The sequence below is a fragment of the Pipra filicauda genome, unplaced genomic scaffold (assembly GCF_003945595.2).
Source record: "Pipra filicauda isolate LSUMZ 115617 unplaced genomic scaffold, ASM394559v2 scaffold200_size1382263_pilon, whole genome shotgun sequence".
NCBI classification, from domain to species: Eukaryota; Metazoa; Chordata; class Aves; order Passeriformes; family Pipridae; genus Pipra; species Pipra filicauda.
This window is the reverse complement of record NW_024104311.1, coordinates 372,502-444,590: the sequence shown is the minus strand read 5'-3', so window position 1 is coordinate 444,590 and position 72,089 is coordinate 372,502. Positions and strand designations below refer to the sequence as shown.

Genomic DNA, 72,089 nt, shown 5'->3' with positions numbered 1-72,089 from the left:
GCCCTATGTTTTTAATCCAATTTTATGCATTTTATGTTAACGGCAGTTACTTTTCTGCATTTCCTCTTCCTCTCACATCTCCCCGCAGCGTGCAGTGCTGTAAGCAAATAATTAAATAGAATTGAAAACCCACACTGACTCACCAAACTTGCAGTGTATTTTAAGAGCCAGATTTACCCCAAGAGTATCCCACAAGACCAAAATATTTTGTTTCGTGCCAAATAATTGTGGAATTTTCTCTGTCACTGGTGTTAGTATGTTCTCTCACCGTGCGCTCATAATCTCAGAGAGACAAACATGATTAATGTCCACCCTTGTCAATGCTGCTAAAGCTTTAATGACCCAAGCTGAGAAAATAACAATCCCCAGGAATCTAGCCACTATATATACCAACTGTTTTGCCCCTATAGCACTGCTGTGGCTGCTGGGAGAAGACGCACAGAGAATAACAAGGTGTTTCTGATAAGCAAGTAGTAAAGGAGCCAGGTAGTTCCAAAATGGCCATGAAGAAAGTGGTCACTTAACCCAGAGGCACCTGGAGGTTAATTCAGTTAACACATGTGGGTAGTGCCCATGTGTCCTCCTCAGTCTGTCTTCTCTTTTTCAATATCTGCAGTAGAAGTGGCAATCAGTAGTGTCTTGTTTATAACTCTGTACTCAAACCATAACTTTCCTCCTGGAGAGGTGCAAGACACAACCCACCTTAGCCCTGGGCTTTTACTGGTGGCTGCAGAGTGACAGGGAGGGAGTAGGATGTAAAGGTCACCCTGGTACACCTCTGTCCCACTGCTCTGCTGCGACCCCAGGGAGCTCTGTGAGCCCAGCCCTCCTCTCTCTTTCCTTGCCTGCTTTTGGATGTTCCCCTCACAATTTGGATGCATCTGCACTTAAGAGTAGGAGCTCTTCAAAGGGGAAAGTGTGTTATCACTTCGAGCAGTTTCTGCTGCAATAGAGTGATTTTATAAAAGATAATGGTGATCACAGTAGGTGAATCAAGTATGAGCTGCATTATTTTGCCTTAGTAATTGGATGCTTGTTCCTTGCCTGTTCCTGCTAAGGTGCCTTCTTGTTGACTTACTATGCAGATTACGACATCTAATCCTTCAAAACAATGCGCGTTCTTCCAAATCACCATAGATCCATCATTGTCCACAGCAGCCTGTCACCAATTTTCTGCTTTGTCTCAAAACTATTGGAACTGGGATTCAGAGCTGTCATGTTACTCAGTATAAGGGAGCTGGTAAGAGTACAACCCTGTATTTCCATTAAGAGTGTTAGATGTTCTGGTTTGAGAAGCAGTTAAGGGCAGCATTTGCAATCCCTCTTCATGTGTCGTGCTCCCTATCCTTTTGTCTTTAATCACAGACAGTATAAACTGTTTGAGATAATCCTGTTGTGGAGAGAAAACATTGTCTTACTGCTTGGAGGGCACAGTAAATCATGCTGTCTTAATGCAAAAAAGTATTTTTGTAAATGCTCTGATTGTCTGAAAACACATGCATGAATCTGGATGGTTGTCATTCTGCATTGGAATTTTTCAAGTACTTAATTCATTCAATCTGCTTTGTTGCTGGACCTCATAGTGCCAACTCTTACTTGATAGTCAACACAGTTATTAAGTCATCACTGCAGTCATGTTTTTGAGACGGCTGTTTCCCTACAGAGCACTCAGATCCTGATATAACTCCTTTCCTCTTTCAGCCTTAAGTGGTCGCAGAAAATCTTTTCTGCATTTTGAGAAAACCATTATACCTGGACGTTTCTCCTGAGTTAAAACAATTGTATACAATTTTCATGGCTAGGCTTCGTGAACGAAGATTTAGGAAGGCTCTATCCACGTTTGTTACAAGCACGCTGGTGGCTTATGAGGCCAATACGAGATAGACATATCTGATTGCAAAAGGCACAGCAGAAAGACTCCTTAGGTTGTATATTCTGCAAGACACGATTCTTTCTGCATTGTCTTTTCTCCTCAAGAGTGATCCTGCGTGCGTTCTCAAAGGAAACAGCAGCGTTATAGATGGTGTGTCTCCAGACCTCCTGATTGGAGGCCAGAGTAGACCAGTTATGTTGATCAATATGACCAAGGCTGAGATGTTGTTTCAGGGAGTCCTTGTATCTTTTCTTCGGGGCTCCTCTCATGCGGCAGCCAGTGGCAAGTTCACCATAAAGCAAGATCTTAGGGAGGCGATGGTCCTTCATCCTTGAGACGTGCCCTGCCCATCACAGCTGTGTTCTCAGGAACATGGCCTCAATACTTGTGACTGCTGCTTGTTCTAGAACAGATGTATTAGTCACATAATCTGACCAGTGGATGTTTAGGATTGTTCGGAGGCAGCGTTGATGGAAGCGTTCTAGGAGACGCAGGTGGTGGTGGTAGATGACCCATGATTCAGATCCATATAAGAGAGTAGACAACACTATGGCTCTGTAAACACTGATCTTGCTACTTTTCTTCAAGTGTTTATTACGCCATACTCTTTTATGGAGTTTTCCGAAGGCACTATATACCTTTGCTAACCTGTTGTCTATCTCTCCGTCGATCTTACCATGCGAGGAGATGAGGCTACCTAGGTAAGTAAACTGCTGGACTGATTTAAGCTCTGACTGGCCAATGGTGATATGGGGATGATGGAAGACTTCCTGAGGTGCAGGTTGATAGAGAACTTCTGTCTTCTTTAAGCTGACTTCCAGCCCAAAGAGCTCAGCAGTGTCTGCAAAGCAGGATGTTAAACGCTGCAGAGCTGCTTCTGTGTGGGCAAAAAGGGCGGCGTCATCAGCATAAAGCAGCTCCCGGACAAGATGATTTAAGGTCTTAGTGTGGGCCTTCAGTTGCCTTAGGTTGAATAGGCTTCCATCAGTACAGTATTGAATGTAGATACCGTCCTGATCATCGAGGTCTGCTGTGGCCCTTTGGAGCATCATGCTGAAAAAGACTGTGAAAAGGGTTGGAGCAAGAACGCAGCCTTGTTTCACACCATTCTTTATTAGAAAGGGCTCAGAAAGTGCATTGCCATATCTGACTTGGCCGTGCTGATCCTCATGGAGTGAGATGATCATTTTGAGGAACTTGGGGGGACATCCTAAATGTTCCAAAATTTTATTAATCTGTTTTACTGTGGGATCACTGTCTGTTCAGACCAGCCTGCAGCCTGCCTTCCTGGCTGCACGATACTGAAGCCTCGTTACACAACACTCAGCCCTCCACTGCCCATCTTCCCAGGAGAACCTGCAAATCCAACATGCTGTCTCTGTTGCTTGCTCAGCCCATGTCCTAAGGTGAGAGTAACCTTTTTACCTGATATAAAGTGTTCAGATATCCTTTTCCACTTCTAAAGATTGTCCCAGCTCTCACCTGGAAAGGCAGAACCTACCTTTACCTTCTGGCCTCTGCAATCTTCTTTGGACCTCCACTCACATGACCTGGGAAAAAGGAAGGCTGGGAACATATTTTACAGGCAATTGGAAAAAAAAAAGCCAAGAAAAAGATTAAACATTCAAAATAACTGGTGTTTTAGGGTTTTTCACTTTCTCACTGATCATCTTCAGAGAGCCCTCTGCAGATGTGCAGCTGAAAAGTGAACCACCCAAAGCAGTGACTGCTGTTGATATTTCCAACCCTGCTGCTGTCCTCAGGAGAACTGTGAGGGCACCCTGTGTCAGTTCCTCAAATGTAAGCTGCCAGCAGCACACTGCCAGCTATTGGGAATAATCTTTGATAGCAACCAATCCAGGTCAGGTTTTGTGTAGGAGGTATTTTAACGTAAGCTTACTTCTTGTTAGTTGAAAAGTAGTTTGGTTTTCCCTAGGAAGGAGAGCTGGTTTGGCTTTTTTCTCCAAGGAACACATTTTTTTCTCAGCTGTGAACAATACGGGATGTAGGTAGACACTGAGATAAATAATGGTGGATATTCCTCTCTTCCTCCCTCATTCTTTGCTTGTTTTGACCACTTACACTGTAAACTCAGGGCAGGGACTCTTTCCCACTGTGTGCACGCAGAGTACACCTCAAATATTCAGGAGATAGGAGAAGGGTATGGAAATGTCTTAAAGATGAATCCATTCCCTCACCCTAAAGCCTAGTGAGATTTTCCTAGGCATATCTGAAGATATTAAACTATTCCTGTTGTGCAAAGTTAGCAGCCAAAAAGAACATCCCCAGCCACACAGATTCCCACATCCCAAGTGTATATGTTGAGACTGTGCCTGCCAACCAAAGTCATGTTAAAGTCCACAGGAGGTCGTGATGGGGTCCTGGGAAAGAAGATGAGTTCTTGCTTGGAGCAGAAGCTGCCGTCTCTGGGGGCCGGGTACTGCTGCTCTTCAAAGAAACAAGCCTGACTGACATTTTTGAAAATAAATTATATTAAAAACAATGCTCTGGTCAGTCTTCATTTCTTCATTCATTTCTTCTTGAATCCTGTGCCTTCCTCCAACCATGTTTAAGCAAAGTATCTACCAATGACTTCAGCATGAAAAAATATTTAATATGCTTGGGTTTGTTTCCAAAACTATTTTTTTTCATGCTGCTGAGGTGACATTTCTCCAAAGACTCTTCTTTTATGAATAAATGCATTTGAGTTTACAGTCCTGTCTTTTAGTTTTACTTTTTTTTTTTTTTTAATTAAGCCTTACACCTATTTTGATGACACCTAACATACGTCCTGTGCCTCTGGTAAATAATTTGGTCTATAATCTTAATTCCAAATTCCTGCTTTCATAATTTTTTCCATTTATAGTGTTTCCAAGCTGCAGTCTGCTAAAGCTTGTTTATTTCTCTGCCGTAATTTTTGTTTCTAGTCCTTTGACACAAATTTTCATTTCGGTACTTGAACAGCCCGAATAACAATAATTAGAGTTTTTTGCATTTATTGCTCTATTTGAAAAGGAGGATGGCATGATTACAGTATTGTCATAAACTAGGTACTGGCCTTTCACATCCATGTCCATCCTATTCAGCTGCAGGGTGCTGATGATATGATGTGGGTTGTGTTGACTGCTTCCCTGAGTAGAAGTCTAGTACATCCACATCTGTAAGCAACCACTTTCATGAAAGTATTGAAATTATGAGATCCAGTCCTTGGTTTTTGTCTGTCCTTATTTCTCTCACATAACTCCATTTTAAATGAGGCAAGTTCCTCTTTTTGGGCCTTGTTACAGTTTTGTCTCTTGAATTTAATTTTTTTTTTTTTTGGTGATTTCTGTGGTAAAAGATTCTGTTTCTGAACTTCATCTTATTTTCTGGTTGGCTGTATCACTGTCTAATAGCTGTTATGATTTGATGACTTTAAATACTAAGTTTGTATCTAGTTGAATTTAGAGGCATTTTTTATTCTTGTACTAGTCTCTTTGTCCTTTAAAAGGAAGATATTTGGTATGATTGGACTAGAGGCTGTTTTTATTTTATCGTTGGAGTAATTTTATGCACTGAATTTTTCTGAAGTTGAAAGTTGCTGTGCCTTGTTCACTGCTACCCCCACCTCTGTGTGGGAATGGTTGTTTTGGGATGTCCCTGGAGCCTTTCATCTCCAGGATGGCTTCTCTTGTGTCAGGACAAAACAACTGGAACTCAGAAATGCCAAATTACTGCTCTTCAATGAATTATCACATTACTTCATCAGAGAATCAAGTTGTTTGTGCTCTTACTTCCTGTTGGAAATGAGAAATGAAGTATATCAGCCTAAACCTTTGCAGATCAAAGATATGCTCTGCTTTTGCTGCGGACTGAGAGCTTTTAGCTCCCACTCCTGCAAAGGATGTTGGTCAGCTGCAGGCATCTGAGCCCTTACATATATTTTAACAAGAACTAAGTTAGTTCAGTGTATACCGAGGACAGTTACTGCTGCTACCAGCTCCCCTTGGCAGAGCTCTTCTAGGCATATATATGAGAGTGCCTCTGTCCTCATAATTATAGTATCGCTACCAACATGCTATAATTAGAGAAGTTAAAAATTGTCTGAGCTCCTACTTATTGCTGCAACGCGCTAAATTCCAGATGCTCTTATCACTGAGAAAAACCACTTAGAAGCTGCAGCTCCAGTATAGGTGATATCCTCACACCCTCCTCACCTTTCTCTTGAACAGAGCTTTTTTTATGTGAACTTAACACATATGGATGGTCTTTGTAAACAGCTCTTCTTCTCTTTTAATTACGTACCAGGAGAAGCATTAGAGGCTCAATGGAGTGTATTTCTTTTTTACATAATTCCTTTATGCCACTTGCCAGCCTTACGTATCAGGGGTTTTTTTTATTTTATTTCATATTTTATCTTTTATTCTAATTGAATATGTGTATTTTCTGTGTTGGAGGCTGCATAGAGTATCCTCTGAAACTCGGGAAGAATAGCCAGTTCACTCCTTTATTCTGTGCGAAATATCCCTGCTCCTTGTTCCTTACCTCTTGCAGATACCGAGTGCAAGTTCTGCACAGCATGGACAAGAGGTTCTAGCTTTGAACTGCTGCCAAATTCTATGAGCTGCCAGCTTTGATGGATCTTGGATTCTTCAACCTACTTTTATGAGGAAAAAAGGCATTGAGGCCTATTTGTTTTTTGCTATAAACGCTCCTCCTCGTATCATTTTGACAAGGTAGTTGTTATATCCCTTGTATGGATCATTGATCACGTCACTTTTTATAACTGTCGCATCTTTGCTCCAGCCCTGCAGTGAGAGCACTAATGACTGAGAAAGGCAGCTCAGAACTCAGACATCTGCCCTGTTCTCACGAATGCAGTAGCAGGAGACTCGTCATCAGAGGCTGTCATCAGAAATCCCCATTCTTTACATAGTTTTGAAGCTCTTGGCAGACTTTCTGCTTCCACCCACACGGTAAAGGCTTGTCTAATAACAGTAACAGCGTGAAGCCCATTAAGATCAGAAAACTAACTGAGCCCAACTCCCGCTTTTGATAGTGGAGAGTTGTTTTCTTTAAAGGAAAGCAGGAAAGTAGGTTTCAGTTAATAAAGCTGGCTGGTTTCTGACACTGAAGCTGCAATGCTGGACCCTAAGGTGGGCTGAGGCAGCGCATCTCTTCCTCAGCAGAGTTTGCACTATGCCTGCTGCAACGATGTCCTGTCCAACCCACAAGGAGTTCCCATGGGGGCAAGACTACTAACCTCTCCTCCTGCTTCCAACAGGTTGCTTTGTAATGCTTGGACCCTGAGTTTTATTTCAAGATATTATGCTTGCCTTTCCTCTGTCCTTTCCTCAACCTTAGCCTCTGCCAGACTGACTTAAAAGCTGCAGTCATCTGATTTCTTCTGGAACATCGCTCTGATGAGGAGGCTTAGCATTCCCAGTGCTGGGGCTTAAGAGGATGACTGTCCCCAGGGGTGGCAGGATGGAAGGCTTTGAACTCTACTCTGTGTGTATTAGCACCACAGACTGGTATCTGTGTTTAATACATTAATCAGTGTTTCTTACTGCATTGTTGTACTATACGATATGTAGAATTGATTTGACATGAATCAGCAGGGGAAGCTTATGCTTCCAAAATGAATGATGTGCATAACATTAGCTTTTTAAAATACTCATCCCTAGTTCCTGAGCACAGCACAGCATCATGCACCTAACAGCCCACATGTGGAACTGTGTCAGCAACCTGCCTGGGTAGAGTGCAGTAAAGACCCTGTTGTCCAGATGCTTATCTTAAACAGGGGGTAAAGGCTTCTAAGAAAATGAAGCTTGGCTATTTAAACTCAGTTTTTGCCTGGTGGACTGTATGTGTATAATTTTCATTCCTGGTAAACCCCAGAATGCATCAAGCAGGCCACAGGTCAGTAAGATGGGTTGCTTACCTTGAAAACTAGCAACTTCCATGGGTGTCCTGGTAACTGAAAGATGCCAGGGGCTGAAAGGGGCTGGAATAAGTGGCTGTGTAGGCCTAGCTGTGGAGTAAGTATAACTCTGGAACAGGTTGCCCCGAGAGCTGGGAGATATTCCATCCCTGGAAACACTCAAGGTCAGGTTGGAGGGGGCTCTGAGCAATCTGATCTAGTTGAAGACATTGCTGCTCACTACAGGGATGTTGGACTAGATGACTTTTAAAGGTCAAGTGTGGGTTCAAGGGAGAGGATGGGAATGAGGCCTGGGAGCAGGGGGAAGACTGGACCATCCCTTCCATTTTGAGTAAGGGCTTGTGCTGGATTAAGAGATCACGGAACTGCTGTGTCAGTTGTCACGGCAGATGCAGGTATGGGTGCTACATGCTTACCACAATTTGCTCCTTCTGATGGTCTCCTTTTCTAGAAGGTACCTTGGATTAGACCTCTCATTTCCACCTCTTGTTTCAAGCAGACCTTTGAAAATATTGACTTCTTTTTCTGCTTTAATTTCCTAGAACGTCTCGAAAACAGACAATACATTTTCTGATTTTATTTTTTTTGTGTTCTTTTCTCCCCTCCCCCTCCTTGCCAGTTTATTTCTCTACATTAGTTTTCCTTCTTTGACTGAATGCTCATGGAGGAAGAAAACCATGCTGTCAGATCTTGTACAATTAGAACTGAAATAAAGTAGCTTTACAACAGCTTGTATTGACTAGACCTCTCTCAGCTCAGTCATTTTTTCTATTTGTCAATGAAGCCTTAGAGCAAATTAGTGCCATGACTGGCCCCTGCAAGTTGTAGTGTGTCCACAGGTGGTGGGATATGGTGGATCTGCTTCCTAGAGTATCAGGAATGTTCCTGAGGCTTGTTATGATGCAAAGAGTAAGAGACCCCAGAGTCATACAGCTACGAAAAACCACCACCTACAAGAAAGCTGTCCTGTCCTATGTACTTTGGGAAATTCATATAAAGTTGTTAAAACGTCACAGAAGCACCTCGATGGGTAATGTCATATGAAAAGAGTGAAGTATTTTTTGAAACCTATTTAGAAATGTATATTTAGAAGAGAGGGAAACTGTCATGGTGTAGATTTGGTGGGTTTCTTTTCTTAAAAAGAGCAGGGCCAAGAGGGAAAGGTCTGGTTTATATTTTTACAGAAGCTCAGCTTCTTCTTAAACTGAAATTGCCATTGATTTTAACAACAGAAAGAAATGAGCCTCAGATTGATTTACATGATGACTAGAAATTGGATTTCATGTGGCAAACTGTTCTTGGATCATGACTAATTACATCACTTTGGGTAAAAGCTATTAAAAACCCTGTAGCTATCATGTTCCCCTTTTAAATGCTATTTTATCTGAAAAACATCCCTTGTTAAGGGAAAAAAACAAATTCTGCACTCAGTTCTGTTTTATCCACTGGAGAACACCTCTTCATTCTGTAAAAACTGTAAGCAGATGAGTGAAATTGCAGATACCAGGAATGATGGCTGGAGAGCAGGGTCACCCTGGCTTTGTAGGTCAGTGCTTGCCAGCGGACTTACGATGCAGGGAGCAGCGCTCCCATCATGGTATCTGCTTGGAGGGCAGCTGCGGTGACTCAGGTGCGGGCGTTTGGCCCAGCCCTTCAGGGAAGCTTGTGTTTTGTTTTCCACAGCTTAGTCACTGCTGCCTCACAGCCTCTTGCCTCAGGATGTGCCATTGCAGGCCACTCCCTGAGGTACTTCAAGGCATGTTTTTTGCTGGTGAGGCCAAAAGTTTTGGTTAAAGGCAGGGACAGGTTGGGCTTGGCTTGGTTCAATGCTCCCTCCTCTTCTGGGAGCGCCTGGGGAGGTGCCCAGGGTGCAGCTTGAACTGCTGATAACATCCCAGCAGATCTGTAGGGACTAATTATTCATGTCATGCCCTCTTCACACTGCTTTAGCCTTAGCTGAGATGTTCAAGGCAAGTGGTGCCAGGGCACAGCAAGAATCTCTCTGGGCTGCATGGTGGAGATGGGAAGGCAGCACAGGGCTCCTGAAATGAACAGGAGGGGCAAAGTTCTGAGCGTAGTCTTGAAACGGAAAATAAGGGCTGGAAAGGAAGTATCTTATGAGACTTCTGCAAACCTTCTGGACCTTAAGGGAGAAAATCAGTGGCATTATTCAGAGCCTCCTCCCTCTGCTGAGCACAGTATTTGTACAGTAGGTATCATTAGCAGAAGCTTTGGTTGGTAAGAGAGTGACAAGTCTCTGCTTGTATTTCAACGGTCCAGATTTTTGGTATAATTTAAATTTAATTATTTTAATTCTAGCAGCCCGTGCTAGACATGGCTGTCCTGATGCCATACCTGGCACAGCATCTCAGCCAGCACCACAGGTAAGACTTGCTCTTACCTGTTGGGAAGGGTAGTTGGCTGGGGCTCAATGGACATGAGTCAAATAGAAGTTTGGGACTGTGGTGGGACCCAAATTGCCTCCATCCTTTTCTAGTACCTAATCTGTTGGTCTCACCTGTGTGCGGGTCAGTTTCGTGTTAGTAACATGAGTCTCCACTTGGGATTTTCTACCACTACTGACTGTCCCACTGACTGATGTCTCTTCCAGTCTAATTATCTATGCTCTTCTAATCATGACTATTAAGTGCACCCTTACAGCCCAGCACAGGGGTGTTTGAGCCTTGTTCACCAGAGGAACACAGAAGTCTCTTTCTTCGCACTGTATTTGCACCTTAAATTAAGAACAGACTGATCTCTGTGGTCAAGACCAAAGTTCCTCTGTCAGAACAGTTTAATCCCTCAGATGAAACCAGATCATAAAATCATTCACCCATTGCACATGCAATTTTTTTCAACACCAATACCAGCATTGCTGGCCTCTCTCTGCAGATACTTTCGGAACATCCTCTTTTTCTTCTAAATATATGTACTTCCTTCCTGTGCCTCCCTCCTTTTTACATTACATGGTATCACTAAAGTCACAAATATTTATGGTGTTGGCTGATCAGTTTAGTTAGCTGAGAAAAAGAATCAAAAAGGAAGGTCAGAAAGTAAAACTGAAAGCTGATGGAACACTGGAAAGAAAACAAAAGGAAGTTATCTTAAGAGGAAAGCTGAGGAGCAGAAAGAAATCGGGTAAGGTTTGAAGATATGGTAACGAGGGAATGCTGCCTGGAAAAGAAGGTGACATTTTGAACAGTCTAAATAAACTGTAGAACTGTAAAGAATGCAGCCATTCACATAAAATCTATTGTAACATTCTGTTTTTGAAATGCTCTGGTGGCAAACCCCAGAACCATATCTTATTTTAAAACAACAACAGAAGTTGTAAGCTTAACTTTCTTGGAAACCTTTGCTAGCACCAGCAGTCCAGCCAGCTGAAGGCCAACCATCTCCCTGGCTTCACCAAGCACCTGAATCCTCCTACTGCCAAAGAAAGGCAAAAGACCATAAGCGAAAGATGCCAGGGGCTGTCACCACCAGCTGGTCATGGTGCAAAGGGCAAATGGTGGGAGAGCTGCTGAGCATGGTAGGAAACACAGCACCCTGTGCTCCAAGCCCAGCAGCAGCTCATTAAAAAGCCCTCATCATTACTGATCCCTGGTGCTTTTTTTTGTAGAGTGCTAATCATCATCTGGGCGGTTTTCCAGCCCACATGATTGCAAACTGCTGGCTGAAATTACCTTCAGCAGTTTGAACTGAATTTGATATCTTTCTACATGTCCTAGGAGTGCTGGGGAGATGTCTTCACATCATGTCGTGACTGCAGCTCCCGACTGAAGGCATGTAGGTGATGCCCTCCTCCCTCTACCTCCGTCATTTTTTTCATATCTTAGAGCAAGGTGGTTAATAATGTTGCAGTGGTTTCAGATCACACAACTGGAAATTGCTTTCAAGGTTCAAAATGTAGCGTTATTAAGAGCTATATGCTTCCAGACAGAAGAAATCCCATATAAGTGCTACCTAGTATTTAAGGAAGTGTAAGTGCAGGAAATTTGACAAAGTGCCTTGGCAGCTTCCCAGGTGACTGCTTCCGTCGCCTGTTTGCTGTCAGCCTGCGGGCTGATGATGTAAAACTTGTTGGCTGGAGGGATGTAAATAACTAGTCCTCTGTCACAACTGCCACAGGCAAAGGCAGGGCAGGACTCATCCATGCTACAAGCAAGGCTCAGCAGCAGCCCACGGCAGCAAGCCAGGGGAGCCATGGGCCACCTGCCTCCGCTGCACTGACTCCCAAAATCCTAGCACTTGCCTGCTTGGGTCCTGCTCTGCTCTTCCACCTCTCCCCAGGACCACAAGCAAAGTGTCTTGAATTTTGCTTATGCTGATGAGAAATCTGGAGCCGCTGTAGCGTGTCCAGATTGCAAATGGTAACTCATTAATCACAGTGCTTTACCCTGAGCATACTACTACAAGAAAAGGGACCAAATTCTTCTACTGGCTCTGTTTGGGCAGTTGCACAACTTCCAGGAGATTAGATGAGAATCTGGCCCCTAATCTACCAGGAGAGTCACAGTTGCTATTCAGAGCTCCTCCTCCCAAATCCTTTGAGCTCTCGGGCAGTTTTCCTGTTGCAAATTGCCTTGAAAGTATAAAAAAAGAGTAATCTGTTGAGGCAAGCTTGGCTGAATGTTTCATTGTTCCTTTGTTTCTAAACACGTGGAAGCTGGTTTACTTCTGCTACTATCCCATTAGAGAGGAACAACTGCTTTAAAAAAAAAAGTGGGAAACACAAGGGAAAACAATTCTGGTTTGAACATGAATGACCATAAGCCTAAATAGAGCCATGTCTGATAAAGAAGAAAAACTAAATAGATTTATTCCAGCTATCGATAAAGCAAACTGTATGTTTTTAAATCCATAAGAACAGATTGTTTTCAATGCATGTTCAAAACCAGTGGCATTGGTAGCAGGGAGAAAAAGTTTTAATACTTTGCTGGGGGAAAATGGCAATGGCACTTTCCGTCTTCTTCAGCAAACCATTCTCCAGCTGTGGCAAACAGCCAGGCATGGCCAGGGCACACTTGTATTTCTCCCAAAAGCCATGTTTCCACTTTCCCCTCCCAGCTGTAGAGTTCAATGCTTGCTCTGAGGTCACTGAGTAAGCCTGTTAGACAAACACAAAGTATTATTAACGCTGAAATATTCCTGAGCTGTTCTTGTGATTTTTTACAATATTACCAAGGATATGCTAGTGCAATATTTCTTCTGCAGGAATTGCAGAAGCCAAACACACGATGATAACTACAGATATATTTTGTCATCCACATAGGGCTTTACTGAAAGTACAAGAACAAGCTCTAATGCCTGCACACTCCTGTGCTTGATTTCTTACTCTTTCTTCCAGAATCCACAAGGAATTTAGCTTGCAGCAAGAGGTAATTTTGGGTTTGCTATGAAAACAGCATAAAAGAGTAGTTTTCACCTTAAAATCTTACATTGTTTGCTAATCTTAACTACCAGAAGATGAGACTAATTTAAGGAGACCACTTAAAGCACTTTATGACCTAATTACACTTTTGTGTCCTCTGGCTTTAAAGAGGCTTTAAAATGTGGATACACTGCAGGCTATTTTACCTTGCCAGAAAGATGTGTATGTAAGGACATATGTAAGTAGTGCAATAACCACTGTCTTCTGTTGCAGTAATTTGATATTTTGTGCCATTCTCTTACACCTTCTGCGAAAGGGACTATTGAGGACATGGCCTAGATGCAGTCACCTACTGTACTTTCTAGATTTTATAAAGGGTGAAGCTTTTATCAAATTTAAGTTTTTTGTGACTTTTTTATTGCTTTCCCTGTTCTTTTAAAATGCACAATTCAAATGCAACATTCAGGAGGGCTGAATGCTCTTCGGAAACAGCTTTCTCTCTCCACATATTTGATACTAATATCTGCTGTAGTGAAAAGGACTGGGCAGCAGGCAAGCATGATGTACTCTTGGTCTGCCTTCTTCTTTTAAAAATGTTAACCAAACTGTTTCCCAAGATATATTCCATGTATTTGCAAAGGACTTTAAGGATATTGCCTTCATACATTAAAACAAACCCTGAGTGCGGGTGTAGGTTATATAACATCACCAGCAAATGCATAAGCAGACAAGAACAACAAAAGATAATCTGTTTACCCATTCCAATTGCAAAACCCTCCTGCTGGATGACTCTCTGCTGTCACTTATTGTCTGTGTAATGCTGAGGTAACGTCAGTGCTGTAACTCTGCATTTATAGCAAAGGTGAGAGAACCCAAATTTAGCAGCCTGTCTCATGTTGATCTAAAATGCTCTGGACATCCATTACTGTCAGGCAATGGTTTGCATGGCTCTGCACAGTCTTCATAGGTAACCCATCTCTGCTTTGAGGTGTGATATTTTTTAAACAAATGCCATATAAGGGCAAAATTGGGGAACGAAGCATTAGGTCAATAGCACTGGAAACATGTCTTGCTCTGGAAATTCCTGTGAAGGAAGAGGGGAAGGGCATTTGTGTTTAGAAGATCAGGAGGGTTTCTCCAAGTACTGCACATGATCTAGGAAAAGGGTACCAAACTGGAAGCTGAAAACAAGCATCAGCAGAAATGAGGATGTGAGGATATTGCTTATCACAAATTTGGAATATAAGGAGATGTGAATGTTCTGTTCTGAATTAGCTAAAGTCAAATTGTTCATGTGACTACCTGTCTGTCATCTGACACAGGTAAAGACCCCACAAAACATTTACAGATACAATCAGATTTGAATGTACAAATTTGAGGAAGCATGATAACTCCCATTAAAACTCCTTTGTCTTCTGTCCTTTATCCTCCCCTCTGTGCTCCTCCCTCTCTCTATGTTTCTCCTTTCCACCACTCATTCCACCTCAGGCCTTCAGAGGAAGGAAGATCTGCTTTTCTGCTGTCAGCTACACTCTTACCCCTGGCTGCAGGTTGCTACCAGAAGTAAGAGGTGTGAACTTCTGTCAACCCTGCAGCTTTCCAGAGGTGCTGGCATTTTTTGTGGGTCCTGAGTACACCCAGAAACAGAGGAGCAGGGAGTCAGGGAGTAGGGACATCTTCCCTGGAGATATCCACCTTCTAAACATTAGGACATGCTCCTTACATCCTCTCCAAACTTTCTGATGCAATATTTAAGGCCCAACAAACTATTGCTTGGAGATCTCTTTCTGCTTTTAGTCTGAGATCCCTTTTAGTCTGTGATATTCAGAGCAGACCTGTGATGCTCCATCACACACAGCAGTATTCTGGCTGCCTAATCTCAAAACACAACATACTCAAGCACAGGAAATTCTATCTGAAATAAGAAAACACTTTTTTACTGTGAGGGTAGTCAAACACTGGCACAGGTGGCCTGGAGAGAGTGTGGAGCCTCCATCTCTGAAGATACTCAAAAGCCACTGGGACATAGTCCTGGGTGGCCTGTTCTAGCCGACCCTGTGTTGAGAAGTGGGGCATGGAGTAGACCAAATGATGTCCAGAGGTCTCTTTCAACCCCAACTGTTATGTGCTTCTGTTCTGTAATTTTCAAATTGCTATGCTTTTGAACTGGACTTTCTTTTATCAGGAAAGCAAATCAGTTCCCTCGCTCTACAGGGAACAGGCAGTGATATTAGACCCTCTCCATGCATGAGAACATCTGTTTCCTATTTCAGCCACAAGGTCAAGATGCAGCTTTCAGATGTTTTACGAGAAGTTGGACTTGAAGACAGTGTGTGTAAAAAGAACGTTTGTTATATGAGACTCAAATGATGCTTCATTTTCACAAGGTTGAATCATAAATTTCTGAGGCTTCATTGTTGCCTGGAGCTGTAGTGCTTGATCGGCCTCCTCATCTGTGAAGGGCTCCTTTGGTCCTGTATAGTACGTGACGCACCATCAAGTACTGCTGGATGTAACCACAAAGGCGTAACATACCTCTAGTTCTGTAGAGAGTCTGGTAGCAAAACCAAGAAAATGTTTGGGTACATGAAATTTAAGATGTGATTCTGTGTAATTGGTAGATATAACCTATTTTTGCCAGTGGAAGCTGCTGGGAGGCACATATGCTACATCTGCACTAGAAAATAAAACAGTCCAAGGGGGCCAACACGCCTTAAGGCCAGTTCAGCCTGTATCCATGTGCTGGTTTTAGCTAGGGTAATTTTCTTCACAGTGGCTGATATGGGGCTGTGTTTTGCATTTGTGCTGAACACAGGGTTGATTAATATAGAGATGTTTTTGTTATTGCTGAGCAGGGCTTACACAGAGCCAAGGCCTTTTTTGCTTTTCGTACTGCCACGCTGGCAAAGAGGCTGGGGTTGCATGAGAGGTTGGGAGGAGACACAGCTGGGACAGGTGACCCAAACTGATCAAAGGGATATTCCATACCATATGACATCATGCTCAGTGTATAAACTGGGGAGAAGAAGTAGGAAGAGGGGGACATTTGGAGTGATGACATTTGTCTTCCCAAGTAATGGTTGCGTGATGGGGCCCTGCTCTCCTGGAAATGGCTGAGCACCTGCCTGCACATGGGAAGCAGTGAATTAATTTCATGTTTTGCTTGAGTGAGTGGCTTTTCTGTTCTCTATTAAACTGTCTTTATCTTAACCCATGAGTTTTCTAGCTTTTGCCCTTCCAATTCTCTCCTCCATTCCACTGGTGAGGGAGTGAACAAGCAGATGTGTGGGGCTTAGTTGCTGTCTGGGGTTAAACCACATCACCATACAGCTAAATTCTCCCCCTCTCTGAGCAGCGTGGCTGCATCCTGCCTGCCTGTGAGACTCTCAGGCCAAGCCTGCAGTGTGCAGGGCAGCTCGGGCTAGGACCATGCAGGGAATAAGATAACTGTATGTTTTGTGTGCATACATGGCCAGCCAGGACGGTTTACTTTCCTTGGACTGTATGTGAGCCTCAAATGTTTTCCACCTAATGGTACAGCTAGGTATCTGTTCCATGGTTCCAAGCAACCAGTAATTCTGTCAAAGTGGCTAGTTAATATTAACGAACTGTTAAAGCAGTGTTGCCCAAAATGTGACCTGTACCCATTAATCAGGTTATAAGGCATGATTGGGAAGGTAGTTGGGGCATGAGAAAGAGCAAGTAGAGATGGATTAATACATTACTTGAGTAGTTAGGGAAAAGGATATGAATGACTCAGTTCATCTAGAGCAGGAGCATGGAGCAAAACAGTTGAAAATGCACTGCGGTTTTCCTTATATCCTGCTTAGTCAAGGCTGTTAGAGAGGTAGTTGGTAGTCCTGTGAGAGCCCTGAGTCAACCCAAGAGACAAAGCACCTACCTATTCTGTGTGGCTGCTGTGAGGGCTGGGCAGGCTGTCAAGGAACAGAGTAACATAGCTGCGTCTGGTTTAGCTGTCTCCTGTGCAATGCTGCTGTTTAGAGGACTCACCCAGAAAGCTGAAGACTAATTCAATTGCATGCTCAGCCACCAACAGCCACCACAGGAGGAGCCACCAGGCATGGGCAAGGCTCCCACCAGAGAAGGGCATGTGCATGCTGGTGATCGGGAGTTTATCTGCTAGGGGACCTCTTCTGAGTAGCCTGTATTCTCTTCTTCTGTAGTCTACTAGTGACTGCTCGAATTCTGATCCAGCTCCCAAAGCCCAGGATTCCTAACCCAATGCCTACCTGCTAGGCTGAAGTCTGTCCTTTCTCCTATGCCTGCTTCCCAAGTAACACTGAATTTTGTAAGAACATAACTCAGTTAGACCAGAGAACCCATATTTTCTTCCTGGCAGATGTGGATGCTTAGAGAAAGAACACAAGAAACAGCCACTGCAAAATTATCCTTCCCTGACATATTTACCGTGTTTCAGCAGCCTGTGTGTGTGGATTTCCCTGGACAGAGATGGCACCCAGACAATGGTAACCAGAACACTGAATATTAAACCAGATAATAACAATAATAAAAATGACAATTATGATGCCACTATGCTAACTACTGTAGCCACATCTTTTCCATTAATTTGACTGATCGCCTGGCAAGCCCTTTCATATTTTGCAATGATCAATTCTGTAATTTACTTAAATGATTTAATTATATGTACCTCTATCATGCTCACCCCCCAGACTCCTATTTTACAGGAGAATAATTTCTAACTTACTTTATCTCCCTTATTATAAAAGACCTTCTATTTTTCTGAAAATTCCCGTTTGGCCTTGGCCATTGCTCACTCTGTTTCATGTGTTTTTAGATTAGGCAGGAAGAAGAGGAGATACAGTAGTGAAGATGTCAGCACAATGCATATTCATGCATAGATTTACAAATATCTTCTGTTTTGTTCTCTGTGGTATCAAAGTCCAATAAAGAGGGTGGAGAATTTCCATCATGTCCTCTCTCTCCACCAGAAACCCTTTAAAAACTACATTAAGGAATTGACTTAGATACTCTGCGTGGAGATTATGAGGACTTGAACCCTCAGAGGCAGCAGCGCATCTGACCTTCCACTTTCTAGAAGTGCCCTAAACACAGGGGTCTAATAAGAACTTTGAAGCTAAGCCCTTCTCAGAAAACAGAAAGTGACCACTATTGCAGTTTGTGGATTGCCTGTTGCTTACCTTTCAAACTGAATCCCTCTGGGACTTGGGCATTACTGGTTTGGGCAGTGACTGGACCTACACAGGTCTCTTGGTGCTCTCCTCTGTCTGGAGAGCTGTGTGCTGAGATGCCTGGCAAACTTGGAGGTCAAATGTGAGATGAGTCTGAAGCTCAGATCCTTGTAGAGGACAACAAATGAGCAAGGGTCTGATGCCTCAACTCATCTTGGAAAAAAAAGTCAACATAAACAGACTTTTATCCCTCCCGATCTAGGTAAAAAATTGCTGCAAGCCTGCAAAAGCCTAAGTCCATGTTAGGATCACTGCCACAAGCAATGTAAAGCTTCACCTGCTGTCCCATGGCTGCAGGACACAGCCATCAGCACAGTGCTGCATAACCCAGCTGCTTCCCAGCCTCACCATGAGAAGCTCCCTCTCAGCACTAAGTCCTGACATTTCAACTGAGGCCATTTTTGTTTTACCTCAGAAATGCTGCATTCTTTTTTTTTTGTTTCTATCTGCCACACAGAGAGAAGCAGAGGGAGGATGGAAATTCTAGCTTTTCTTGGGAAGAAGAAGTTGCTAGGCTTTTTTAGCCTAGAAAAGAGTTGCCAGTTGCATACCCAAAACCGGTTCCACGGTAGCCAGACACAGAGAAGTTCCTGCCTGCCTTACTGCATGCCAAAGAAACGAGCTAAGAATATGAAAGCATTCCTTGGCAATCACTTGCAAATGTCTAAATTGGAAGGAGTGGCTTAAAATTAGAGAAGCTTTTTTTTTTTTTGAATTTTCTTTAAAGATAAAATTTTGCAAACACAAAAAGGCCTTCCATCCCAAATTACATGCCAGCCTTATATCCCTTGAACCATCAGGCTTCACAGACACTGCCAAACTCTTCCTACTGTCTACATCTTCCCTGGCTTTCTTCTCTTTTGCTCACTCTTGGGTTGCCTCCTGATTATCTTCTAAGTTTATCAGATGAGTTAACCCTTTGCTGGGGTTAACCAGCATCCCTATATGTCCTGCAGGTCTCCATTTCAGCTGTCTATTCTCCTGTCTCTGAATAAAAGCAGAATTTCCTTTGCTTGTCTCCTGCAGACAATTTACAGCTCACTCACTCTTTAGGCCACACCAGCCTTCTTCTGCGCACACTGAAATCTGAGCTGACACATGAGACTGGAGCTCTTCAGCACCTCCCTCTTTTCCTTTTTCCTTTTTTTTTTTTTTTTCTTTTTTTTTGTTAACCATGGACAAAAAAGGCCAAACACAGTCTTGTAGCTTGTGCACTGAGTCCTCATGTCTAGGCTGCCTAAGCCTTGCAGAGTCTTCTTTCATAATGACAAGTAATGAGGCATTTTTAGAGGACTATTTTGTGGCTCATGCCCATGTCTGCCTTCACAAGTTTTTTGTGTCTCTTCCACCACTTGGGCAATGGAAGCAGGCACAGCTTTGCATCCTACAGGTGCAGGGCTGCTGACATGGAGCTGCAGAGGGGCAGGAAGGCAAACGGGGTAAAATCAGGTGGCAGAGTTTATGCAGGAGCAAAAGAAGCAGCTGAACAGGAGATTCAACCATTGAGATGTGCTGCCTGGGGAGAGGAGCGGGGAGGCAGGTTGTAGTCCTGAAGAAGAAGGTAAGGCTGACAAAGAGGGAAATAGTGGCAAAACCAGCCTTTTTCCCTGGAAACCATCTTTGCAGTTCCTCTCAACTAGGTTGAGCTTTGCTTTTTGGAGCAGGCAGAGCTCATGGGAGCACTAGGACAGAGGAGCTGGGATATGATGGGTACATGTTATTTTTTTTCAATTCCTATCCCCACAGAAATCATCAGGCAAGTCACAGAACTGGGAACTTGGTGTTATGTCAGTGTTTCCTGCCCCATTGAAAACATATTTGAAAGTAGCTGCTAAATCATCAACTCCTATTGTAGGGCCTGTCATAGCAGCTGATCTCCAACTGGAGGTATGCCATGAAGACACAGCACTAGTATTTATCGATTTCAGTACTGTCTGTAGTGTCCTCTGGGAGGTACATGCCACCTGTGGTGTCCCAGGACACAGCCCATAGATGTCTTTTCATGACAGGTACCAGAGAAACACAAATCTGGCTGATTTTGAACCAGTGGGCTTCACCAGTAAAAGTTGTTTACAAGGAAGTAGTTAGTACAGACCAAGTTTATACACCCTTTGTATTTGTTGATGATAAAAGATAGGAAATGGGTGTACATAGGCTGTCACTATGTCATTTCTCTCAAACTTTAGGCAAAGATGAGGAAAAGTTGTAAAGACAGAGCAGTTCTATGACAAAATCTATCATAATGTTTTTCACTTCAATTGCAATGAGAGCATCAGACTCACCACATCACATCATCCTGTGGGCACGTCTAGAACAGCATCGTGCCTCTGGTTGCTGTATGTCAGCTCTGTGGTGTCGTAGCATGCCATTGCAACAGCCAACTTGGTACCAAAGTTTTCACATTACAAAGCTCTGTTGGCTGCATCAGGACAAAAGGGAGATAAAACCTCCCTTTCAGGATGGAAGCAGAGCTGGAAAGAGAAAACTCTTCTGCTGACATCCTGGCTGCTGATGTGCCTGGCAGATGATCCCCTCTGGACAGCATGGTCCTGGAGGATGTGTTCTCCTCTGGAGAACAGCTTGCCCTGGTATATCTTGAAAACCAGTACGGAGCTTTGTACAAACATACAAACACAGAAGGCACACAGAAACATGGCAACCTGCAAAGCTTTTCCCTGGATGCTCTTGTTGCATGGTTGGAATCCTCTGAGTTTCCTTTCTGTTCTGTAGATTTTGCTTTTCCAAGGTAGGATAGGAAATGCTTTGTCCTAGCACTGGATTGGGACTCAGGGCAAGCATCACACTTTATCAGCTCAAGGCAAGGCCAAACATGCCACTGAAAGCCAGAGTCACAGCTGGAGGGACTGAAGTGGCTGCATGGCTGCCTCCTCCCCTCCTGGACATGCCACCTCTTTGAACCCCTGTGGCCTGAGTGGGAATGGTCAGGCACTGATGACACCACATGTGCTGGGATGACTGGGAAGTGGAAAGTCAGGGACATGTGGGCACTCCTTTCTGGAGCTTTGCTTTTCACATGTACCTCTGGAAGTGGCTGAATCCCCACCCCAGAGGAAGTTTTGGGATATGTGCCAGTCGGGCTGCTCTGCAAATAAAGGGAAAAAGACAAAAATCTGAAATATGCTGATTTGTGCCACTCTCTGAGGAGGCCTGGGCAGAGTTTTTTAAAACAGTGAAGTTTGTTGTCTAGAATTGATTATTTTAAGGGCAAGACCTAACTGTATTTAAAAGGGGAATTCTCCTTCTCACCTCACATGGTTGTTCAGGAGGTGTCATGTCTGGAAGCACTGGGATATTACATGTTTTAATTTGGACTGTGGTAGTTTTGCTCTCAGCAGTGCAATTGTATGGCTGAAACAAATGTTGGAAAGGGACAGGCTGGTCTATTTTCCAGCCTGTGCCACAGAATGCCTTTAAAAACACATACAGAGGGTCTACCCTGCTCGTAGGGCATCTACACGGCACGTCTGCCTGGAGGTCTCCCGCCTGGGGTGACCCCGGGCAGCCTCACCACTGGCTTCAGCTTCCCTTCACGCCTTCCCAATGGGAACGCAGCAAGCGAGGGTTGCGGAGTCACCGTGGCTGCTCCGCTTAGAGTGACCCCACCGGGACAGTGGGACGTGAGGAGTTTGCACCAGCTGCACGGGCTGGGGATAAGCCCACGAGTAGCAACTCGGGCATAACTGACACTGAGGATTTTGACCTGGAATACCGCTGTGGCTCTGGCTCCTTTCCCCCTTTATTCCCCCGAGAACAGCTATTTTCTCTTTCAGCTCACTGCACCGCCTCTTGCCTTACGAGGACACCTAGGGCTGGCCCTGGGCTTAGCAATGAGCTCCGTCCAATCTCATCCCCGCACTACGAGCACACCCCAGCAGAACCCTGCCTGGTTTTCTGCTCTCTGTGCCGAGGTTATTTCACTTTGCTGGCGATGTTCACGCCGCCGAAGGTCAGGGCTCAATCACATCGGAGTTCCTATTACATTGCTCTGTTTCATCCTGTCGGGATGAGAAACAGGCAGAAATGGTTTGTGATCAGTGGTCCAGTTTGTGTGCAGCCACATCTCCTGCTCCCCACAGTCTGGAGCGGGGTCTGGAGAGCTGGCTGCCGGCTTGACCTGTCTCCAGTAACATCCCATGCCATCCTCTGTCCTACTGCTCTGTAATATCAGATGCCCTGCAGCTGATACCAGAGGGATGAGTAATGCACAGGAATGCTGCAGGGTGGGATGAAGGGTAGGAAATGTGGGTGATGCCAAGCCTTGCTTCTCCTCAGCAGAGAGGTTTTGTTTTTTTCTGGAAGGCTTTCCTGTTTTTCATTAGGCAGCTGTGTGACGGTCTCTGGGCAAGGAGTCCTAGTCCCTTACACTGCCAAGAAAAACACGGCAAGTTCTTGGCCTCTGAATGCCCATGTTGTGAGTAAGCTGGCAAAGATTAGATGTCCAGCTCTGCCTGTGCATGCACGGATGGGAACAGACAGGAAGGCATATAGCCCAACATAGAAAATGGTTGAAGGGAAAGAGAAAACGTAACTGAAAAGTGTTGGAGAACTTGAGGTCATCTTGGCACAGATGCTTCTCTAGTGCAAATCAAAGAGTGGGAAGAAAATGGGACGTCTCAGAGATGGCTTCTTTCCTTCATTCTTTCCTCCTCGCTGCCCCCAGCCACCTCTTCTGACTGTGACCTGCCAGAGCAACACACAGCAAGCTACTCTTTGCTGCCACACAGACTGGCTGCAGTCAGATAACAAGGCACTCTTTCAGATCTTCCATCAAAATCTGTACCATCATCCTGTACTATCAGATAAAAATCTAATTGCATTTAATAGGAGCTTGGACTTTTTCCAGAGTAAGAACAGTTGTTGCTTAAATATTTTATAAACTAGCATTTTTCCAACCAGAACACAAACACTTAGAAGTCAATGATGAGGAACCATCATGCACCAGCACTATTTTTTAGCACAATGTGTCTCTGGGTGTTACCTTCACTTTCCTTCACTGGGAAGTGAAGGAAAATTCACTTTTTACCTTCTCACTGTCAGCATGATTTTAGATTTCCCTTTGGGCCGTGTCACAGGGGTAGTTTTTTGGAGTAACTTTCAGATACATAACTAAATTCAAGGGCTAAATTAACAGATTGTTTTCTAAGATTGAGAAAGTATAGCCATTTCTTGCTTAACATAAGTCATAGTATCTCACCCAGCAATTTGTAGCTAGCATCTATGGGCAGTTATGCTTTCTTCTGGAAAGACATTGGGTTGTTCAAAGGGAGACGAGATGCTGCCAGTCCCATCCCTAAGCCCTCGCAGCAGGGATGGCAGGGTGAGTGGTGCAGCAGCAGGACCCCCCAGCTGCAGGGCACTCTGTGGAGCTGCTTCCAGCACCTGGAACCTGCCAGTGGCTCCAGCCAAGTGTGGTGCAAGGGGATACCTCATTATTTCTGTTCAGCACAGTGGTATCTCAGCAAGAAGGACCCAGAAACACCCCAAGTGGAGTGTGGCTCAGCAGTCCTGCCTGCAGCTCTGCAGGATTCACCTTCAGGGCTACCCAGCTTACAGCCTTCACACTCTAGTTTACACAACCTAGTTGGGATGGAGTAAATAAAATAAATCAGGGGCATTTTTAGGAAACAATTTCTAATATAATTTTTCCAATATGGTTGGAATAAATATTTGATAAAGTCCTACCAGAAACCAAGTGGGCTTCTGTCTTATTCCAGTGAACAGTGTATTGGGTTCATGTGGCAAGGTTTTGGTATAAGGGGTGGCTTCTGTGAGAAGCTGCTAGAAGCTGCCCCCTGTGTGTGACAGAGCCAATACCAGGTGGCTCCATGATGGACCCGCTGCTGGCTGGAAATTAAGATACACAGGTATCTCCAGAAATGCCAAGGCAGTGGAAAGAATTCAAAAGTTTATTCAGGAGGCCAGAACATGAAAAAACTTACAAATACCTCACAGTGCTGTTAAACACTGGGCCCCAGGGAGAAAAAGGCAAGTTCCCGCCCTCTCCAGGGCCTTTAGTATCTTCTCTGTTTCTCTCCTGTCTTCCAAGGCCTCTCTGTACACGTCTGTTAGGGTTATCTCTCTCCAGCATAGCAGAGAGAGATAACACAGCTCTCTCTGCAACCCCCTCTGCACTGCAGAAGGGAAAAAACCATCTAACGCTCTTGAGAGGGCACTTTGCATGCTTCCTGAGCAAAAACAAGTTTCTAGCTTTCCCATTACGAATTCTTCTGAAATCACGACTGTTCCCTACACTGGCCATGGCTGAGCCCATCAGCAGTGGTGGTAGCACCTCTGGGATAAATATATTTAAGAAGAAGGGAAAAAACTGCACAACAGCACTGCAGCCAGAAGAGAGAAGTGAGAACATGTGAGAGGCACAGCTCTGCAGGCACCAAGGTCAGGAAGGAGGAGGTGCTCCAGGTGTGGAAGCAATCTTTCCCTGCAGCCTGTGGTGAGGACCATGGTGAGGCAGGCTGTCCCCCTGCAGCCCATGAAGCTCCATAGTGGAACAGATATCCACATGCAGCTTCTGGAGGACCCTACTGAAGCAGATGGATGCCCAAAGGAGGCTGTGATACCATAGGAAGCCCACGCTGGAGCAGGCTCCTGGCAGGACATGTGGCCCCACAGGGGATCCACAGTGGAGCTCTTACTTTTGAGATTTAGTTTTCATTTCTCATTATGCTACTCTGCTTTGATTGGTAATACATTAATTTTTGATGTGTTGCTACCTACAAGCCCATCGGTTGGGGGTGCCACTGGCTTCCTAGTACCTACCCAAGTTTGTTGGAGCTCTACTGGCATTCTTAATGCTGTTCTACAGCTCAGGACCCCAGAGACAAACCAAGAAATTGGCCCTGAGAGGAAGTGATGTAAGTTCACTGAGGCACAGCAGTGCATTTATATTGCATGCAACTATATGTAGCAGAAAAGGAGGGAGGTTTGGGACCAGATGCTTGGGACACTGCACCTTGCTTTTAATGCAAACATCATAATTCACATTAAAATTCAAGACCCTGGGGAAAAGCACAGTAGAGCAGAAGTCCGTGGGGTTTAGCCCCAGTGGCAGGGAGAGGCACGAGTTCTGCTGCTGCCATCTCCAGGGCTCTGCTCAATGGCTGCAGGAACCGCCACCAGGAGGCACCAAGGACAAGCACCCACACACCAAACCCCAGGTTGATCTCGATACCGGCCCACATCCATCAAGAAAAGCTATGCTGTGGCACTCACAAGGATTTGAGTTTCGCTGAGCTGTTTTACCCAATTGCTGCGGCCTTCAAAGGAAGGTACAGATAACACTTTAAATTTTTCCTAAATGAAGTGATGGAAAAAAGCCATGGAAATCCCTGTTGCTGTCATAGCTATGTACAGGGAGCACTGCATGAGTGGGGAGAAGAGACTGGACCAAAACCACAGAAATATTGAGTTTGGATGCTCTTATTGGGGATCATTGCCCTAAATTCGCCAGCTATTGCCCTGGAGCTCTAGCTCTGTCTAGGCTTTAAGCAACTGTGGCTCTCATTGCAGCCAATCCCATCCAGCACCAAATTCTTGCACCACCTTTGCCAGAGTAAGCCCATGGTTCCAGCATGTTTTCAGAAAAGCCAAAATTTTCAGGAAAGTTTGCAGAGGGATTTTCATTTTATTTGGTACTGCATAACCTAAACAGAGCTGTTTAATTTCTCTTTGCCTCATTGCCCCTTATTCTTCCCTGATTTCTTCTGTAGAATTCAGAAAGCACTTTGATGTCTCATGATGTTGTGTTTTGGTTATTTTATGCCAGTACAATATTTTGATTATATGATGTTTTACATAAGAAAAGGCTAAGGACCACTTTCCCCTCACCTGAGGAGTGGGGGATGCAGGAGGTGGCTGTCATGGGGGAATATCCAGGGCTACCAGTGTCTGTTCCCAACTGACCTGTATTTGTTAAAGACACCATAATTCAGTTCTTAATTTGCAGCTCATTGAATTCTGACAGAGAAAGTGTAAAGCATATAAAACATAGTCAGAGGGGGAAAACCCAATATCCCAACCTCTTGCTCACAGTGATGCTGTGCAGGCTGTAGGAGGGCAGTTGGGGGAACTGGGAAGTGACCTAGCTGTGGAGGACAGCTGCTCCCTGGGATGGCCTTTTCCCTTCCCTCCCCTCCCCTCCCCTCCCCTCCCCTCCCCTTCCCAGCAGCTTGTGTGATGCTCTGCTTCCCACTTGTGGCTAAAATAGTGTCGGTGACCCACCGAGGCTGGGGCTGCTGCTGAGCAGGGCTTGCACAGTGGCAAGGCCATTGCTGTTTCCCGCTCTGTCCCTGGCTCTTGGAAAAGGATTGCAGAAATCCTTTCCTGCTGGAACTCAGCTCACACCATCTAGATAAATGCTGCAATAACCTCAGCTGTCACAGCTCCTGTGACCAACTTCCCGTGCAGGAGGAAGACAACACCTAGCAGGAGGTGCCTCTCCAATTTGATGCAAAACCACATTAGTGCATCAAATATAATCCACTTAAAAATAAACAAAAGAACTGCAAACAAGAATCTTCAAGTGCAACTTCCACAAGTTGCATGATGCTAGTTTCAGAAGTTAGGTTGCTTTTACAGGACCAAAGTATTGTATGAAGCTCTTGCTGCATCACTTCCAGAAAGGCAAGCTGCTTGCAGAGCTCTGTGCACACACAGAAGGAGCCAGCCATGTTTTAAGGATTTAGGCCATAATAAAAGCATGGCTAAAATAATCCAGAAATAAATACACTTGTACATAAGTACTCTGACTCTCTAGAGAAAACTGGCATCAGAGTACTGTTTATAGCATCCAGAGCTCTGGAAATCATAGCAGGATTTAGCTGAAAACTGAGTGGAAGGCATGAAACTATATTACTGGGGCTGAACTGGGGCCAACACATTAGCAATCACAGGAAATGCCATGACTGATGCACTCCTAAAGTATTTGGATAAGGAATCAATCACAGTTCACCTCAGCTACTTGATGCTTCTTTGCCTCCCTTTTTACTCAGGTGACTGTTGGAAAGGTCATTAATCCCATGAAAGCACTTGATGACTGCAGGACCAAAAATCCCAAATTCATAGCTCAAGGGAGTTTCTCTCATGTTCTCTGCAAAAGGTCAGCCAGAGCTTGAGGCTTGTCCTAGGGTTTGCTTCTCCACCTCAGAGTGGGTGCAGATACCACAGAGCCACCTCTAAGGTATATTCAAAACCAGTAGCAAAGGTTGCCTCCCCTCTCTGCAGCAACTCTGGTTTGCCTTCAGCAGAGCCCTCACTATGCCACACCATAAAGAGCAGGCTGGAGCACACACTTAACTCTTCATCTAGTGAATATAAACTGCTTGGATACTGCAACCATGGATGTCTCAACAAACGGCAGCAGCTCCGTGTTTGATGCCTCTCATTCCTTCTGAAAATATGCATACAAGAAGTCATGAGGGAAACTTCCAGCCACAACTTTTAGGGCATCATGACAAAATGTTCTCTCACTTACAGGACACATAGTAGGCCAGAAGGGTAATTTGATATCAACTGAAAGGGAATAAAGACAGGTACTGATGCAGTACCAGCAGGAAAGCACTCTAACTATTTTTAGGGGTCTTCCAAGCATAGCAGCTCATGCTGTGCAGTCAGCCAGATGCTACCTTGACAAGGGCAAGGATTTCTCTGTTGCAGGGGTGGCAGATCATTTGCCATTAGTCCTGAGAAGCTCCACTGTGACGAAAGTGAGTCTGGATGACTTGTACTTGCAAGGTACACAACTCCTTTTTTGAATCTGAAAATGTGGGCTCAAGTCATGCAAGTGACTAACACATACTGCAAATTTTATTTTTATTTCCTTATTACAGAAACTAAATCAGTATATGCCTACATCTTAAGTAAAACAAATTCACCACTGCAGAAAAAGAGCATTCTTTTTATTCTCTAAAGAACACCTGTGAACACAGAATGAAGTCTATTTCAGTACATAAAAGCTTCTTCTTAGTGCACCTCTTCATTGCAGTTTCTCCATTAGTTCTTTTAAAAAAATCATTACACCTCAGGTATTTATATATGCTTGCATTGAGCTTTGCATCATCTACCCATAATGCAATTCACATCTAGAAGTCAGTTACGAAGCTAAATCAAAAAGGCCCCTTAAGTTGGCTTTATTTACAGTTGCAATGGCTAAATTTTAAATACTTTACAGTCACTCCCAGCACCTGCTCCAAATTCAAAGGATTAGTGCATTCCAAAATTTCTCTTTGTAACTATTTTCTAGAGGGGAGTAAGTTGTCCAAAACTACAGCTATGTAGGTACCCTCAGCTACCAACATAATGTACCTTTTTAGGAAATAAACATGCTGACAAAAATATTTATAATAATGAATGACAAAACGAGAAACTCAACCTTTAGGAAGAATGGACATGAGTTTGGTTTTGTGCTGCAGTCACTGTCAACTGTGGGAACATCAGCAATGTGGGAGAAACAGGAAACAAGGAATGCCAAAGTCCAGAGTGGGTGTCTCTGGTTCCTTTGTGAAGAGAGCTTTTCCTCCTCTATTTCACCACATCTCCTATTACTACTTTTTTGTTAAATCCTTGGGCAAATTTCTGAACTGTGATAACACACAGATTTATTTCAGAGGGGAAGAAAATAATGATGCATCTGCAGGCAGGCTGACTTGCATTATCTGAATAAATACAGATCTGTTCCTCTGAGTTTTACAGTTTACAAGTAGATGCAGGTCTTGTGGCAACTGAGAAACTGCTGTAAAGATTAACAATTAGGATGCACATGCGTTTATCTGTTCTTACATACTTTCAAAACCCAAATGGAAGGAAAAAGTTTCTGTGATTCAGTTAGATCCAGAAGAATTGTTTTTTTCTTACACAATAAGGTAAATTACTTAGCACATTCCAGGTTAAAAAAATTACAGTAAACATTCAGTAACTGGAATGCATATATAATATACAAGTAACATTACATTTACAAAGCTGTTCAGGGCGATTTTTCTTTCTAGAATAAGCATAAAAAAGTTACAAGCTAATTCACAGTAACTTTAGTTACAATGTTATTAAAATACATTGATGTTAATCATAAAAATATTTTACTATTTACATGTATATTGTATAAACCTCAGCAATAAGAATATGCCTATTTCAGGATGCCTTAACGAATATTTAGGCAGATCGGCCCATTATATAGTGCAGTAACCCTGTTTTGGTCTTCACACCATGAAACTGTACCAGATTCACAGCATCTTTGCTAGTGCTTTGCTAAAAGGCTTAAACTTTTTTTTATTTAAGAAGCATTCATTCATTACAAAGAGTCAGTTTTGTTTCCACTTTGTTTCTTATTAAATCCCGCCCCCAACAGTTCAGGACACTCTGCCTGGCCTTGTGCGATTTGGTTGCATTTCCAAATAAGGCTGTAATTCATTTCGTCAGTTATCACACTATCTTGCTTGTAGGCTGGATGCTGTGCGATAAATTCCCTCATCCATCGAGCAACTGTCATTAATTCTCCTGTGGGCAAGGGGAAGTCAAATGTCACAGTTTATATATCTAATTTAGCATCTACAGTTCTCTGCATTATATACACAGTTAAAGAGTAGTCCATGCTTTCACGAGAAACACTTCTTGTTTTTCAAATATGGCTAAACTGCAGGCATAGTTAGGCTGACATACCACTGGTGATCTAAAAGCCATTCATCTGGTGCAATCTTCAAACTTTCAGATGTTGCAATGACGTAGTGCACAGAGAAGTACCTACTGGAACAGGTGTTACCAAGAGACTGTACAGCAAGATGTCCTAAACATTTCATTTAACAGAATCTGACTGAGATGAGCCAACAGACACCTCTACACAACTATATATATACAAAATAATTTTGTAGTTCATCCAGCTCCGCTGCTAGTTTTGATCTGTCTACCTTTGCTTACTATTCTTTCTCCCTCTGGCAGCTACTTAGCAAAAAAAAGGCAGGTTCCCAATTGTACCAATTTCTGGTTTGTACACACTGCCTCTGCTTCACTACACAATACTTGGAGTGGTCAGCAAGTGCCTAAAGGTCCCCAACACTTCTATACAGGGTCATTGAAAAGCACACACCACTTGCAGGAGAACTGACATTCCTAGAAAGTAGCAGCTGGAGGCCAGGCTGCTAAATCTTGCTCCTGAAGGCCGCATATGCAGGCAAACCTTAACTACTACAAGTTTAAGGTAACTCTGACAGCAAGACATTAAGATAGGCTGATGGGATGCTCGAAGAGCCTAGCAAAACTTTTATGGCTAGCTACTGGAACATCAGTTTCCTCATGAGAGTGGAAAGAATGAAGGACTTCCACCACAGAAGTTTTCAGTTTAAGAATATTATAAAAAGAAAGAGGAATCTAGCTGGAGAAAGCATGGAGGAACACACAATAAAAAGTAAAAAGCATCCAAGACTGTTTAAAAATATGCTAGCAGTGGTTTTGAACAGAGGTACATGAACACAAATGAGAAAAATTGCAAAAAAATACAGGAAAGAAAAGCAGAATAAAAAAGGTTATTAGAAATAAAAATGTCCTTCAAAAACCAGAAGTCATGTTTTAAAGAATGAGGCCAGAATTTTTATAGAAGAAGAGGGCAGAAAAAACCCCAATACCCAAGAAACATTTTTTATTGAAGACAATAAAAACTCACAGGAAAACTTTCTCATACCAACAAGAAGCAGGAGGCCTGCAAGAAAAGCAGTGGAGCCAGGAGATGAGCAGAGTAAGGCATAAAAAAGAGACACATTCCTGGACTGAAAGCCTTACAGGCTGTCTATGCAGGAGGAGCTGGGAGCAGTCCAGTGCACACCAACATAGACACCTAGTGGCCAGGCACTCCCCATCCTTGTCACAGTGTAAATGTGCAGCACAGCCTGTGGCTCTCAAAGATCATACAGGGATAAGGCACCATAGACTGACAAAAGGTGTGAGACAACTTCCAAGCAAGGAGAGACAAGACAAAGGGAATTGCAAGCTCAGAAGCAACTGAAGTTGTTCAGAAGTACTGGAGAGGTCTGAACAATTATGAATGTTGATGAGAATTGAGTAGAAAAATGTGCTCCTACAACATAGGAACTAGAAGGCATATCATGGAATAACTGGGAAGAGCATTTAAACTAAACACTCAAAACTACAGGAACTACTTTTTTTCAGTGCACATAAGAGAACTGTGGCATTTCTTACTCTATGACCTTATGGGAACCAAAAGTGTAACTGCTTCAAGGGCAAGGCAAAGATCATGGAAATCACGTTTGTGACCGTTCATCAAGCACTGTTGACTGCTGCACCAGCGTTGGCCGAGAGAGCTTCCACAGTGCAGGCAGCCGGGAGCCAGGAGAGCACAGCAGGACAAGGATTACTTGATGCTGCTATCTCAGTACTGCTCTCATTAATATTTGGTGGTGGTCAGCACCTGCTGCCTGCCTACCAAATCTGTAGTCTCACTGAGTGGTGGCAGTCACACACCACCTAGACAGAGACCAGGAGGGCAATACCCAGCTGTGCTGCAAGAGAGGATGTAACTGAAGCTCAGACAGATGATATCAGGGCAAGGTTACAGCCACAGCAGCTAAGGTGTCAGTGTTTAACTCACGAGTGTTGTGTTCACCATTTGAGGAGAGACTCTGTGGACATGACATGCTAGACAGGCTGCAGATCAGAAACATTTGATTTAAGATTGAGAGTAAACTGGAATACTCTAAAGCTCACAACTGAGAAACATCATGGCACAGTAATACAATACCTAATGCTTTTTATTCTGTGAATTCTGGCTCTTAAGAAGCATCATTTAAAAGTAATTTCAGTTCATTAGAGCTAAACTATAAACCCTAGACTCTTATCTACCTCACTCTCACACATTTTAGGTCTGTGTAAATACACGAACTGACTTTTGCAACGACTGCAACTTTGCATACCAGGTAGCAAAGCTGTTCTTTGGAGGGAAACACCTGCCAGTAGGGGTTGGACGCAGGTCACTTATGCATTCCTTGTTTTTTCAACAGTATTTCTCTGAAGGGGAAAACCCAACAACAGACAAGCAAATATTTAAAAACTTATTACCTTCTGAAGTACTGCTAAAGTACTGAATTACCAGGTGAGAGAAAGTCCAGATTTCCAGCTCAGCTTTGAAAGGTCTTTACCTAGAATACCTATGCTGTAGAAGTTTCTACAGCAATTTTCAAGAACTAAAAAGGAATGCAATACTTTAATTTAAAATTGAGGGGGGGAAAGAAAAAAGTCTTGAATTAAGAGACTAAAATTATCTTGCTAAATTTACTGCAAGGCAGGTGTTCAAGGGATTTGCAAAGAAAAAGTTAAAAAGCTGCTGAAGTCTGTGCTAAGCACTCAGTTCTGAATTAAAGTTCAGCCTACATCTTTTACTCATTATACTGCTGCATTTTAAGAAGGAAAATAAAGAGTCTTTATACCACCTGTCTTGAAAAACATTGCAACATGGGAAAGACCAGAAAAGCCTGGTTTGCTCTGTGTTGAAGGAGTTTTGCTACTTACAGAAGGGCTTCCTTATCAGGGAGCTAAAGCCTATGTCCTATGCTCTAGCATACCTGAGTTTAGACTTATGAATCCTTTGGAGCAGCATGCTTTGGAGTCACACCAGTAACACCAAGCAGGCTACCAGACCCAGCCTCACTCTTACACCTCCCAACTGACAGGGAAAAGTGGGTTAGTATATGTACAAACTACTACAAAGTGGACAATACACTGGCAAAAGCAGCAGTAAGTGGTGCTGAACAGAGAAATCTTGGATTGGACATACGCTACCCTCTAAACTTTATTGGTTACTAATTTAAATTCTAAAATGGATCACTAAACATTAATAATCAAAATTAAACAGGATCAGATTAAAGCCAGAGAACATGCTCCAGTCCTTTGCTTTCATGATTCAACACTTAAACCAGACAGCCACCACTGCCATCAGTTTTACCCAACTGAAAGTAGGAAAATGCCAGGAAAATCCATGTCCAAAAATGTCAAACATACCAGAGGCTCTCTTTTTTATTAGCTTCAGGTAGTTTAGGATGGTGCACCTTGTGTCCACATCCACTTCCATATTTTCAAGATAGGAATTCAAAACTGGGATCAAACCAGGAAAGACTCCTTCCTGTGTACGAGAACAGAATCAGCATAAAACACACTCAGTCTGGTTTCTGGGAGGGCAGAATACAGTGTGTTCCAAGTAGAAGAGGCTATGACCTTTCCATTGATAATAGTATCAATGCTCATCAAGGTGTACTCTTCTGTGTCGGTGCTTGCCCCATTCTGTGCAGAGCCACATCCATCCACAACAGCATTTCCTCCTTCATGGGTGACAAAGGGAAAGGACAAAATGGTTAGAAGGCAGCAGATGCACTTACCATTGACAATAGTGTTAGTTAGACTGCTTGTGATACCTTTGCATATATCTTTCCTGAAGTAAAACATTCCCTGTCGGACAGCATCTCTTTTCTGGGCCACTTTCATGTTTTCATCCACCTGGCAAAAGAAGTATTTCAGAGATGTGTGACCCTTTGGAGCAGTAGGACTCTACCAAACTCTCACATTTTGGTTTCATAAGTTGAAACATCTACTATGTTTCTTATTATTTCATCGCACAGGTCAAGCTGTGGAGATAAGTTTGATTTCATTCTTCAGTGTCCAGTACAAACCCACAAAGAGACGACTTTTTATGAAACTGGGTCTCCAGCGGAAAAAGGTAATGGTCTCCTGTTAGAACATGCTATGCTAATTTAAGTTTGGATGAAAACACAGGAAAATTTGTGATTAACACGTTGCATCCCATGTGGCAGACTTCTTTGCATATTTAGATGCAATTCAAATGAGTACAGAAGAAGAAAATTGCTATTTCCCTAGCCACAGCTTGCTTCTTTTATTAACAAAATCATTGCTGCCTTTAGAAGAGTTATCACTGTATTAAACAAACTTTTGGAAACAGCATTCAAGTAACTTTGTATGGGAATTGTATCTTTTCCACTCCCAAACATCTGTTAGATATTTCAACTTAAGATTGCTAGTAAAGAAGTTCTAAATTGCAGACTTCTCAAAAATTCTGCAAATGACAAAGTACATGTGCTCTGCAAATGACATAAGCATTGCTCTGTCTTTCTGGATGGAAGATTTTGTCCAACTTATTTGGTCAGTATGTTCTCAGGGAATTAACATCATACAGCTTTAGGACATCGGCTTTACTGCATTGTCTTCAGAAGAAAGGATATGGATTTGCTGAATTCTTTGTCTGACCTTTAATTAAGGGCAATGCAAAATCTTTACTTCTTACCTTTCAAAGCTTTGTTTTCAAATGTCTATTTTTATTCATATTATGAAACTTATTTACACAACAGGCTGTTTTGAAAGTTTGAAAGAACTCCAGTCCCAGCTGATGAGCGTTCAACCGCATTCAATCAGACAGCAAAGATTAGTGTGAGATTAGCCCCATAACTCCCTATTATTTTACTTGAAAGAGGCAGGCTTACCAATGTTTGTGCAATTCTATGTTGCATTACCTGCCAAATTACTTGGTGAGCTCAAGCAATTTTAAGCCCACCAGTCCCCCAGTTCTGTTCAGGTTCTTTCAGCACCTAATCTCTTTTTCACTTTTAACTAGTAGTTAAAAATTGTGTCATTTTGAGACACTTCAAATAACAATGTAACTATGTAATATAAGTGCTAAATTGCTGCATTATTTATCGAGTCTGAACTCCCTGACATCTCATTTTAGAAGTCATACCAAATGTATGGTATCATTACTGTAAATTTACAATGTCAGTGTTTTTCTCCAGTTTAATTAGAAAATACTATGAAAAGCCACAGGATACACGGCTATGCTGTAGCCAACACAACCGGGATTTTCCAGTATAGAGTTTGTCAAAAGCCTTCTGCACTACAAGACCTTTTTTAAAGTTACCTATAACACTGCAGGAATATACATCTAAAAAGACATTTTTTGGTCAAGGGCCTCAGAAAGAGGATATGTAGGGACAGTTTCACACAAAACAGTTCAGCAATTTTGAGGACAAGATTAAGGCAAAAGCACATTTTGCATGGCTGGTCTGTCTAAATACAAGTCACAGCTGTGACCAGAATCAGCAGTATTTGTTTCCACTCAAATACTGTGTAACACTAAGCATGCTGACTCCTCCTTTCCCTCTCCACTAGATACAAACAAAACAGAGAATAATAGCATGAGACATAGGCAACAGTCATGCTAAAATAAGTATCTAAAGTTTTTATTTTGTCCTCCACGGGTTATTTCCCCAACCACGTAAAATGCTCCAAACATGCCCTTTTCCCAGCCTCCAAACAGCCTTGTGGCAATGGTATTTCTCGACATTTCTGCAGTAGTCAGGCACTGCTAGGCACCACAGAAATTCCTACAGCATTTTTCTATAAGTTTAATTCCATGAGACAGCAGTAAAATTGTTTAATACTGTAGAGTTGACATCAATTCAAAGTACTGCTATAGATGAAAACTGACTGAAAGACAAAATGACTATTCTGTAAGTGCACAAATATTATTCCCTAGCTTGGAGGGGATAAAAATCAGGCAAATACATTGCATTTATTTCTAATGGATCTGATCTTTCACACCTACCTTGGACAAAGGAATGAGAAAATCCAATTTATACGACAGAATCACTCTGGTTAGCAATACCACAAACACAACATACGCAGAGTTTTCAAAGTCTGTTAACTGGACCTAGACATGAAAGGATTAGAAAGTCAATTACTGTAGTGAGAACACGCTCGTGCAAGTAGTCAAATATTGAGGACAGTTTAAAACACTTTGACTCGAATGTTCATGTTGGTGCTTGTATTCTCACACACACACACACACACACACACACACACACACACACACACACCCCTCTCAGCAAGATGGTGATGCACACAACAAACTCAACCTTCAATCTGATACCAAAACACACTTGTGTTTCAAAAGACTATCTAATAAGCTGCACCTTCAGGCTCTCTGTCTAATTACAGATGTAGAGTAGCTTTTAAATTTCCACTCCTTAAAGGGATTAAATTCAGAGAGCTCAGAAACTGACAGCTACAGAATTAAAGCACTCATGAAAAACAAAACAATGACAGTAGAATTGTTCAGTACCAGGAAATGTACTGGAAAAATACAGTTTCTAGAAGCTAAATGGGGCTTTGTTTACTGTTGCTTTAATACAAGCCTAATTCCTTTCCCCATCACCCCAAATCCATTAGCATGCGTTGCTGTGCTGCAGTGGATTCACCTGTCAGTTACATTCCCACAGTTCACGTCTGATTAAACACTGCTGTCCACTTCACTTGCATCTAGCAACTCAGAGGGGAGAAACCACAGCACAAGTAATAAGAGTTTGATACTGGATGGCATAATGCCTGGTACTTTTCCACTTAAAAGGAAATGCGCTCTTGTGCATACTGACGTCTTTCTTACCTCCATAGGTCTGAATTCCACTCTCCATCCAATATCTGAATTGGGAGGTGGTGGCTTAAACCTCATTGTCTGCCAGTTTGTAGACTGAATATTCTGCAAAGCACATGAAATAATCTGTCACAGTCAAGATTCACATCATTCTATAATATAATCAAAGAAAAATAAGCAGATAAACTAGAGTCGTAATATTTTCCTTGGAACAGCCAATCAAGTTAGAGAAGTGCTTCCAAAGTGGCCTGACTTCCTAAACCCCCCAGTACAAGTACCCATCCTAGGTGCAAATACGTTACACTTTCTCATGCTATTGTGGTTGAGTATTATGTACAAGATACTAGGGCACCAGTATACAGCTGACTTTTTTTTTTTTATGAGGGGTTGACACATCCCAAACTAAAAATACCTAATATCACCATAGCTATTATCTCACAAAACTGTAAAAGAGAGATGTTTCTACATAACTAAAATGCAAAACAGTTTTTAGGAGGCCACAAAAACAGACAGTTCCCCTTAACACTGACATATATAGCTATAAATTGGGCTCTTCTTATTTTATTTGGTTTAAAGTATAAGCCATCACCTTCTAAATAAAAGATAAAAAAAAAATAATATGCTTATTACTGCGAAGTCATGCTAAAGAACTAGTTGAAGTGAAAGTGCAATGAAAAAATTCTTAGCTACTACAGCCATCCTCCAGTTAAGCAGTACTATAAAGAATAAACAACTATATATATGAAAATATTTACTAAATTCCTCCAAATCAGACATAACCTCAAAATGGTCGGATTCATTTGCATCATCTAGATGTATTCTCTCCTCAAACAAAGTCAATGGGTCTCGAATGAACAAGTGTGCAATATGCTGTGCCAAAAGGTGGTCAATACCTACAAAATGAAAATTCAAACAATTCACACATATCAAAACAGGCTCTAGGAAAAATTTTTTTACAAGACTGTAAACATCCAACTCTGCAATACTACCTTCAACCCACCACATCCTGTTAAAGTTTAAATGATGACTTCAGGAAGGAAGGAAATGATTAAAGAGAAAAAAAAAAGAACAGGTTCTTGTTTGGAAATGGCAGTTGAATATTGGTGTGGCTGCCTGTTTCTTCCTGTTTTCTGATGCACTCTGTGCCATATTTCCTAAAGCAGTTCTGCTCTCTCCATAAAGATAAAATATTAACTTCAGCTTGAGAAACTCAGTTTGTTGCATTAGGGACAGTTTCTGTTATAAATGAATCCTTTTTAAAAAACTCTCAAGATCACGCAACATAGATACTTCCTGAGTAGGAGTAACTCTGAGGGCTGCACAATGATTGTAACAAACAAGAACAAAACCAAAATATCCCCACACACTGCAAACATAATTCTTAACCTGCTCATAATGAAGCAAACACTTACCTTCCTTTATCAGGTGCTCGTAGATATCTTTGTCTATTGTCAAATCAATGTCATTGTATTTCTCACCACATTCAGATAGATAACTGTCTATGGAATCATATCTGGATTTACTGATTCTATAATGGTTGTTCTTCAGTGGCTATATAATTTAAGAATACAATATTTTAACAGCTTGTTAACAATGTTACCTAAGTTTCGCTCACTAATGACACTTATGTGAGAATTATTACCCTGTTTAAAAAAGCCCTACAGTCTCAATTAAAATTATTAAAAAAGCATGAGTCTTAAATAGGATCAATAGAAAGCAGTTCTGGAATTATGACTATTTTGTTTGCAGACATATGTATCTGAGCAAAAAACCAGTCATCACACATTGACTAGAAATCTCTAGAAGTGGAAACTTCTTCCTGATGTAATATACCATTACCCCAAGTACCTGGAAAGCATTATTACAACTATTGAAACACATACCAATACAGTTTCACTACATGTACATTGTTAGAGATGCTTTTAAATTTCAAGCAGATTTTTAAAACTATTTATTATTAAAACTATTTTCTAAGTGCCTTGAATGCAAATTCCTTCTTAGAGAAACTTTAGGTTCAAGTTCTGACATCTGGCTCTCTTCACATAGTTCTAGTTTATATTACTTGGCAGCACCTGCTATTTAATCCAGAGCAATTTTTGCCTTTTGGGCTCAAGCACAAACTGAGAAGTTTCATCACAGGGGGCCCTTTTCAGCAAGCTGTGGAGGACTGGGATTCCATACCTAATTAAAAATATATATTTTCTAAGACAAACTGTACGACCAAGGTGAGTGTTTACACCATCTTTCCAATATTTTCCAAAAAAAACGCTATATTCCCTCTTTAGGGATTCTGATGAGCACAAGCAGAATTTGATGCTAAAGGAGATTTAACTTTTTTACCTGAAAAAACCCAGACATCTACTACCTAACATTACTCACCTCTAGCCCTCTCTCTTCGCGTGTTCGATCATCTACAGATGCAGAGATTACTCCCCAGCGACAATCAATATCAGACACGTAGCCTCTGTAGAATGGAGATGCAGCACTCAATGCCATCTAAAATAAAACAGTCTCACATGAAAACAAAGGACAGGCCAAGGAACCAAAAGCAAAATACAGCCCTACTGGAAAGGGAAACATGCTGGTCCAGAAGTAATTCAAGTATATACTTCAGTGTAACGTACAGCCAAAGCCTGTATAACCGAAAATTTCTCAACTGCTACCTCCAGAAAATGCTTAGATGGAGGGCTGCATTACTGAAGTGGCATCTGACACTCTCCAAATGTTTTTACCTCTACAGATCAGCATTTAAGGAACACAAAAATGACATAGGCAGAAGCAATTTTGTGACAAATCAGCAAGTATTCTGCTTGCACACTTTGAAACTTTACAAGTTCACCTGGCAGGCATTTTATTTTGTTAATTTTTGTTTGGCCAAGCACCTTAGCAACACAGCTGGAACATACCTCACTCAAGGCAGGATCTGCTCACCATCCAGACCAGAGAGATACTTTATTTCTGTAACACCTGCTATAAACATCTGTTTATGACCACATGCTTACAAAAGGGACAGCTTTAAACAACTTAAGCTGAAATCCTCTGTAAAACCAGCGCAGAGTTGAAAAATTAAAAATTGTTTTCAGGAGTGAACTTGCCTTGATTCCAAGAAAAACCACCCCAAATGTATTTTTAGAACTACTCAACAGGAGTCTTGTGCATGTGGGAGCGAGGGCAGAGGAGAAGAAACAGATACGAGGACCGGGAAAGCACAGGTATCATCTGTTTTGTGGTGTCATTTGCACATTAAATAGATAACACAGCTCATGTGACAACCTAGAAATAGTCTGACACTTCTCCCAGAGCACCAAATTTGTGAGCTTGTAATTTAAATTTTATTTTTTTTTTACACGTAGTGGCTTTTGACACTAAGGAAGAGTTCATCTGACACATGTCCATTACTTACCACAATGGGACAAATTGTGGCTAGCTGATCATAGAGATACCTTGCTTCGGAAATGCTGCAAGCCTGGAATGTTACCTGTTGGAAGTAGTACAGTCGCTATCACCATTTCTATAATCATACTACAAGCATCGTCTTCCTAGATTTAAAAATCAACGATATAATAAAATGATTTAAATACCAAAAATTGTAGATTTTTTTTTGGTTGGTTGGTTGACTTTGGGTGGGGTTTTTTGTGTGGATCCTCCTCCTACGTCTTGGGCACATTTTTGCCCCACCTATCAGTAGCATTTATATTACAAGCTTTTTTTCCACGCTGTTTCCATGTTTATTAAAAGATTGCAGACCATAAGTCTTCCATGATGAGGCTAAATATACAAACACTTGCCAGAATCAAAGAAAACTGAGTTAACATCTACAATACACATGGGTTGGTAATGCACCTTCAGGAAATAAGCCAGGAACCTACTTACTTAGAACAACAGTCAGACTTTACTGTAGATCTAACATTTGTTTTATGTGACGCTAATCCTGTTTAAAAGAACATTTCAAGATGCCTTTGATCCTGTAAAACTGCAAAAAAATAAATATCTGTGTGTCTACTGTAACTTCCATTAAAAAAAAAGTCCAGTTTTGCCTGTTTCAGAGGTCAGAACACAGCAAAAGATGGAAAATAAATGTTACTTGCAGAAGCCATTAATACTGCGGAAATCCTACCACATATAGGCCACTGGAAAATATAACTGCTTTGTAATCTTTTTGTGAAATTTGCTGAGAGCAGCATCAAACACAAGATACATTTCTAGTAGCAGACCTTACTCTCTAGACTTCTCAAACCAACACTTTATGCATTTTAAAAATGCAGAGTGATCAATCACCTCAAAAGTCTCTTCATCTTAGCAGTTTACATGTTTACATATCAGAGGATAACTCAGTTGGGAGTGTACCCCTGTACCACTACCACTACATTATACAACACACTTCAGCTCTAGATCACTATCACTGCTTGTTGTCCTGAAGATTGCCAGCTGAACACAGACTTTCCTGTTCCACAGATAATAATGAGTTCCACAAAACATAAATGTTCTTCTCAGCTTGCCACTGAAAACCAATACAACCTCAAGTTAAGACTCAAAAAAACCCAAACCCAACCAACAAATCCCTCCAAAACCCCTGAGTTCACTGGTGCCTCAGTGGTGGGCTTTTCTAGGGGGGTGTTGGTGACGGTAGTGTAGGAAGAATATGGGATTTGTTTGTATTTGTTTTGTTTGTCTTTTTAAATCTGCAGCCAACATTCACTAAAACATTCTAAGTTAGAAAATGGTTGTGCTGTAGACAATATATTTCTTCTGTGTCTATCCTTCAAGTGGCTATCACAAAAAAAATCCAAGCAAACAAAAATCCACACTTTAAAAGGACAAGATTATTTAATTCTCTTGCAGAGAAGCAGCTAAGTATGATTTCTTATCACTAACTTGGGACATTCAGCACTAGGGAGCTAGCCTTGGAGTGGAGGTGGGTTGACAGCCACCTATACTCTCTCCCCAGACACTGATATTTTCTCCTCTTCTATGTTTATTCCAAACCACAATAAATATGAGATTCAACATGGTTTCTAGACAAACATCCCATTACAGAGAAAAAGGGCATGGCTGTCTTCTCCAGAGGAGGGCTATAGGCACCGCAGGGGCAGCACCTCTCACCCCACTGCCAGTGCAGGCTGTCCCAGCTGAGCTCATCAGGACATTATTTTTAACCCTGGAAACACATCAAACCAAGCTGTAGCTTGGTGCACAGTAAGAAAAAAAGGGACAAAACAAAAACCAAACCAACAGAACCACTCCCAAAACACAAAAGGAAGTATGCATACTGTAAACTACTTCATAAAAAATAGGCGGGGAAAACATGTTTTCTTCTAGTCAATTATCAGGAATTATCAGTTGATCCAGAAGCAGCTGCCAGCCTTGTTTTCATCCTCCCTTTGACGATAACAGGACTACCAAATTTGAATTTGGCCACTGATTACAAGAATGGGGACTAGTGAAATGGTATTCCTTAAACAGGAATTTACTATTTTTTTTTGAAGTTCATACAATGACTGAATGATAAGGTTGGATTTCTTTTTTGGTCTTAAATAAGAGAGATGGTACAAAATATGCCATACCAAACTTAACACTTTGTAAAACCACACAGTATTATGTACACTTCACTACTTCATCAGATTCTCCCTAACTTGCCCTTACTGACAAGAAACCATACTTAGCAGCTGTCAATAACTTCTATTTATTCGGCTTTTGTAGTTTTTCAGTCTCAAAGGGAAGTGCTTTTTATGGGGTTATTTCTGCCACTGCTATGAAACAAGAAGAGCCTGGAGAATTTCCCTTAATCCCATACAGACTTAACACTAGCCTCTTCCTAGCTCTGCTTCCAACATGGTGGTGGCAACAGGCACATTTTATTAATGTCAAATACACTACATAAAGGGAAGATACTGTAAGATAGGAGTAACTCAGGCAAATGAAAGAAAATAAGAAAACAGGACCAAGAATGTCTCCCAACACATAGTAAGAGAAGATAGCTATCCATGTGGATTTGATAGGTTCGTGGTACAAGCAGGGAGAAGACAAGTCCTTATCAGATAGATAAAATATTTAAGAATGAGAAACTTTATACAGGAGTTCATGATGTTTGTAAATAAAATAAAATTATACAAGAGCAGAAAGCTACTTATTTTAAAAAATATTCCCGTGACCTCTTGCCACTCCCTCCTTTGCTGTTCTAAGAATACGGAAGAGGAAAAATACCCAAAATGAATAACCAAAAACTCCCTCACATTCCTACAAGACAGCTCAGTTTCCATCTTCACAGTGTCCTTTGGTCATGCCTGAAAGATGACCAGAATGGAAGATGATCTTTGGAAAGTGCTGGAGTTCTAGGAGCAGGTACTCGATCAAATGCGGTTTGACTCTTCCAGCAAGTCATCCAACCACATTTGAATATCAGCAGAAAATAAACATAATGCAAACAAATAAACTTGATGTGTTGGATTGACCCTGGCTGGATGCCAGGTGCCCACCAAAGCCACCCTGCCTCCTCAGCTGGACAGGGAAGAGAAAATGTGACGAAAGGCTCATGGATAGAGATAAGGACAGGGAGAGATCACAGAATCAACTAGCTTGGAAAAGACTTCTCAGATCATTGAGTCCAGCCCATGACTGAGCACCACCAAGTCAACTAGACCATGGCACTAAGTGCCATGTCCAGTCTTTCCTTAAACACTTCCAGAGACAATGACTCTACCCCCTTGCTGGGCAGCCCATTTCAGTGTCTAATCATCTCACCTGTAAAGAATTTTTTCCTAAACTTCCCCTGGCGAAGTTTAAGACTCTTGCCTGTCACTAGTTGCCTGGGAGAAGAGGCCTACTCCCATCTGGCTACACCTTCCTTTCAGGCAGTTGTAGAGAGTGATAAGGCCTCCCCTGAGCCTCCTCTTCTCCAGGCTAAACACCCCCAGCTCCCTCAGTCACTCCTCATAGAACATGCGCTCCAGAACCTTCACCAGCTTCACTGCCCTTCTCTGGACACGCTCCAGCACCTCAGTGTCCTTCCTGAATTGAGCGGCCCAGAACTGAACAAAGTACTTGAGATGTGGCCTCACCAGTGCTGAGTACATGGGAAGAATCACTGTCCTGGTCCTGCTGGTGACACTATTCCTGATACAGGCCAGGATGTCATTGGCCTTCTTGGCCACCTGGGCACACTGCTGGCTCATGTTCAGCTGGCTGTCAACCAGCACACCAAAGCCCCTTTCTGCTGGGCAGCTTTCCAGCCACTCTGGCCCCAGCCTGTAGCACTGCCTGGGGTTTCTGCGGCCAAAGTGCAGGACCCAATGCTTGGCCTTGTTGAACCTCATGCCATTGGTCTCAGCCCATCTATCCATTCTGTCCGGGTCCCTCTGCAGGTCTTCCTACCCTCCAGTAGATCCACACTCTGACCCAACTCAGTGAGGTGAGATTCACCAGTTACTGTCACAGGCAAAACAGGCTTGACTTGGAGAAATTAAATGAATTACTAGTCAAATCAGAGTAGAATAATGAGAAATAAAAACTAAAACACCCACTCCTCCCTTCTTCCCAGGCTCAACTTCACTCCCAAATTCTCTACCTTCTACTGTCCCAGTAGTGCAGGGGGACAGGGAATGGGAGCTGGGGTCAGTTCATCACATTCTCTCTGCTGCTCCTTCCTCCTCAGGGGGAGGACTTCTCACACTTTTCCCCTGCTCCATCATGGGGTGCTTCCCATGGGACAGTCCTACAAAAACTGCTCCAACAGGAGTCCTTGTCCTGGCTTCAGTTGGGACAGTTAATTTTGTTCTTAATGGTTGGAACAGTGCTGTGTTTTGGATTGTACGAGAATAATGTTGATAACACACTGATGTTTTAGTTGTTGCTGAGCAGGGCTTACTCTAAATCAAGGACTTCTCAGTTTCCCATGCTCTGTCAGAGAGCAGGTGCACAGAAAGCCAGGAGGGAGCACAGCCAGGACCTCAACTGGCCACAGGGATACCCCATACCATATGACATCATGCTCAGTACATAAACTGGGGGGAGTTAGTTGCAAGGGGCCGATTGCTGCTCAGGGACTGGCTGGGCATTTGGCAGCAGGTTGTGAGCAACTGTACCACTGAGCATCACTTTTCTTTTGAGTTTTATTCCCCTCTCTCTCATTTTCATTACTAGTACAATTATATTCTAGTTTATTTCAATTATTAAGCTGTTCTTATCCCAACCCATGAGTTTCACCTTTTTCTGACTCTCCTCCTCACACCACCAGGGGTGGGGGTGTACATGTGTATGAGGGAGCATGGTATTTATTTACTGGGTGAGTTTAAACCACGACAGCCCTTCCCATGGGCTACACTTCATGAACTCCTCCATAGGGTGCAGTCCTTCAGGAACTGACTGCTCCAGCATGAATGCTCCATGGGGTGACAGGTCCTGCTAGGAACCTGCTCCATTGCAGGCTTCCCACAGGCCTCCTTCGTGCATCCACCTGTTTCGGTGTAAGGTCCTCCAACAGCTGCAGGTGGATTTCTGCTCCACTGTCATCCTTCTGCCTCATCATGGTCTTCACTGCAGGCTCCAGGGGAATCTCAGCTCTGTCACCCAGAGCACCTCCTCACCATCCTTCTTCACTGACCTTGGTGCCTGCAGAGCTCTTCCTCTCACGTTCTCACTCCTATCTTTGGCTGCAGTGCCATTGTGCAGTTTTTTCCCTCCTTCTTAATGTATTATCCCAGAGGTGCTACCACTGTTGCTGATGGGCTCGGCCTTGGCCAGTGCTGGGTCTGTCTTGGAACCAGCTGGCATTGGCTCTCTTGGACATGGAGGAAGCTTCCAGCCACTTCTCAGAACAGCCATCCCTTCAGCCCCTCTGTGATCAAAACCTGGCCAGCCAAACCCAATATACTCGGATTTTAAAACTAGATTACCAGACATAACATTATATTTGTTCTTCTATCTCCCCTTTTGCCCCAGTGATGGAAAACGCATCAGTTGAATTAAGAAAGCGAAAGTAGACATAAGGCAAGTCTTAAAACGGGAAGCATTTAGGGGAAAAAACATGCAGAAACATCTTGAAAGCATATGCACTTTACCTGGAGACAACAGTTTCCCATTCCAAAACCCATAGCATCCATGTATATATAGTCTGGCTTAGCCGCCTTTGCTGCTTCTCCATCATCATTAGGAAACGTTTCGATAAATGGTGATGGTGTGTTCTTATCTTTAAATACTGTGTGAAAAATACAGGTAACAGTAACTCAGAGTAGGAGATTGAACAATTATTTTAAAAAAGCAAAAAGAAAGACTGAATTTACTCACTTGGTACATTTATCACAACCTTTTCTCCTCTTCGGTGTCGAATGTTTCTGGTCAGTGTACTACAACAAAAAAAAGTTCGTGGAATTATCTGAAATTTTCTCTTTATGCAGATGTTTTTGCAGTTAATTGCTTAACAATTCTGAATGTCAACAAATTCAGAATGTCAACTTCCTATTTATTTTGAGCATTTTTCTTCAGGATGGTTCTTTTCCTGGTTTAAGGTAGACAACACCGATTTTTTATCCTGTGAAGTCAGTCTTATTTTGATGGACTTCACAGTACTACGCTGATAAAACAGTTAGAAGTAAAAGGTAAAGACCTGAAGAATAAAAGGGCAAGATAAAAGGTGTGCTTAGTTTTTAAATATAATAATTTTCATTTTTCAAAGTCTCACCTTACAGTGAAAACCCCTCTCAGACTATAGAAGTACAACATGATCCATTTCAGAGTAACTAGGGCAAGCTACCGCCTACACTGAGATGTTGCTGTGACATACCTGAGAGTTGGATTAGCTCGTGCCACACGATTTCAAACCGGAAACAATTTAGCAAAATCAAAACCTTTTGCCCCATAACAGCATGAACTATTATATAAGGTACTTGAACTTAACAGTTTACTTTCTTAAATCACTTTGAAAAGAAAAAACATGTCATCACAACCATTTCTGTCCAAGTCCTTACAATATCTGCAGCAACTAGACACAGTGCTCTCTATTCCAGTAATGTAAAGAATTTGCAGGTGTGTCTAAGATATTTAGGCAAAGAAAAAATATTCGGCTTCTCATCAGACTTCCCAAATATTCTTACCTAAATCTAGGATGTTTATTGATGGCTTCATCTGGAAAAAAGAGGGATTTTGAAGCTCCTCCTTCTACTGGTCTTGGCTTATATTCCGGCAGTGTAAACCCAGGACACCCTAACCTATGTAACACAACAATGAGATCCAAGCTGTAATGAAAACAGACTGTGATTTTAAAATGGTCAGATGATCAGAGATTAGGATCCTAGTAGACAACCAGCCAACAACTAGCTTCCATGGTGGTTAAGACAGCCTTTTATTTTTTCAAACCACTAGTCTACCATTATGGACATTTTCAGTGGCTGAAGCAGGAGACTTCACAGTATTATGCAGAGTATATACACATGTCAGAGTGTGTCAGCGCTCGTCACTAATACTGACATGCAACTGCATTCTGTGCCTTCAAGAGTTTCTCTAGAGGATACAGGTTAATGCTGACTGCTGAAGTCATTTATCCAGCTCTGCTCCCAACAATCTACCCCTGTTAAAATATATACCTAACCAACTCTGTAAGAATCAGAGGTAGTTTCAAGTGATACATCCTGAGTTTCATAGCAGCTTGTAATTCTAGAACTCTGAAAATTCCTATGAGAGGAATGTAATAACCAAAGAAAAAATGCAGCTATTAGTGTAAAATATTGAGAGAAACGCAAGCTAATCAGAATATAACTCTCCCCTTTGAGAAACTCCATTTAAGTTTCAGAGTCACCTGAAACAAAAATTAGCTTTCAGTACAGCTTAGACAAAGGAATCGTTGGCAAGGTGGAGGTAAAGAAGCAGAAGATTAATTTCTCCATGCTGCCCAGTAAAAAGGGCAAAGATTATGTTATCTTGAGAGGCTCTACTATTTAGATGGATAAAAAAAAGTTAGCTGATAAAGCTATAAACAAAGTACACAAAATACTAGGAAACACATTTCTGAAAATATAATTTATTCTCAGCATGTATTTTACTACTGTTTTCTTCTTCCTAGTTTATGTATACAAGTTGTCCTGCAACTTGTAAACCCAGCTTCATTACCTATGAAAGTGCTACACTGCAAACTGCATCCCTCCGGTCCTCAAGACAGAAAACAACTTTCTGGTCCAGCAGCAGGGGCTCACGAATTTAAGAACTAGAGACACTTACCTAGCATCTAAGCTAGAAATTTTTAATATTTAAGCATTTTCAGGTTGTTAATTTTTAACTGAGTTATTTTAATTTGAATAAACTTACTTCTTTACCTGTCTTCTGTCAGCACTCTGACAAGTTTTTTTTCCTTTTCAAATGCAGTTTTTTTTATTATACGCACGTGTACATGCACAGATGCACACAGGCATATGTACACGTCATTGTAGAGAGAATGTGGCATAAAACTCCAAACCCATGAAACCTCAGAAATGTATTAGCAAGACTCCAGTCAAACCAACAGGCCTTGAATCGTACGATAGTGAAAGGTGCAAGAAGTAAACTAAATTAGGCTAGCCTAGGGAGAGCAACCTCTGAGGTACGAAACTATGTTTGGGAGGATGCATAAGTAATAAACAAACTACGTTTTATTATTTACTAGCTTCTACTGAGCTTTTAGCAACACATTTACTGAGGTGTAATGTCTTGCTCCTACAGTGATGTAAGAAGTATCTATTTGTATCTATAAAGCGATGAAGAACTCTCCCTTTATTCCCTGCAAAACTGGGTCAAAAATGTTTGTATAGAAAATTTATTTAATGACATAATATATTTATAAGGTTGCAGGGAAAACCCCCCAAAATTCTGTAATACACTGAGAACTTCTTAACCACTGGACTTTAAATAAGTTCTTATTACACCTAGTACAGCTCCGATAAAGAGAAAACAGCATTCATGGGGCTTAATGCAGGCATTTTGGCACCTGAACTTCACTGCTAAGTCATATTTTGTACTGTTCCTGCTCTCAGCAAGAATTTAGGGCCACTGCATTCTGTATTACCCAAGAAACTAGCCAGTAAGGTCAGCTCTTTCTCTTCTACTGCAGAGCAACTTTTTAACCATTATAAGCATAACTATCTTCATTCACTTCACTGACCAGGCTAGTTAGAACGAACATAATAAATCCCTGCCTAGAATTATGTTTGAAAGGAATGCATAAAGTACAGTTTCTCCTAGGTAATGAAGTACATCTTGAATTTAATTTCTTCAAGTATGTCTTAATAACAATAAAAAGGAGGAAATCTACCCTTTTTTGTAAGGGTATTATCCACCCAGGAGAGATGCTCTCCTTTCTAGATTCAGTAAGTACAGTATTGTATTATAGAAGTCTTAAGTCTGTGTGTTCCAAACTACCAGAAGCCTACATGCACTTCAGTGAAAAAGTAGTGTTAAAAAATAGATCAGGTTAGCCATATTTTGCAAAACTGCTATTTATAAAGATTAAAGGTAAAGATTAATAGGTAAAGAGAAACCTTTTATATATGAATTGCTCTATCAACTCAAGATGGCAGACTATTCTATATACAACATATAGAATATATGTTATGAATATTCAGGTATTCTCTCCTAATACAAAATTGTCACAGGTTAGAAGCAAGCTAAAAAGATGCTTATTTGCTTGTCTTGCTGCAATGAAAATTTTAGGAAACATGACTGGAACATCAAGCCAAAGTACTTCAACTGAATCATGTTTTTCTCTATTTCATTGTACAGTTAGCTATATGCAGTAAGGAGAAAAACTGTATAAGGAGAATAGGAAACATGGCATTACACTTCAATAACCATCTCACCTTGGAAATGATGTCACAGTGCAAACAGCCTCATTTTCTTTGAGTACAGAAGCAGCCTCTTGACGTCTTTTCCTCATGTTGTCTTGCACAGTGTTGAACTCGGACATGGTTCCCCCATATGGCTGCCCAGGTGTCCCCTCAATCATGTAACTTCCATATTCTGGTCTCCAGAGTGTTGGGTGGCTATAATAAAATAATAGCCTCATGTAAATATTTCAGCAACTTTAAAAAAGATTAATTATTTGGGAGAATTACAGAAATTAATACCACTTGCAAGAAAAACCTCCTAAATTTGATTATTTGACAGTAACACAACATACCTTCCAACGTACCTCACTGCCAGGAGGCAGTACAAAGAAAATAAGGCACAGTTTGGCAGTAATAGTGTTGCTGTATAGTGCAGCAAGCAGAATTTGCTTACGTCATCAAATTGCAATCACCTTTAGTATCTGTCTCAAGCTTTGTTTCTTGGGGTTTTAACTAAAACTGGAAAGTACAGAACCCTCTAATGCTTTCACAGTGCAAGGTATGACAAAAGTTCTGTTCCATTTCTTATTTTTACTGCCTGTCCTGTTTTACAAATTTATTGGGTTAAGATTAAAATGCAGTTTAAGTGCACCTAGTCACCCCTAAAAAGAAGTACCTGCCCATGCCCTTGTGAAGCCATGCCTACTCTGTGGAGCACACCCTACCACAGGCAGAGCAACTTCTTACTATTCTCCTGACAGTAGCTGTCTTGATGCTAAAAGCAAAGGGGTTCCTTCTCGTAGGCTTTCACTAGTCCCCCTACCAAGAAAGACAGAAAAGGAAGCCTTACTGGAAGAGGAGGTCAAGGCAGACAGAGAGAAGCTGACAGGTCCAGGGGACAAAAGCCTTTCATCTCTACCCTCCTGTAAGCTGTGACCTTTTGGCTCTCTTCAGCCAAAACACTTTGCTGTCTCTGGTCTCATTTCTCTGCTGCCATCAGTTAGAAGGTAATTCACAGTTCTCTGAATAGTTGAAATAGGGACATATTCTAATTATTCCTCAAAACACCACAGGGGAGGATAGGGAAAAACTTTCCTGCCAACCTTACATCTACATTCCTAATTCTTCCACAAACGGGAGAGTGCTCCTACAGACAACAGGCTTCCCTATACAGCCCTCACTTGCTCCTGAAGTCAGACATACAGGAACAAGTGCACACACACATATGCTTTATGGAGCAGGGATTACTGTGCACACACAGACACAAAATCAGAGCAAGACAAAAAAATACCCAAACTACAACTTCTGTGGGCTCACCATTACATCCTCCTTTTTTCCAAAGCATAATATAAAAAGTACATGGACTGCCTGCAAGTGTGCTCAAAATCTTTCACTTCCTGAACCCCAGATTTATCTGAAAATATCAGTATCTGTGGTTTACAGTTTTACCAACAGCAGATTTGACTGTTAAGCCAGGTCTACAAAATTCTGTACAGTACCACAGCAGGAGGATTAAAAAAAAAAAAAAAAAAGAAACAGGAAACAGCTACTCACTTTGGGTTTACCTTCTCCCCCTTTTCTTGCAGTGTTTGAAGAACTTCTTCACCACAGAGTGCCAGGCGCACTTTCTTATTCTCATGGTCAAATTTTACTAACATATATTCCACCTTGTAAATAATAAAAACAAAACAATTAAACAGTAAGGTTTTGTTCTGACACAAACACAGTGGCACATAGTTTTAAGCATCAACTGGAAAAAAGATGTCACAATGAACTTTACATAAGCTTAAAAACCATCACTAACTGTGAATGCAGTAAGCAGTACTGATGAAGATGTATGCTGGCTTATTTCATCTTGAATAAAGAATGCAAATTCCTTGAAATCAGCCTTGAAATTTCTTTTCCTCCATTTCTAATTTGGGATATTTCACCAAAAAAAATCCTGAATTTGTATTTGCCTTCACACTATTTTTAGACAAGAAAAAATTAAAACCCATGCAAGCATGACATTTCATTGTCATTCCACGAGTTACAGTCTTTGGTGTTGACCAAAAAACCCACCAAATAAACAAAAAAAGGGGAGTCATTCTACAAGACATCCATTTACACCCATCACTTGTTGGAGCTAATAAAGGCACTAGCACAGTGCCTCACTAGGCACAGGACAGGGGTTTCCCCTGCTACTTGATTCAGCTTTGCTGCCATATTTTCTTCTTCTCCTGCCCAGCGGTGTACCTTTCCCTTAGACCTCTGCCTCCTTGCCCCTGTTCCTACCCCAGTGTGCAACCCACACTCGATCCAACAAGCCACTAATGACAGCAGTGCTGCATCCCAACACTAGAGAATATTGTTTCCCTAAAAGAGATTATCTGAAAGCAGCCAAGCTTGGAACACCCTCATCTCAAACTTTCTAATTTCCATGCATACTTGCTCTCAAAGCTCCCGTAAAGACTTCTAGAGTGCTACCCAGAACAGCAATCTAACAGCCTCCTGGATCTTGTAGCCCTTAAATACTTACTGATACACTCTATTTCCTAACACCTATTTGGCAGGGGTTGCTTTGCGATGTTCTGGGAAGTGTGAAAGACAAACCAGTGCCCAAGTGCAATGTATTGCCTATCATGTAAAAACAGAAGTCGCACACGGAAACGTGTTACCAGGGTACTGGTTTTCAAACCCCTGACTGGACCAGCGGTCATATCCAGTGCTTTTGTTGGAGGCTCTAAAACTGCTGTCTCCGAGACTTACATAAATCATCTAGTTGAAACATCAACTTACAGTTAAAAATTCAGGCTGCAGTTTCACAGTTAGAACTTGTCAGAGGTTTTGCACTGTGCTCCTCTGTTTCATTTTCCAACACTGTCTAGAGCAACATCCTTCTGTGCTTTACAGATATGACTGCTCCAGCTCCAGGAGATCAGATTCATGCAAGATGCTGATGGATACCAACTCATGGCAACTTCTGTTTTGTATAGAAGTCTGATGTGTACAGGAAAGCAACTTGCCAAAACACAGGGAACTTTTGCCATGTTTTCCAGCACTCTGGAAGTGGATTTGTAGGCTTCATCTTCGTTGGTTGCTTCAGTGTCCATGGAAGAGTTATTGCTTGCTACCGTGATAAAAAATACAATCCACTGCTGGGATTTGCAATTAAATCTCAAGCAGCATTATCCAAGAGTGTAATTCTACAGAATCTGATCAGACACAAACTCTGGAGGGACTCATTCAGCAATTTTTTAAGATCAAATTTTAATTCCCTAAAGAAAAATAATGATTTCTAGTTTCTGTGCAAGACAACACTTTTTTGTGAAGTGTACTTTGTGGTTTGCATGTACTATGCCACCATAATCTTCACCATTATCTTGAGATAACTACAGACTACAGTCAACCAGAACACATGCCAATACTGATTTAATTATTACCTAGTACCAGTCTCTCCAGTAACACTTGACCCTGATTACTGGCAAGAAAAATGGACTTTTATACCTTCCAGTCTCCTACACGTTCAACATCATCTCCTGCTTTGTAAAAGCATTCTCACTAGTAGCCAGCCTAAACTAGAGAGGGTATGTGAGTCCACAGGTGTGAGCCACACATATGGACACAGAATGGGCATCAAGCCCACTGCATGCATGGTGAATACATAAATATGCTACTACCATTAGCCTCCTCTCTTAGAAATCCCCCTCCAAAGGTAGCTGTAATGAGCTGCTGGTGAGAACACTGCACTTCTCTATAAATGGAATTACAAGTTTCACAAAAGAAAATAAGCCAAAAGGGTAAAGAAACATTAAGCCCAGAAGGCAAACCCAAAGAAATCAGTGTTTCATATTCCAAGTACAGTAGTGAATATACTGTATTTATGCATCTAGCTTTAGAAACAATTATTACTCTTGACTCCAGAAACATTGACTAAATCTTCAAAGCTGTCTTAACACAGGGAAGATCTGCCATTAATTTTAATGAGAAAAGAAAAAAAACTTCAGACGGCTGCCAACAGTTCCAAGTAACCCACAGAGTATCTTGACAACAGAGGGACTGACTGAATGAGCATCCTTAAAGAATGTAATTTAGGCTCATCAAAAGATTTATCCTACAGTTACAAAGAAAAAAAAAAACAAATGCAGAGTTCACACATTTTTACATTCAACTTCAGCTCATCATTCACAGCCTTCTCACATGTTTTCGATCCACAATAAAGTTTAGAGAAATGCAGCCAAGCTGAGAGAATCAGCCTGCCTGGCAGAGATTCGAGTCCAAGGGCCGCCAAATATGTGGGGTTTCACCCAACATTCATAATTCATTGTTTTGCCAAGCTCTTCAGAGTTCACTTTTCCCTCTAATTTTAACTATTTTAACTAAGGCTCCTTAGCAAGTAGCAAAATATATATCAGGTCAAACTACTGATGCAGATGGCTGACTTAGAGCCAGCTAGGACAGTGCACACTGCCGTGGTAAGGAAGGCGGCCACTTTGGACCCAAGTTCTCAGTCAGTGCTCTCACCCTGCAGCAAACCCTACATATCTCTATCCTCTGGCCAGCACCTGCTGCAAGGCTGCTGAGGACAAGATACTGGAAAGCAGTGCCACAGAAAGGGACCTGGGGGTCCTGGTTGATGGCAAGTTGAATCTGAGTCAGCAGTGCCCTGGCAGCCAGGAAGGCCAACCCTGTCCGGGGGGGCATAAGGCAAAGCATTTCCAGCCGGTCAAGGGAGGGAATTGTCCCACTCTGCTCTGCACCTTGAATATTCTGTGCACTTTTGGGTACCACAACATAAGAAAGATATTAAGCCATTAAGGAGTGTCCAAAGGAGGGCAATGAGGATGGTGAAGAGCCTGGAGGGGAAGCTGTATGAGGAGTGGCTGAGGTCACCTGGTCTGTTCAGCCTGGAGGAGACTGAATGGAGACCTCCTTGCAGTCTACAACTTCCTCATGAGTGGAAGAGGAGGGATGGGCGCTGATCTCTTCTCTGTGGTTATCAGTGACAGAACCCAAGGGAATGAAGTTGTGTCAGGGGAGGTTTAGGTTGGATATTAAGAACAGGTTCTTCACCCAGAGGGTGAAGGGTACTGGAACAGGCTCCCCAGGGAAATGTTCACAGCACCAAGCCTGACAGAGTTCAAGAAGCATTTGGACAATGCTCTCAGGCACATGCTCTCAGGTGTGACTCCTGGGGATGGTCCTGTGCAAGGCTAGGAGTTGGACTCGATGATTCTAGTGGGGCCCTTCCAATTCAGCATATTCTGTGTGTGATTCTGTGTAAAGATGTGGTCTCCCAGCTTCTCCCTGCAGCCAGCCATGCTCAGCACAGCCTCAGTGAACGAATCCCTCTGACAAGCCCAGGTCTGTCTGGCTCTCAGAAGTGCTGTAACACCTTACCAGGCAAAGGAACAACAGTTTGGCCAGCAAGGTTGCAAAAGCTTTAAATTCACACACACATAGAGCAAGCCTAAAAAAATGTATTGTTCACAGTTAAATGCATTAGAAAAGCAAATAAATTCTTTGTTCAAGCAAATACTCTAACAGAACTACCCATGAGCCAACATAAAGAAAAACTGTTCTTTACAGGTTTCCTTCCTCTCAACTACTGGTTTGCAATGTACTGCATCTACAAAGTACTTCCATGCCAGCTCAACTCCACTGCCGAATCTTCTCGGGAAGCAGAATGCACCATTAGCTTGCTAGCAGAACAGCCCCCAGAACGGCATTGCTTCACTTACTACGATTATTTCTCCGAGTTTGCTACAAAGAAAATTTCAGGCTTTTGAAAATTCTTTGATGTCGCCTCTGTAAATACAAGTGAGACCTTGAAGCCTCTCAGCTGTGGAGAACCGCAACCACTCTCCATTCATTAAGTCAAACAGTTCTGCTAGTTCTTGCCTGGTGGCAAAGTGGGTAAGCCTGTGGCAATGGGTAAGCATGTCTGAAATTGTGTTTGAATGCCTGAGTTATTTGACCATAACTACACATACATTATTTCTGCACAAAGTGCACTGCTTAAAAATGAAGGTGTTATCAGTCAAACAATTCTTTAGTACTAATTCCAAGGAACGAGGAGAACCGAAATTGTCACACATGCTACACTGTTGTCTTCAATGCAGGCTCACTGCCTGGTGTGTAGTGCCAATTCACACACCAAGACAAGGTATTTCTATTTAATCATAGAATTGTCAAGGTTGGAAGAGACCTTTAAGATCATCCAGTCCAATCGTCAGCCCAGCACTATCACTGTAATCACTCAACTGTATCACGCACTGCCAGATCCAGATGCCTCTTAAGCACCTCAAGGAATGGTGACTCCATTACCTCCCTGGGCAACCTATTCCAATGCCTGACCACCCTAACAGCGAAAAGCTTTTTTCTAATATCTAATCTGAATCTCCCCTGTCTCAGCTTAAGGCTTTATTCTTAATTTATGCAAAGTAGGGAGCTAGGTGGTAACCCACAAAAGGCTAGCTACCTGATCATCAAAACTTTATACCATTTATATGTTTTAGCAAACGAAGAAATCACTGTTCATTGACCACAAGTTACATAGTTCTCTTATTAATTAGTATTCTACCTTCTATTGGTTAAATGACTCTCTCGCTTTTCATGCTAATTAGTCCGCATGCTCGGTCTTTCTCTTCTTTTGGGTTGGTTCGTTTCTTGAGCTGGTGGGTTGTGAGTCAGTGCTGGGAAGCTCCCTCTGCCAAAATTACCTTTTATCCAGTTGGAGCCGATCTCAGCACAGTTGCTGAGTTGGCTTTGTTAGTTTTTTTCTTATCTTGGGAGTTGTGCCAAATGTCCTTGTGGCCTGTAAATTCTGTGTTCTTTGTGCCCACTATCAGTAGTACATCCTTCTGCCTAAGCTTTACTAACCTCTCCCCCTAGCTCTGAGATCACTGAGCATGTCAAGCCCTAAAGCTTAACAAGGCAATTCTACCGACAAGTAATTTGTCTTTCCAGCACCTGGACATCAACATTGTAGCAACTGTCCAAATACTTGCCTTGGCAGTGGTCTGCTTCCCAATATCAAATCCCTCCTCACTCAGTTTAACACCATCATGCTAAGTACACACGGAACAAAAACTATGTAACAGCTGAGAGTAAAATCTCTGCTCTAGAGTTAATGTTAATATTCTTTTAACAAGTATTTTCCACGAGTTACTTCTGCCTACCAGAACATAAGAAAGCAGAGAGTCTGGACTTCAGTAAGCTCAGAAGTAAGGTGTAGAGAAGATGACAGAAGAGATGAAAATAGTTTAGAAGAATTATCTGAAGAGAAGCTTTTTTGAGAGAAAAGCAATGCAAGCTTGCACAATCTGCAGCTGTGAAAAACAGTACCTTGCATTAGCCTTGTACCACACTCCTGACCGTCCATCTCAGATGTAGATGTCCCATGTCTGGAAGTGTTCAAGGCCAGTTTTCGAAGCAGCTTTTAGCAACCTGGTATAATGGAAGATGTCCTTCCATGATCTTCAAAGGTCCCTTCCAACTCAAACCATTCTGTGCTTCTAAAAAACCTCATCACAAGGGACTCATGGTCTACTGCTGTTTCTCAAAGGCAATCTTAATGACAGCTTCTTTCTCCTTCCACTTTGCAGCTATTGCCACACATACTTGGAGAAACTGTTAGCAATCTCTTCATACAAGCCTTCCCTCAGGCTTTACAAGAAATTGAAATTTTTCCCTAAACGTCCAATGAGGTCTCATGGCTTTGTTTACTACTACCAGAAGCCACTACCAACACTTAAGTATTATCATGTAGTATGCCTCTATATTTGTGCATACAGTAGAAAACAAAAACTAAGGTAAACTTTCCTCTCAAGAGTATCAACGAAACAAAACCCCTTTTCCCCAGCTATTAAGCTCACATGGAAAAAAAAAAGTAGTTCCTCTATATATTTGGTCAGTTAATGTATCATTAAAATACCACTACCATTAAATGACAGCCTAGAGAACAAACTTTTAATAACTTGATTATTCATTAAAGAACCTCTGCCACAGTGTTAGATGGAAAAAGCAAGTATTTTCTGTAAGTACAAATACTTCTGACGCATGTAGAGCATAATATTCAAGATGGTTTTTTTAATGTAGTTATTTTCTTACTACTGCTGTGATAAAACATGGAGCCGCAGAAATAATCAGCTGGTAATATACTGTTAATGAAGGGTTTACTGGCTTACAAGGGTGAGTCTAAGCCCCAAGGGAGATAAATTCAGAGAGAAACAAGTCTGGAAGTGCCACAGAGACTGCTTACCCTGCTTCTAGCCAGCAAGCCCCAAAACTGCACAGTGGCATGACGCAAGGAATTTCCACGCTCATGAGATTACTATGGATGTTCTCTGCAACAGAAATAATTGCAAAAATCTGCCACAAACAGTTGAACCAAGATTCAAATATAATTCCCAAAATGCTTAATTTTGATTAAGCAGATTTGAAGTGGCCAATCCAACAAACAAAGCACCATCACCAGCTCTGTAGAAAACCAACTCAGAGAAACCATGTCCCAGAAACAAAGCACAACTCATGTTTTCCATTATTTTGACAATAATAAAAAAACCCCAAGAACTTCTATGCCACAATAAAGATGACCATAGATAAAAAAACCAAAGAGGATGCAGGGGCTCTCAACTCAGTAAATAGAGCAATCCCCAGCTAAGTGCTCTTGCCTGTCTCTCCTCCTATGTGCCAACATCAGAGCTGCAGATTTTCTTTTGCACATGACACAACGTGAATAGAGGACATTCTGTGCTGCACACACCACAAACCAGGAAGCTGGGTTACTGAAAATTAAAATCGAGAAGGTATAAACATTTGCATGATTCTAAAGAAGTAAAGATGTAGTGCATTACAGGAAAAAAGTGTCTTCTTTGACTGCTGTACTATGTAACACCTGAGGTTAATACTGTTAAAAAGACTGGGATAATGTTAATTTTAGATTTCTGCAGCAAAGACAACTTTTTCATTTATTCAGCTGTGAAACAAGATGCAGCAAGCTTCTAAGTTGCCTTTTGCATCACAAAGCAAGAGTAGAAAAACCAAACATGCAACATCAACAACAAAATCTTTCTTGTACTCATCCTTCTAATTCATCCTTTCTCATACTGTTAACTAAAATAAGGCATCTGCACAGTAAGAATAGGTCCTGTGGGAAAAGAGGAATTACAATCCACCACTTGACATCCACAGAAGGAAGTCCACTGTGAACAGAATATTTCATTGCCAGAAATATAAAACCAGTAGGTAATTTAAGCTTCTCTTATTAAAATCTGACATTGAAAAGGAGGAAATCAATGTTGACCATGGGGGCTGGTCACTATTTATGACAAACTGCAGCTTGCTTTGGGAAAAAAAAAATAAAAAAAGACAAAAACTCCACAACAAAAAAAAACCCCAAACCGGTTTTCATTAATTACAAAATTAACTTTTCAAAGAGCATCTCAGTATAAACTACAGTAAGTCCTGTACTGTCCCGTGCACAGTGCATCCGGCACCAAAGCTCTCAGGTAGGTCACTAGCGCTGCACTACAACCCATACATATCTTGCCACCCAGACATGGAAGAACTGAGCAGGAGGGAGATGAAGCAAAATTATCAGCCACTGGGTGGGTTAACACACTGTGCATGTTTTGAGAGCTAGAGGGTTTAGTTTAGGTTTTCCCTGACATGAGGAATAAAGCCAGTCAGAAAAAGTAGTTTCGTGACCGTCAGCCCAAGTAACCAGGGAAGGAATAAACACAAAGACTCTTCAAGGCCACCCATCTTGTTCAAGTCAAGATTTAAAGAGTTATATTTACATGCATTCGTGCATTCATTTTATAGGTTGCATATATACACTCACAGCTGTCACGAAGTGTGAGCTGAGGCACTAACATCATACCTTCAGTCCCCGCCCCAGCAACACTGCTATTTTAAACAGCAAGTATCCATACCAAAAGGTATTAAGGAAGCACTAAATCTTACTGTAAACAAATAATTCCACTGTCCCTTTATTTAGCCAAATAAAGCTCAGAGAGAAAGGATGAACAAGCAGACACGTGACAACCAAATCGTTCAAGTGCTGCTTCCCCCCCAGCTGGCCAGCAGGCAAGCACATCGATTAAGACAGCTCCCATTGAGATGCATCCACACATGCCACATTTGGCAGGGGCCATCAAGAGGAATTTCTGCATGAAAGAAATTCAAAAACGCATTCTGTTTGGGGAATTTTGCTGGGGGAGGGCAAGACTAAAAGCATTTGTCTTAAAATGACAAGAACTCAAATTAAAAAAATAATTCATAAGCTTTAGGCCATGCTAGCTTTATTATAAGCACAAGACTCCCAGGAAAAGCTTTAAAACAAAGCAATTTCAGCACACTGGTATATTGCAGCAGTTTGTACGAAGTGAGAACGTGAGATCATCACAATAGTGATGATGAATCTGTATAACGATTTGGTTGAATTTTTTTTAAAGACCCCCTATTACTGACATTCAGGAAAATGCAACCACTGTTTTTTGTGATTCTGTTTTATTCATAAGATATACAACAAAGAGCTAGTTAGAAAGCTTCAGACAAACACTAAGGAAACCCCGCAAGTCACCTACAATTATCTAAGTGGTTTGGATAAATGGACAAACATCTTGCAGCACACGGAGTTTAAAAAAATTCTAATAAACTGTCTATTCTTGTTGTTCCTGTAACTGTCTATCTCAGCTTCAAAGCTATCATGTGGCATCCTGTTCTACAGGACACCTAGGCTTTGTAAAGTAAATAACTATATTAAAAGGACATCTTCTGCTTTTCTGTTCTATTAGGTTAGCCAAATTTCTCGTAAAGTGAGAAAAGAACACCACCTTTCCTGTACACTGTGATGCTCTCTGAACCTATTCCTTTGTTTATCATTTCTGGTCCTTTCTTATCTCTTTTTGAACATTTTTGTGCACAAGTGTCTCTCACTAAGCCTCATTGTTGTCTTTTAGCAAAGAGATAGCTAAAACTTCAACTGTGTATTTTAGAGATAGTAGCTGTTCTTATTTTATGCAGCTGGTGAGCTAGATTCACCATTGCTAAAAAATGCCCTAGATTTTTTTCCTGGTTTTAAATGGGTAACAGACAAACCAGAGTCTCAAATTGTGTGCATTTGAACACCAATCCATTTCCTTAAGATGCAGCAATAATTTTACCAGTCTGAAGTTCTGCAGACTGTAAAGTAACATCTCTGATCTTATCACTTATATATTGCTACTGCCCTGAAAAAAACCAAAACCAGAACAGGCTATAAACTCTAGCAAGACATTAATGCAACTGCTAGTTACCTAGGAAGAATCACTCAAAAAGAAATGCAGCTCTTTTCACAGCCCAGCCTTTCATTAGGAAAAGGGAGAAAGCTTTCAAGAGTCACGCATCTTCTGAACAGGAGCAATACCTTTGGGACATCCTGGTAAGAAACCTCTGGCCTCTTGCAGCACCTGAGAAGGGCTGCTTTGCTTCTTGCACGAGGAAGTGCTGATTAGCAACTGTTCTTTTTAGTTCTCATTTAACTTATTTACAAGGTATAATTAAAAAACTAAAAGATAAGGAGGGGAATAAATCAAATGTACAGGACAAAGACCAAAAGAAGCTTAAAAAGGGTTGAGAAAGAAGTAACAGGAAGAAAATAAAACAAACAACCAAACCCAAAAACAAACTAGAATTGACTCAGTAAGATTTCAACTTGCAAGCAGTGCAGTGGCATATTTTTCATGCTGCCTCATACACATCATTATCAAACCTATTTAAGGGTCTCCAAATTTCACTTCAAGTTTCCATTAAGAAAACAAGTTTTTAAACGCTGAAGATGCTTATTGTGTGCTGGGTTCCAACACTGACAGGAATAAGACTCATACACAACAAAAGGGTCATTGTGTCCAATTTAACTAAACAAGGCTGAGAAAGTTAGATTCCCATTTCATTCACATATACTTTCAAATAAAACTGTTGTGTTTTGCCCATGCTTGCTTTTTACATCCCCTCCTTCTGAGGGATCTCCCTCCAGCACACCTTTCTTGAAATTTTCATATGCTGAAGCAGCTCCTCCTTATTCTTTGCAGACTGTGGAAGACAAGTATTACATGCACATATGAACACATGTATCTGTGGTTAAGCATGAGCTGCCGTGACTCGTACACTTGTGTGCACACTCAGAACAAAGCAGCAGCAGCGAGCCCAGCCAAGGGCCAGCCATTCCACTTGTCTGATCTGAGTGTCTGCATAAAGCTGCAAAGAGAAATTTAAGCAATGTCCATCACTTAGAGGAATGCAATCAGCACGCAAGAGGCACTAAACAGCACATGAGACTAATAATGCACTGGCACAGAAGACAGCTTTTTGGGACAAAAGTAGGAAGCAGCAGAATAGGTTTTGGCTCAAACCCTTTAAACTCTTCTAGTTTTAAACTACTAAGATCTGCCAAGCTGCACAAACTAATTGTTTCGCATAGTATCTGCTAACTCTACTGGAGTCCTAACACACAATATTGAAAAGTTGCAAGTTTTTAATTCTGAAATAAAAACCAAAACAAAATAGAACTTAATGGTCGTGACTCTGCAAATCCAAAGTTTAGCATACATTATTGCACGGAAGAGGAAGATGAAAACACAAGGAGATTATACCTTATATTATACCTATTATACACAGGGTCTCATCAGCAGATCTAATTGTTGCCCAATTTTTGTGAGCATTAAGACACAGATAGTGAAGCAGGGTTTGATGAGGGATAATGAGATAGTTCACTGTTTTGTATTCCCCACAGTCAGGAGAAGTCAAGTATAAACAGAGAGGCCAACTGTCAGTTTTAAATGAGGTAGAAGGATGATTAAGAGGCAAAAGACCTTACCTGCAAATGCAGATTCAAGGAGACCTTTAGAAAGCTTTTTTTAAAGCAAGTCTTATTCTGTTACAGTCACATTTTGTAGGCTTTTTTTTTTTTACCATTGCAAAGACTTCACGGTTGCAGAAAACAGAGTAAAAAAGAACTTACCTCAAAAGAGATAACAGCTCTTGGTTCTACTAACCCTGCAAGCAGTAAGAGAGCTGACTTTTCAAGAGGCAGCACAAACAGTGTTTTGACCTTTCCAGCTCTTTACTCTGGAGAAGACAAGAGTATTAGGGAATGCTACCCTGCAATGCAAGTTGTGATGCTGTCTTGCTCCCTTCCAAACAGATGCCACCAGCCATTAGCACTTAGCCTCAACACTTCTGCCTGGCACCCAAGGAACAGAAAGCACACGATGATTTCCCAGTTTCATTCCCTTGGGATCTCAGGAAATGGAAGCCCTAGGAGGTTACAAGCATCCTTGAGAATAGCTCAGTTGGTTAGAACCTGGTGCTAATAACACCAGGGTTGTGGGTTTGATCCCTGTATGGGTCACTCACTTAAGAGTTGGTCTTGATGATCCCTGTGGGTCCCTTCCAACTCAGAAGATTCTGTGATCTCAAAGGACCACCACAGTTTTATAATGAGTTTTACAACACACACTGAAAAGTGGAGTCCTGTTGAAAACAAAACCAAAGCAAAGGCTAGTTCTATACCACTGAGTAAACACAGTATTTCCTTTTCACAATGGCATCACCTAGATGGTGACAACCTTTAAAGTATTCACACATATGCCCTGAAAGACAAACTCAGCATGTACTAACAAAGCTGGCTTTTTTCTTCATGAGCATTCCTTAAAAAAAATTAGAAAATACATTTTTCACCGAACATTGTCTCAGAAACATCTCTTGAACACAAAAGTAATTTTGTTTTTTCTGATTTTATCTCTACCATTACATGAGGGGTGTCATCTTCATTCTTGATTTCTATCTTCAAGAAGTTTTTAAAATAATTAAACACCCTCAGGCTAAGACTTTACACATGAAGGTCAAAGTGCACAAAAGGCTTTTTATGAAAACTGTCCAATTAGTCAGTTGATTCATCTAAGCTGTATATAAACGTGGCGCCACTTTCTAATAACTAGATATTTGAGAGGAAAAATGGAAAACAAATTTACTGCTTTCGGCACTAGTCTATCTACAGCACAGCTCAAGGAAGTTATGGGCAGAGGTACAGTTTTGTGTTTGCACAACAAGAGCAGACTGGCTACAAGTCTCTGGTCCATTAACACACTCTTAAATGCTGTGTTACATAAAAATATATAATTGCATAACACAGTAGAACAAAGGTAAGTTGCCACACCTGAGTTTATTATCATTTGTTAAAATGAAGAGGTAGTTGATGAACTGGGTTACCTGACCTTCTCTGAATGTTCATAGGCATTTCAAAAACTGCTCTTACTTCTCATCAAAATAGTAGCTTTAATGATACTGCTCTTAAAATTCTTCCTCCTGCCATGCTGGGCATGATAGAAGAAAACTGTGAATCTCCTTAAACATAATGCACCACTATTTACTGAGCATAAATACTTTGTTCAGTACGGTCCCCCAGCTGAAGGAAGAAAGAGGCTGCCAGAGTCCAGTCTCACCACACAGTTAAGACTACCAAGTGACCAGCTGTGGGTGCTGCAGAGGCTGGTTCTGCATGACCCTTTCCTCCACATGCTCCTGCTACTTTCCTCACATTAAGCACAGTTTGTTGGATCTAGCAGTGAAACAGCTGAAGCTCTGCTGAGAAAACAAACCATCCTCAAAACTGAACAGGAGAAGAGTTTTCTGCTGGGTTAATTTTTCGAACTCAGATGGCCAGTAAAAACACAAGACAGGCAGCAGAAACACAAGTCTGGAACCTGGAAGGGAAGCTTGCTAATGGATGAACCTTAGCTATCTTGTGAAATCTCACTCTGAGAAAGCAAGGAGAACTAAAATCTAACATCCATAGAAAAATGAGCATCCTATCTTAAAGATTAATGAGAAAACCCTCAAGCTAAGTCTCAGAGCAATATGCAGACTGTCTATAATCCTGGACTCAAGGCTGTGAGGTTTTTTTGTCAGCATAATTTCAGTCATATAAGACGTAGGAACACAGAGACATCAGATGGGGGTAGATAAAAGTATATTTAAATCTCCTGAGTCCATGCCACTCTGGCTGCTAAACTCTGTGGTGTAGACAACACATATTTTCACTGAACAGATTTTAGTAGCCAAGCCCCCATTCACTCACAGAAGCAGCTCCTGCTGTTACGTGAACAGTGACAGGAATTCCTTAAAAGAAGTACAGACTTTAAGAGACAAGTTCTCTCAAAGTGCTCATGGTGAACAGCATTTTCCTTTGGCAAAGAGCATCTGTGAACAGCTACTGGTACCACCTGGATAAAGTTTTCTCACAAGTCCCTTTGCCATTCAGAAAGCAAACTGTGCATGACACAGAGATGCAATGGCCAAGTTTCCACGTTGTTCACATCCTACTCTGCTCTTCCAACTGCCCTGCAGTCACATCACAGGCACCTCTTAAGTGACCAACGCTGGACCTCACCAACACCACGATCAAGAACAGCCACTAGTGCAGCACATGTGAAGCTGCTCCCTGTCTCCAGGGGAAGCTGGGTCCCTCGGCCAATCCTACGGATCAATAGAGGAGACTCTGCTTCTCGCAGAGTGCTGTCAGGCTGTGGCGCAATTCAGCACAGGTTTACAAGGCAATACGCCTAAGACCTGTGGCTGAAGTTACGGTGCTCGAGCACAAAGCACCTGTAACAAAGTTCCAGTCATGACCCGAGTAATCATCCTGATCCTTGTTTGGAAGGCAGGCTGACATGTACAGGACGCCCAGGAGACTCTGGGGTAAAGCAAGGCTCGGCAGGTCTCTTTCCACGGGGATCAGGAGGGACACTGCGCGGCGAGAGGGCTGCCACTGCAGAGCCACTCGCACATCCTCGGTCCTGCTTCCCTCGCTCGCCTCCCAAAAACCGAGTCTGGGGCTGAGCTGGCACTGCTGTGGAGTCCAGGCACACACATGCTTCACTCAGACCTCGCTCCAGAAAACATAAACTCCGGGGAAGGAGCGAGTGCTGCCGGGCATCACCGCCCCGGGAATACACCTCCCGAGGGGCTGCCCAGGCCAACCGACCGTTGCCAGGCGGGAACACTGGAAGTTGTGTTAGCGTTTCGGAAACGCTCAGAGTGGGGCAGCCGTGCTGGTAACGAGAGGCAATGCGAGGGCAGCCGTGCTGCGCAACGACAGGCGGCGAGCGTGTGTGTGTGCGCGGGGTAAACAAAGCCCCGCCGGGCAGCCCCGCACCGTCCCCTCCCGCAGAGCCGCCGCGGCCGAGGGCCGGGCCCTCCCCGGGCACTGCGGCGGGCACGGCCCGGCCCGCACTCGAGCGGCACCTGCGCCCGCCCGCGCGGGCGGCGGAGGCCGCGGCGGAGGCCGCGCCCGGCCGAGGTCTCACCCACCTCGTCGCCCCACTTGAGCACGTCCTTGTGGCGGTCGCGCAGGGCGCGGTAGATGTGGAGGAACTGGAGGATGCCGTGCCGCCGCACGTGCTCCGCGTGCCGCCGCGTCTCCTCCCAGCTCAGCGGCGAGCCCTGCGACAGCAGCCCCATGCCGGCCGGGAGCGGGGGAGGCCCGGGAGGCGAGCGGAGCCGTAGCGAGCGGAGCGGGTGCGCTCCGAGCCGCGGGTGCGCTCTGCACTCTGAGCCGCTGCGGCGGCCGCCCCGATCCCAGCGCCGCACGTGACGGCGGCCGCGCGTCAGGCCGTGACTCAGCACTTTCCGTCGGCAGGCACCGCCCCCGCGGGCTGAGCACGGCCCGGCGGCCCCGAGGTGTCCTCAGCGCGGGGCTGCCGGGGGAAGAACGGAGGGAGAGCCCTCGGGAAAGCGAATGCGGGGAACGGCTGCGCCGGCAGCGCCCGCGAGCGCCGCTGCCCCGCTCTCTCCGCGCACGCCCCGGGCACGGGGGAGGAGGCGTCGCTCGCGTGCGCAAGGCGACATGGCGGCGGGAGGGTGTCCGCGGCCCGGCCGGGGCAGGGCAGGGCGGCGCAGGGCAGGGCAGGGCTGGTGTTCCGAGTGGAAAGAGACCCTTGTGTGACTGAAAGCGCCTAAATAAAGCTCCTGAGTGAAAGCACGGACGGTGTGTGAGCGCTGCTGTGTATTTATTATAGATCAGAGCACACATCGCAAAGAAAATTATGATTGGAGTGGATGGAGTGAGACCCAGAGAGGTGACGCCTCATCTCCCGGAGACGACCTCCTCTGCATCTCTTGGATTGCCGAACCCACATCTCGTGGTGCCAAGCACAGGCCCGTCTCGTGAAGTTGCTGAAAATGTGTGTTACCTGGCAATTGTCCTGGACCGAATCAGAACAGCATTGTCTCAGGAAAGTGGATGTGGGAGCATGTCAAGGCGTTGACACAAAATAGAGGGAAGGCCTATCAGTGCTATGTCTTTACAAAATGAAGAGACAAAAGGCACTGAACATTAATGTGAAGGGAAAGGCTCTCGCTGCTGAGCAGCAGAAATTCATTACTCCTGGACTCTGTTGTATACACAGAGCTCTTCATAGGCCTTAGGGGCAAGCACGGCTAGTATGCAGTAGGATAAGCTAAGGCTTTGCGAATTTGTAAGGTATTTAAATTGTGGTATAGCCCACTAATGGATGAACTGTGTTATTAGATATTTCATTAACTGAATGACGATACTGACAAGAACTGCCTAATTGTCTTTCCTCCAGGATATGAGGTGCCTCAAAGCTCCCAACACATTAGAATAATATATCTAAAATGCATTAGTGGAAGATATCAAATATTACAGTAAAACCACTCAAAAATATTTTTTTAATGATTTAAGTTTCTACAGAAAGGGCAGCATTAACAGAACAAAAACAAGCAGTGGCCATTAAAATTACAAACATTTAATTTATACTGTGCTGTTCTTAAGGGCTCATGACTTTTTAAAAAGTAATGTTTTTTGCTGAAATTGTAAAGGCTGATCTAATTGAAAGCAATGCTGTTGTTGGTACTATTGTAGATTTGGAGATGGCTGGTTGGGTTAGTTTGAGGGAGAAGAAAATAATCTTTTCTTCTAGTTGAAAACTAGTTAAAAAGTCAGGAGGTCAAAAGTCTCATACTTGGCAATGGGAGCCTCATGAGGTGTATCACTCATGCAAAAGCCAAGCTGTATTTTATTTCAGACCTGAGGGGATAAAGAGGCTTCATGCACCACCCTGCATGTTGCATGTTGGGCAGTTGCACGAAAAGATCAAGATTCCACGTTGGTCCCACTGTGCTGTTACCCAGCCTCAGGTCTTCCACAGCTTTAAGTTGGAGCTGAAGCACCTGAGGAGCCCCTGCAGTGACAGGTAGCACCAAGGAGCACAGCTCACAGCTGTGTTAGCCCCATTCCTGCTCTTGGGGCAGTGGAGCCTGGTTTTGGAGCAAACTTTATTATATCAGATCAAACTTAACATTGTTGTCTTATGAATCCGGGCAAACCTGTCCAGGTTATTTGGGATCCATGTTCCCAGTTCACTTGGCTGATAGTGAGAGCACTGTGTTGCTGAGAAGGTTTTTTGAAAAACTGGGTATTTGGTATGATCCTGGATGCTTTGAGTGTGCTGCTGTGTATAATGGACTGTAAACATTTCCAGCAACATACACAAAATTTTGAAACTAAGATCGAAACTGAGATGAGCTTTATTATAATGCAGGCTGCTATTACGCAGTCTGCACTCCTCAGCTGACCACTAATGCTACTCTTTGACCTGAAATTCAAGAGCACATTTTCAGTGTCTGTCTTTCTCGACATTTAAACTCATTTTTTTGTTCTTTTAGTGCCAATATCTGCTCTACTTCCAGTCCTGTGTGCTTAGTCTTATCAACAATAGAGCTAATGCATTGTTTATAACAGAAACCCAAAATATTTTCCTTCCGCATCAGTAAAACTGATAAAGATATAAATCTTTTCTCACAGTGTAATCTCTAGTGTAACAGCGTGACAAATCAGGTCTGTTTATGAGGTGTTCACCACCTTCAGCTGAAGCTTTTTTTCCTTCAGTTCCAATGAATGTGTTCTGGCGGTGTAGGGCGATCCGTAGTCTTTTTCCTTTGCAGGCAACCGTGGAACAGGGAAGGACTAAGGCATTCTAAGGCTGACAGCATCATATGCAGAAGCGTTCATTTGCACATCACCCAAAATATGACTTCGAGACAAACCATCATTGTATAATATCTGCCTACATGCATAATGTTGTATAATTATTTCCAGTACAGTGAGTATCGTGTGCAATTAGTTCCAATATACTTATTATGAAAAAAAAGGCTTTTCTAAATATACAAGCTGTACTTTGGATGATGTTATTACTTTACTCCATACCCACATTCCCAGCCCCAAGACTTGACTAGTTTCTCTGTACAGTCCAAAGGAAAATTGAGCTTTTGTTTTTTGTTCTCCTCTCTTCTCTGTTTTAGAACAGAAACTTAATGGAGAAGCCTTGCCTTGGATGAAAAAGAACACAGATTTTCTGCATCAAATTGTAAAAAGCAAATACTATTCATTTTTTACAGAGATAGAAAAATTGTTTCCAGGTGAGATTCAGCTTTTTTTTTATGATAGTGTTGATGCAGCATGACAGCACCCAGAAATGTCTGTGCTAGGAAACAAAAATACTCTAAAAAATTAAGATATACTAAAGCTACAAAATCATAGGAGATTTTACTGATCATTGTGTTGAAAACCATTAGAAAGACATCAACTGTTAGAATTTAGATGAAGATCAGTAGGGATCTGGAAATGCTTTACAGTTGGAATAGTTAAGGGAAAAGGCTGATGTACTTTTAATTTAGAGACAGTAAATTGGTGGGAGGAGAATATGTGACTTGGAACCTGCACAACGAGGAGCTGTTTCTCATGTTCCTGCCTTTCTCCACAGAGGATAACTCATTTTGTGTTTTGTGTAGCTTCAAAGCTATTCAAATCAGCTGCCACTAAATTTAAATAGAGTAGCTTGGCACTTTCAGAATATACCCACTGGGAGAGGTGAAAGATATGTAGACTCATAGGTGAGGCCACTCCTACAGAATCCTTTCTTTTACTGGCTGTCAGTAGAAGTAATAAGTAAAAAGCAGATGTCTTGTGATGAGGCTGTTATTACAAGGAAGAAAGAAAGATTTGTTTTACTTCATGAATCATCTGCAGAAAGAATTTTAAAGCAGCTTTGTTTGAGGTGATTGTTGAGCTGGCATTGCTGAATATTGTATTACTCTCTGAGTAAAATGAAAAGACTTCAGATTAACCAATCCACTTTCAAAGTTTTGAAATGGTATGTTTGGTAGAAAAAAAGATCATTATAATTTTTTGATCACATTTTTATGCTTCCAGGTCTATAATTTGTGATGTGCACTTGTGCCCAGTACAATTGACTCAGATGAGCAGCAGATGCAAGAACTGCTTCGTTTTGAGTGAGGAGGTCTCCAGGCATTTCCTGAGGCACTGGAGAGATCTTAATGCAGAAAGTCTTGCTGACTAGCAGCTTGGATTAAATAATCTGTTTGAAGGGGAGAAGGAAGTCAGGACACTGAAAAGATTCAAGTGAAAGATCTTCTGATGTATCTTCATGTTCAAGCCTTCCTGCTTTGCAGTGAGGAATTTGACTAACAGAGACTTATTCCAGTCTAAGTTATAATGTTGAGTCCTCTCTAAGCTAACTTCTCAATTAGTGTGTGAAAGACACTGTTGTGGCTTGTCAGTATTGCTTTAAAATTTCGTTTTCTTGCTGTCACCTGATGTGGAAATGACTGTAGTAGAATTAAGTAATGTCATGAGTCTGAGTGGTGTATTTCTAGGATTTTTTTTTTTTTTAATTTCTCATTGATAGATGGTTTTGAGGGTCAGAGTTTTTTACTTACTTCAGTAGGGATGAATTGAGCATTTCAGTCTATAAAGTTTCACGTGTTTATGTAAAAAGTGAATATCATCACATTTTTTCACCACTTTGGTCTGTATGAGCATGTTTCTTTTGCAAAGAACTTGAATTTCTCATTTCTTAGTAGCCCACATATTCTTTTGCTGCGTCTGTGGGCCTGATTATGGTGCCTTGATTGAGTCTGGCATATCTAATCATGTCATGAATGCTGAAGGTAACAGCAGAGGTTGTAGTGTGTGAGTAATTCTGTAACTTGCTGAGCTGCTGCCTCTCAGAGTGGTCTGGCATGGTGACTGACACCCATTGCATCCTGTTCACCTTTTCTCCTGCCACTACCAGTTTCCTTGGAGGTGCCCTGTCCTACCAATTTACCTGTCACTGTGTCTGAATCTCTCCTAAAGAGGGCTCTTTGATGATATCCACAAGATACAAAGTACTTCCAAAGGAAGTAAGAACTTCCAAATTATTTCCTGGTTTATTTTCTTTCCAGCATCTTCTAAACTGGAGAGCCTTTATTATAGGATTATCTTTATATTCTTTTCCACAGGCTGACCTGTGGGATAACAACTGTGTAATATAAAATAAAAGAATACCAGGTGCTCAATAGCAAAACAGAAGACTGACTACCTTCTCATCCTCTCTGCATACCGAGTTGTTTTCTTTAATGCAACATTTCATTCACTGTGAGTATCAGAAGCAGTGAAATTCCTTTTTAGACATAAGGTAAGAGACACAATAGAGACACTACCTTAAACAGAGGCTGTGTGCAAAGTCCTTCCAAAGACTTTGTTGCCAACTAGGCTTTACCAAGGCCTGAATTCAGACATGTGTGCAGCTTAAGTAAGTGACCGAATTCCTTAGTTACTTGAATTCCCACCACAGGCAGGTGTGCTTTTCTTGCACTGAAAGGATACACCAAAAAGTCCTAACTCCATCATCAATATCTCCTAACAAGAATCCACAACCCCCCAAATATTAGTTGAACATTGGTTGGAGCATTCAAAAGCAGAATAAAAAAATCATATTTTTCTCTTTAGCAGCTGTCTCATCTTTCTTGCCACGCTCAAGCTGTAGCATATTTTTTCACATAGAGAAGTTTAGCAGCTAAGAATAAAATACAGATCCATAGTGAAAAAGTAGCAGAATTCCTAAGTAAAATGCATTACTAGCAGCTTTTATATCTATTTTAACACCAGTTTTCAGCATTAAGTGTTTTCCAGACTGGGAAATAAAAGCAGAACCAGTGAGCTGCTCTGCCAGGTACACCCCCAGCCACTGAAAGGCAGAGGGGCCATAGCACTGTCCTATGCTCCTGCCTTGGGGTGGACCAGGGCAGGTGGCCTGGGCTTAATGGTCCCACTTGGAGGCATATTCCTCTGCCAGGCAGCAACCTAGAGCCATAAGCTTTTCCCATTCTGGGAGCACTTTGATGTGCCATAATGTAATGAAGTGTCCCTGTCAGAGAAAGCAGATGTCTGATAGCTGTGTAGATACCCCGTATGAATTTGATTCTTCCATACCCGCATGCCTTCAGGTCAAGTCCAGCTCAAGGTACTAAAGTACCACAGTATTAAATCTGCAAAGTTGGGAATACCACAACTTTCCGAAGACAGGATCTGTTTTTCCCCCCTTGGTG

At 42.3% G+C, this 72,089-nt stretch overlaps 1 protein-coding gene and 1 long non-coding RNA gene across 2 annotated transcripts; one reads left to right on the top strand and one right to left on the bottom strand.

The window, feature by feature from the left end:
* Positions 1–28,233: 28,233 nt before the first annotated feature.
* GCLC (glutamate-cysteine ligase catalytic subunit) lies at positions 28,234–66,408 on the bottom strand. The gene is made up of 16 exons (XM_027725043.2): positions 65,988–66,408; positions 51,207–51,319; positions 49,686–49,868; positions 46,956–47,069; positions 46,150–46,208; positions 45,924–46,060; positions 40,271–40,345; positions 39,247–39,363; positions 38,280–38,418; positions 37,648–37,760; positions 36,880–36,972; positions 36,043–36,147; positions 33,845–33,926; positions 33,648–33,751; positions 33,435–33,555; positions 28,234–29,927 (listed from the first exon to the last, which is right to left on the bottom strand). Exons 1-16 carry the CDS (start codon positions 66,135–66,137, stop codon positions 29,722–29,724), a joined length of 1,911 nt encoding a protein of 636 aa, XP_027580844.1. The 5' UTR covers positions 66,138–66,408; the 3' UTR covers positions 28,234–29,721.
* Positions 65,963–70,520, top strand: LOC120323159. The gene is made up of 4 exons (XR_005563352.1): positions 65,963–67,158; positions 68,643–68,800; positions 69,000–69,116; positions 69,910–70,520. It is a non-coding gene; the product is annotated as an uncharacterized LOC120323159 (long non-coding RNA).
* Positions 70,521–72,089: the final 1,569 nt, after the last annotated feature.

Coding starts and splice junctions, on each gene's coding strand:
- GCLC (XM_027725043.2), bottom strand. CDS start 66,137: ATGGGGCTGCTGTCGCAGGGCTCGCCGCTGAGCTGGGAGGAGACGCGG. Junction 39,364..40,270: donor CCACAATTTGTCCCATTGTG/GTAAGTAATGGA, acceptor GTTTTATTTTAG/ATGGCATTGAGTGCTGCATC. Junction 37,761..38,279: donor CGAGCACCTGATAAAGGAAG/GTAAGTGTTTGC, acceptor TTCATTTTGTAG/GTATTGACCACCTTTTGGCA.